The sequence below is a fragment of the Helianthus annuus genome, chromosome 1 (assembly GCF_002127325.2).
Source record: "Helianthus annuus cultivar XRQ/B chromosome 1, HanXRQr2.0-SUNRISE, whole genome shotgun sequence".
Taxonomy (NCBI): Eukaryota; Viridiplantae; Streptophyta; class Magnoliopsida; order Asterales; family Asteraceae; genus Helianthus; species Helianthus annuus.
The window spans coordinates 114,102,912-114,175,000 of NC_035433.2; the positions used below are offsets into that span (position 1 = coordinate 114,102,912).

At 36.9% G+C, this 72,089-nt stretch overlaps 1 protein-coding gene and 1 pseudogene across 3 annotated transcripts; one reads left to right on the forward strand and one right to left on the reverse strand.

Moving 5' to 3' along the window:
- Positions 1–3,061: 3,061 nt before the first annotated feature.
- On the reverse strand, positions 3,062–8,234 carry LOC110875074 (disease resistance protein RPV1). Of its 3 annotated transcripts, none has more exons than XM_035990728.1 (6): positions 7,653–8,234; positions 6,279–6,509; positions 5,390–6,242; positions 4,902–5,306; positions 3,978–4,811; positions 3,062–3,896 (listed from the first exon to the last, which is right to left on the reverse strand). In XM_035990728.1, exons 1-6 carry the CDS (start codon positions 8,162–8,164, stop codon positions 3,288–3,290), a joined length of 3,444 nt encoding a protein of 1,147 aa, XP_035846621.1. In that variant the 5' UTR covers positions 8,165–8,234; the 3' UTR covers positions 3,062–3,287. The 3 variants fall into 3 exon arrangements, with proteins under 3 accessions (XP_035846621.1, XP_035846619.1, XP_021979010.1); XM_035990726.1 differs by having other exon boundaries at positions 3,978–4,491; positions 4,522–4,811; positions 5,390–6,509; XM_022123318.2 differs by having other exon boundaries at positions 5,390–6,509.
- Positions 8,235–22,167: 13,933 nt separating this feature from the next.
- On the forward strand, positions 22,168–32,116 carry LOC118491213 (annotated as a pseudogene).
- Positions 32,117–72,089: the final 39,973 nt, after the last annotated feature.

Sequence of the window (72,089 nt, forward strand, 5' to 3'; positions counted from 1 at the left end):
TGAAGCATAATATCTCATGATCCGAACAGTAATGTTATCAAACTATGGTTCGATCGGACATTACTTCGTTCAATATTAGACTTCATCCGTTTGTCGAAATGTGGGGCCATATGCTAGCCGATCGGCTGGCTTGGTCGAGCGGCTGACTTGTCCGATCGGTTGGGCTGTTCGTTCGGACAGCCTAACCGATCGGTCAGCATCCTGACCTGGTCGGCCTGTCGTCTAACACTTGGCTGTTCTGATTATTCGACGTTATATCGAGGTAGTTTGACAACGAGTTGAACCATGGAACCTTCGTTCTTACTTGTCTCCCCTGCTCGGACAGGAATCACCCAAGTCTGGCCGGTGAGCTGGTTCGGAACAGTAGTTTGATATTTAACCCGGAGTCGGCGAACCTCGTAGATAGAATCCGAATCTTGAATCTCTCATCCATTAGAATGTTTGGCGAGTTGACTCAAGCTCCGTTTCTACCGGTTTGAAGGCATTGAGAGTAAAAGATTGAGAAAAACTTGTAATTATTTTTTTCAACTCTTTTATCCTCTTGAAAGGGTTTGGATTTATGTGAAAATGTTTAGATCCATGGAAGATCCTTGTTTGTTTATGGGGAGATCAGTTAGATCCAAGTTATTCTTGGTTGAATAAGGCCAAAACATGATGTTCTTGAAGAACATCATGATGACATCATCATAGAACACTTAGATCTTGATGATTTCACGGTTGGAATTCAAGATTTGAAAGATAGAAAGGTGTAGAAGTGTGTATTGATAAAAAAAACGTACAAGATTTAGGGCGAAAACTTACCGGAATTGGAAGAAATCTGAGAAAAGAAGAGGAGCACGAGCTGGTCGGTCAGAGCTTTCCAAAAGTGGAAAGAATGACAGTGACAGGGCTATTTATAGGCTCCAAAAGAGGAAAGGGCTGGCCGATCGGCCAGGTATCCCGATCGGACAGCCTGCTAGATCGGACGGCCTGTCCGATCGGCTGGGCTTGTTCGGTCGGCGGAAACCTGTTCGATCCGCAGCCTGTTTTGAGCGTTTGGGCGACGATTTCTGATATTTCGATTTCGATGGAGGATGATACGAATACGATAGAGTTTTCTATTCAAATTACTCTCAGTCCTAACCACTATATCAACATATAAGCATCTATACTTCGTGTTTCGATTTCGATTGAGTTCGATTGAGTTTCGAGTATCGATTTGATTTGATTGATTTCCACATACATAAAGTAAAAACACGCACAAGTAACACATAAGGCGCACACACACGTATAGCACACCAAAGTTCGCATAATTCGAGTTTCGAGTTCGATGATGATTCGGTTAGCTTGATTATTGATTGATTAACTTTATCGCATTGTTACTTCCTGCTATTCAAGGTAGTTAAATGATTGCATTGATTAAACGTTCGACTATTTGATTAGAAAACACTTACTCCACATAATACAAAATTTAAAATAGAATAACTACAGTCAAAAGTCAACATTTGACTTTGACTTTGACATTTTGATAACACAGAGTGTTACAAATTTTGTGTTACGTTCGTACGGGCGCTGTATGATTTCGTGTTACGCGTGTACCAGCGTTGTGTTATCTATTCGATTTCATGTTACACGCATACCACCACCCGTTACGCGTTCAATGCTTGATTATGCGCTTACCGGTGTTGGGTAATGGCGGGGGACCGGGTGGGGGGGGGGGAGGTGGCGGTGGGTTGTTATGTCTCGTTGAATAATTTGAGATGACTTAAAATGACCCGCTGAGTAATTTGCGGTAGCCCAAATTGACCCGTTTGACTAATCTGAGATGAACTGAATTGGCCCGTTAACTTCTTTGAGGTGAAAAAAAAATTGACCTAATTGCTTTAAAAAAAGGGGTATGATTGTTTTCTAAATCATTGATTTAAATTTTGTTTGTTATTGTTTGAGTTTCAGTTTGGTTTTGTAACTGCTTTAAAAACTTACATGCAGTTATAGGGTTTTGTGATTATAGGTTGAACTAATTGAGGAGTGTTTCAGTTGTAGTTCAATGATATGTAGGCTTTACTCGTCCCCTTTTCCCACTCGTAATCGGCTCAAAATTACAAAGATCATGGTAGAGAATAGTGTTTCCCTGCCATTGGTAGAAATGGGCGGCCGACATTCCCCTGCTGGACTAACCAGTTTATTATTTTATATCCACTTTAAAATTACGGTTTTGCCCCCAGTTTAAAATTCCGTTTTTCTCCCAACTTAAAAATATAATAACCCTTTTGCCAGCAGGTCGAAATTACGATTTTGCCATTGGTTCAAAAATTATGATCTTACCCACAACTTATTATTTTATACCCTCTTTAAAATTACGGTTTTGCCCCAAGCTCAAAATTACGACTTTCCCCTCGGTTCAAAATTACGATTTCACCCTCAGTTTAAAATTACTTTTTTGCCCCCAGCTAAAAATAAAATTATGTTTTTCCCCTACCTAAAAATTACGAATTTACCCCCGGTTCAAAATTATGATTTCCCCCGGTTCAAAATAAAAATATGACTTTACACCCAGCTAAACCGAAAATACGATTTTGCCCTCGGTAAAAAAAATTACGTTTTTACCCTCAGACAAAATTGCGTTTTCGCCCCAGTTCAAAATAAAATTTTGTTCCCCCCCCCCTCCACTCGGCTCAAAATTACGATTTTACACCAGTTTATTATTTTATACCGATTTTAAAATTAGGGTTTTGCCCCCAGCTAAAATTTACGATTTTCCCCTCGGTTAAAAATTACGATATCGCCCTCAATTCAAAATTACGTTTTTTACCCCCAGTGCAAAATTAAAATATGGTTTTCCCCTAGCTAAAAATTAGGATTTTACCCTCGGGAAAAAAATTGATTTTTCTCCTTAGTAAAAATAAAAATATGACTTTCTCTGCAGCTAAAAATCGTGTCATCTAACACTCTTTTTACTTTTTCTTTCTAGCAAAATTATGGTACTGGTTTTTAATTGGTTGAGAATTATTCGGTCATCGCTCTGCAACGTGGGCGAGACATCACCTAGTTAACTAGGTATGTAATCACACAAGTCAGTTTATGTTTACAATACTTGGCAATTTCGAAGTGCTTGCAGTCTTTCGATCGTACTTGATCAGATACATCAAAAGTCGTTAAAACCCCAAAATGCATAAAAAGAACACCCACATATAAAACCTAGTTACTTTACAACTAATTATAAACAACCTAATCAAGCCCAACTGCAAAAGCAAAGATATGAAAATTCGTTTACCTTCTTTCCTTGATGAAGAAAAAAGGGGTTGCAATTACAGAACACCCTGACCCGTATTTTGATTACTTAAAAGCCAAAAGTAGCGTTTTAGACGGTAATGACTTGGGGAGACTTTATAATCAGAGAGATCCCCACCAATGATGTGCTTCCATGACTTGTAATAACCCAAAGCATCTTCTTTCTGCTTTCCATCATCATACACAGGGCTAATTCCATACTCCCTTACATTTGCATAATCTGGGCCTTGACCAACATAGCGAATACGCAACGATTGGAGTACACTAAAGTTAATGAGAACTTTATCACCATCTTCAAACTCATTTTTCCCAAACATCCAATGGCTTAACCATACTACAACTACTTCATCACCATCTTCAAACGCATCATCTTCTGGAACAAGATACATCATAGGCTCGTATGTCCAGGAGGACTTCTTTGTCAGATTGCTAATTTCAATTCTTGAAGGACCAGCTTCCTTCATGCTTGAAATCGTATGCACAATGCACACATTTAGCCATTTAATCTTACCTTTTTCAGGAGATGATTGCAAGGTAAATAATGACCCACTGCTTCTTTGAGTGAACCACTTTGGAACCTCTTGCCCTTGAAGATACGTGCTGAATATTCCATGTTCATAGATCATCTGATTGTCACATCAAAGTTTTATTAGCTTTTAAATGCATATTAAAAGGTTAAAATTAAAGATATATTAAGAGACATCCACCTGTGCTGGAAGTTTTTTTGCTTGAAAACTCCAAGTGGCCTTCGACAACCGGCAGGGGTTCAAATATGCTATATTAATCCAACCCAAACTGCATAATACCTCTTCATCAATTTCTGATAAAGCTTGTATTTTGAATATGTGCTGGATCTCAGTCAGGGTATAACTTGGGTGATAAATAACTCTAGGTACAGCTGACTTTTCTGGATGAAATTTTATTTTCTCCAATGAGGTGCAAATGCCTACATCCAACCGCTTTAATTGGATTGGAGCACACAAGACTGTTTTCAGGTTCCAACACCTAGAAAAACTGAGTGTCTCCAGCCTAGTAAGGCTTCTCACACAATCAGGCATGGAATCCATTGGATTTCCATCCAAATACAACTTCTTCAACATTGGAAGGTTACTAAAATCCATAGGAAATGATTCATTATACAGATTACAATCTTTAAGGGACAACGTTACTAGTGATCTTGGTAAAGAACTCGCAAAGGACTTGGGAGTTCTTGGTACCATGGTAGAGGAAGAACACCCATGAGACTTCATGTTAACATTGTCAGCTGGAAATTCACCAAGATTTGAACAACCATCTATTAGAAGTTGAGTAAGCTTCTTTAGCTTTCCTATGCTTCTTGGAAGTTCCTTCAACTTATTGCATTCACTCAAATCAAGGATTTCAAGTTTTTGACAACAAGTGCTAATTGACTCACAGACCTCAATGAGACTTGTGCATCTAGCGAGTGTCAACCTTTCAAGTAGAGGGAGCCCAGAGAAGTGACCCACTCTAACAAGCTCACGACAATTACTCAGATTAAGAAACTTCAGTGACCTGAGCAGCTATTTAATTAACAAATAAACAAAATAAAGATGCATGTTAGTGTTGCAAAGATACTTAAACAAGATAACTAGAAGCTTGAGTTTTAGTACCTTGGGCTTCTTCCAAAGCTGTTGTAGTTTGCTATTAGACAAGTCAAGAGCTACCAAATTCTCCATTTGTAAGTCTGACGGAATATAACTCAAAGGGAATCCATGCATGCATAACCATCTTATACCATGAGGAAAATTCTTGTAGGATCCACTGAGTTGTACATAGTTCAGTTGGAGTAGTTTTAAGTTACGCATTTCACTTAAAGCAAGTGTCTCAAAGTCACCTTTTGTTTTACGAGATGAGGAACACATTCCTGAAACCCAACCAACTAACCACCAAAGACAACTGAATGATGGATATGATCTAAATCCAAACATTTGCATATTGGCACTACTTGGTTCTTTCCATGTGTCATTCTCAAATGTTCTCATGTCAAGGGCCAGTCCTTGAGTTATTGCTGTTCCCTAAGAAATAACAAATAGTTAAGAAAGTTGTCTATACATGATACAAATTAATCAAAGTACACAGAAAAGGTATACATGAATACCTGTTTATTTTGCAACACATCCAAACACTCCTCATGATTCCATAAATTACTTCGCTCCCATGGCCTGTTTGGTGATTCTTGACGGACTACATCTCTCCCCATGTCTTGAAGAAGTTGATGCATCATCAATTCGCCAAATGATCGTACAGTGAGAAGGCATCTATTAACGAGAACCTTGATCCCAGATGGTTTGCATATGCCACATGCTTTCAATATGTCTTCAGTGAACTTTCTATCTTCGCCAACGAATAAACAAGCAATGTATTTAAACAGTTCCTTGTCTTTTTCAGATGGCAAAGAGTCGTAACTTATTTTCAGGACCTTTTTAATATCTGGATTAATTTCTTTACCCAGTGATTCTAAGATATCCTCCCATGTAGCGTCTTCACTACGGAAAGAACTGCCCAAAACTTTAAGAGCCAATGGATGTCCTTTGCAGTATTGTACGACCTTCTTCATTTTCTTTTTATCACCTTCGTTGGGTTCATGGCATCCAAAGGCTTGCCAAGTTAAAAGCTGAAGAGAATCCTTATCATTTAAGCCATGAAGCAAGTGCTTAGTATGCTTTGGTGGAACTTGTGCTTCAAACAGCTTACATTTTTCTGTTAGCGATCCATTTTTAGAAGTTATTATGATTTTACTTCCAGGATGAATGCCTTTTGTCCCAATTAATGCATCCAACTGCTCAGAGTCATTTATACCATCAAGAACAAGAAAAGATCTTTTCCTAAAAAGTGAATTCTCAATCTTTGAGGTGGCTGCCTTAACATTATCTATGTCCATCCAACTTGTCGCTTGAATATCTTTAAGGAGCTGTTTCTGCAATTTAAGCAATCGCTTTTGGGATGTGCACCTCCTTTCGATATCTTCAAGAAAGCAGCTGCTTTCGAACTCAAGATAGTGTGACTTGAAGATATAGTCTGCCAAATGTGTCTTTCCTATCCCAGCCATACCACATATTGTGAGAACGTCAGTGGTATGAGAAGATGCGTCGTTCAAGAATGAAGTGATGGTCCTAACTGAAGACTCCATCCCAATTAGTTTTGGAATATCACTCCTTTTGTGTAGTTCTAATCTGCTACTTATATCTTTAACAATTTCTTCAATAAGCTTCGTCTCTCTGCAGGAACGATTCCATTAAAAACAAGAAGATAGCACTCAAGTAATTAGATAAACAAAAACGATGAGCTCATCAAGAATTTGTTTTTGTTTATAAGAAGCACTAAACATTTGTATGCTGATGAACTTACAAAAGTATGATTCTGCATAAATTCAATAAGATCAATTAATGTTGGAATATAATCTTGGCATCAAAATATTAACTAAAAGTATTTATCTATTTAGATATGTAGTAATTGTAATTATTAGTCAAACGGTGTGTAGGTACGGGTCAAGTATTGTGCATAACTTTCCCGCCAAGTAAGTGTCATATGACAGTTAAATAACTGTACTATGGTTGGGTATAAATACCCGTGAACTCTTGTCATTTTAATGTAATCGTATGTGTGATTTAGTGTCAAATATTCTCTGCTATCTTTGTGTGTATATTCTGTTCTAGAGGAATAAGTGTTTGTATTTTGAATCTGTGAAGGATTTTATCAATTAACATACGGACAGTAACTGATTGATAATGTTTTACGAACTACACTTTTCAAAAAAATGTTTTATGAATTACGACAACCACCTTGAGATGATGTGTTGGAATAACAGTTCATAAGTGATAATACGAACAACATCAAGTATATTCGTACACTTTTGACCTATACTCAACCCAGACCCATTTCAACCCGAAAAAATTGCCCCTTGATGGACAATCTTTTAAAAAAAAAAAAAACATTTTTTAACCAACCCGACCTGAAACCCGTTCTGACCCTAAACCGTTCCGACCCGAACCCATTTTGACCGGAACCAAAACAACCCTTTTTTAATTGAATCATTTTGACCCGAACCCGTTTTGACCCGTGACCCGACCAGACCCAGCCCGTTTGTCAGGTCTAGCTCATATAACCGTCTGATCCACATATGACTTAAGACCTATATTCGACATAATGACTTAGGATAAATACGTTCGAGACATATAATTAATTAAAGATGAGTTTAAATTAAAACAATCTCAACAGTATCATATCCAATTGACAAAGAACTATATAAAAATTGGAGGTGCAATGCAAAATGTTGTTAGTGACCAATTCCAAATCAAATTCAACTAGACAAAACAGAGCATACATATACAGGTTTTAATTAATATGAGGAAGAAAGTGACCTGCCGTTTGCTTCCTTCCCTTTCATATCAGCAACTTCTGTTAATGCTTTCTTCCATTTCTCTATCCTGTGAGCCCATTCACTTCTTTTCTCTGAATTTAACTCGGTTTCCATCCTCTGTGTATGCTCAGCCATTGCATCTCCGAAGCTGTTTCGTTGTTTCCTGACATCGGAAGGCATAACATGATAGAAGATGGGGAAAACAATATGTTTGGAGGTCCTTCTCTGCTCCATGATGAGTGCCAGTTCATCAAGGCACCATGTGGAAGAAGCGTAATTCTTGGACAGCACGATAACAGAAGCCCTTGATGACTTAATTGCATTCTCCAGTTCCGGTTTTAGAGTCTCTCCTATTCGAATCTCAGCATCATCGAAGAACGTGCGGATAGAGGCTTCCCGGAGTGCTTTGAGAAGATGATCGGTGAAATTGTTGCGAGTATCCGCACCTCTAAAGCTTAAAAATACATCATAATTGTAAGAAGACTCTTCAGAAATTTCAGTAAGAACAACCATGGTGAATAATGAATGAAAATGGGGTGTGAAGCAAATGGTTGGTTGGTTGGTTGGTATTAGATGATCGGAGAGTTTAAAGTCGTCTTCTATATTATTTTTATATTATATACACCCGTCAAAAGTCAGTCTTCTATATTATTTTTATATTATATACACCCGTCAAAAGTCGTCTTCTATGTTATTTCTTATAAAAAGTTTCCTTTCTCTGACATCTTCTATGTTATTTCTTAGAAAGTTTCATTTATCTGATACTAGGTTAGAACCCGTGTATTACACGGGTTGAATAAATGTAATTTCATATACAAATTAATAAAAAATATATCTTTAAAAATCCCGTTTATTAGACGGGTTAAATAAATGTAATTTTATATACCAAATAATAAAACAATATATATTTAAAAATCTCGTTTATTACATGGGTTGAATAAATGTAATTTTATATATTAAATAATAAAAAAGTTGTATTTTTAAGAACCTCGTGTATTGTACGGGTTAAGTAAATTTAATTTTATATATTAAATAATGAAAAAAAGTTACATTTTTAAGAACCTCATGTTTTATACGGGTTGAACACATGTAATTTTATACACCTAACAATAAAAAATTATATCTTTATAAACACTGTGTATTATACGGATTGAATAAATCTAATTTTATATACCACACAATAAAAAAAGTTATATTTTTAAAAAGTTATATTTTTAAAAATCTCGTTTATTACATGGGTTGAATAACTGTAATTTTATATATTAAGTAATAAAAAAGTTGTATTTTTTAGAACCCCGTGTATTGTACGGGTTGAGTAAATTTAATTTTATACATTAAATAATGAAAAACATTACATTTTTAAGAACCTCGTGTGTTATACGGGTTGAGCACATGTAATTTTATATACCAAATAATAAAAAAGTTACATCTTTATAAACTCTATGTATTATATGGATTGAATAAATCTAATTTTATATACTGCATAATAAAAAAAGTTATATTTTTAAAAACTCGTGTATTACACGAGTTGCATAAATGTAATTTTGTATAGTAAAAAATAAAAATGTTATATCTTTAAAAAAACCTTGTTTATTACACGGGTTACACATTACAAAATTACATAATAAATATATTAATATAACTATATTACACGGGTTGAAAAAATGTAATTTTACATACTAAATAATAAAAAAATATATTTTTAAAAACCTCTTTTATTACACGGGTTAAATAAATGTAATTTTATATATTAAATAATAAAAAAGATATTATATTTTTAAGGACCTCGTGTATTGTAATTTATATACCAAACAATAAAAAAGTTAATCTTTAAAAACTCTATGTATTACACGAGTTGAATAAATGTAATTGTAGATTAATAGTATATTAAATAAATATAATTTTGGATTAATAGTGTATTAAATAAATATAAGTTTGGATAAAGTCTTATATATAAATTTTAAGTAATCAATATATTTGATAAATAATAAAAAATATTAATAATAGTAAAAAAATCTAATTTATATACTATTTAATAAATATAAAAGAAAGGCGGAAAACCATAAAAATAGGTGCCTCCAATAATTTATAGAAAGTAATTTTTTTTTTATTTGGTAAATTTATTCAACCCGATTATACACGGGTTTTTTAAAGATACGACGTTTTTAGTATTTAGTATACAAAATTACATTTATTTAATATGTGTAATACACATAGTTTTTTAAAGATATAACTATTTTTATTATGTGATATATAAAAATACATTTATTTAACTCGTACAATATACGGGGTTCATAAAGATATAATTTTTTTGTTTAATATATAAAATTAGATTTATTCAACCTCGTGTATTATATAATAAATTATTTAATAGTTTTAGAGTAATGGGTTTATTTAATATATTATTTTGTTTATGTGAAATTAAATATTACATGTATATATTTAAATTACCAAATAATTTATCATATAATACACGTGTAAAATTATATTTTGATTTGATATAATAACTTTACTAGGTTATAACCCCGTGTATTACACGGGTTAAATAAATGTAATTTTATATACTAAATAATAAAAAAATACATCTTTAAAAACCTCTTTTATTGCACAGGTTAAATAAATGTAATTCTATATACCAAATCATAAAACAATATATCTTTAAAAATCTCGTTTATTACATAGGTTGAATAAATGTACTTTTATATATTAAATAATAAAAAAATATATCTTTAAAAACCTCGTGTATTGTACGGGTTGAGTAAATTTAATTTTATATATTAACTAATGAAAAAGTTACATTTTTAAGAACCTCATGTATTGATGGGTTGAACACATGTAATTTACATTTTATATAACAATTAATAAAAAGTTATATCTTGTTATATCTTTATGAACCATGTGTATTATACGGATTGAATAAATCTAATTTTATACACCACACAATAAAAAAAGTTATATTTTAAAAACCCGGTATATTACACGAGTTGCACAAATGTAATTTTGTATAGTAAATAATAAAAATATTATATCTTTAAAAAACTTCATTTATTACACGGGTTAATGAATCTAATAAAAAAATATATCTTTAAAAAAACTAACGGATATACTCGATATATGATGGATGAGATGATTGCGGTGATGATTCTTATAAATGTCACGTTTCATAGTGAATACCGTATTTGAGTTGAAAATTGAACACGAAAATAAAAATATAGAACCAATAAACATTGATTAATGTTTTTGTTTACTCCTTACAAACATTTATGAAATAGATTTTACCCTTAGCTACTTTGGTTTAATAAAATAAATAAATCATAAGTGGGAGGAGATAAGATAGGTACGTGTAAACGTAACATTTGAAATATCGTCATCCACCTCCGATATTATAGTAACCTATTAACCTGCATGTTAACTTTTAGAAGTATTAATTAAGACTTAAATATGAGTACTAAGCCCAGCTCATAAACTCTATTTGGGCTTCGTGTTGCTTTCAAAAGCTTTGGATCTGAGTGCAAGCCCGTAATAGGTTAATTTTGTTGTACCTTACCTTACAACCAATTAAATATGTAAAAGTAAAACATAATAATATTTAATAGGATGATTAACTATAATTAATTAGAATATATTAAAATAAAATAATAATTATCTATAAAACATGGCTTAATGTGATGACAAGTGTCCAACAAATGGTTTCTTTTATTATATAGTATAGATATACACGAGAGTTTTTTGTATATATATTTAATATTTATTCATGTATTTAATCTTTTGTTTTAAAAATATATTAGATTAACAATTTAGATTTGAAGATAATATTTTATTAAAGTATGATAAGATTTAATATTAATTTATTATTCATTTATTTGAGTTAATATAAGATAAGTATAAATTTGAAGATACCTTATATGAATGACATGTGTTCAAAACTTGGTTTCTTTTATTATAGTAGATAGATTTATATTGTACCCCTTTATATTTCAGCGAATCAGCCTCCCTCGTGCAGGTTGCTCAGCTTAGGCCCGAATTTATGCTTCTGGACTTCTGGTGTATATTTTGGCCCATGTAATAACCTCATGTCCCATTCAATTTTCAAACCCTTTTCCCATATTATAAATTAGGAACACTTTGTTGCATTGTAGTTTGTACCCAAGCTTGGGGAGTATTTCAAAAAAAAAAAAAGTTTGATTTTTCATTTTAAACTTAAATATTTGCATAGTTTATATTTTAGCCTCTTTTAACTTTAACTTTTAACCCAAAGTTTTCAATCTTTATAATTTAACACAACACTTAACTATTTACAACTTTGGTCCCCCATAATTTTTTGTCTTTCGCAAGTTTTACGTTTCGTTCTAAATTTTGCGAGTTAACACGTCGTAGCGTGCATGTGAGGAAAAAATATTTAACAAACCCGTCGCAACGTGTCCATTTTTTTCCCTTTTGACAAGTTCGCTGCAACGAGCGGGTCCTAGATCGACTAAGTTATTATTTTCTACATTTTACGTTTCTGGTTAATTTCTCCGCATTAACACACTGTAACGGGTGTGCGTGGTTCAACGATTTTAAATCTGCTTTTCGTTCAGTGTAATTTTTCCCATTTTATCTCTTTTATTTTTACGATGTTGAGAGTCGATGCCGTTGTGGCATTGGTGCTACTTGGCACGGTTTACGAACGTTTTTAACCTATGAAATTTTTTACTAATATTTTGTTTCAGTTTGCCCCTATACTTCCTTTACTTAAAAACTATTTTTTACGTGCATATTTTATGTACGAGTAGGTATAAATATGATTTTTCCTACATTCCGACGTAAACTTTTTGTATAGATGAGTCAGGTCAAATAATACGTTTTAGTTTAAAGAAACCATTTTTACGTGCATATTTTTATGTACGCTTTGGTATAAATTCAAGTTGTTTTACGTTTTGACGTAAACTTCTTTGGAAAATGATTTAGGTCAAATATAATATTTTCGTGTTTATTTTATTTATGTTTCTTAAAGTTTGTTTCGAATCGAGTGGAGTCAAATTATGATTTTTTTCCTCTCTTTTTTTCGAAAGCTCTAATTAATCCCTTTCGATTACATGTGCAGATTTTCCTTCATACCCGTTACGTTTCCTATGTATGAGTTGGGTCACATATAATACGTTATGGTTGTTCGATATGAATTTGATTTACTTTACGTTTGATCCAATCACAATGCTTATACAGGTTACATTGAGTTCAACTGGATATGTCGAAAATATGTTTTCATATAGTTAATGCATCATATAACGTTTGGACCAATCCATTCAATGTTTACGATATACCCGCGCCGCAACGCGGGCGGGTCTTAATCCTAGTTAATTTTAAATTTTAAATTTTTGATTATTTTTCACCTGTGTTTTATATAGTTAAAAGAGTAAATTACAAGTTTTGTCTTTTATGTTTGTACCAAATTGCAGGCGTTGTCATTTCTCTTTAAAATTGATGAGTTCTGTACATTATGTTACAAAATCTTGCACGTTACGTCCTTTAGCACTAATCTAGTTAATTTTTTCTGTTAACTTAGGTGACACAAGGGTATTTTAGTCTTTATACTCCTTTATTTAAAAAGAATTAATAAATAAAACAAAATAATTATACTCCTTTATTTAAAGACCTCTCTCTCTCTCTCTCTCTCTCTCTTAACCTCTCTCTACACTTCTCTCTCTCTCTCATCCATCACCATCACTACCCCCACCTTCACCCAAAACCACCACCTCCACAACTATCACAATCACTAAATCAACACCAATAATCGTTACAAAATCAACACCTTGGCCACCACCACCACCCCTTGTGACCGTCGCCGGCGCCTGTGACAAACACCAACACCACACCGCCGGGATAACTAAAGATACGGGCCACCATCTCTATCCTCTTCTGAAACATTCTTAATCACACACCCACTTCCCCATCCACAAATGCACTGTGACGACCACCACCGCATAATAACTATAGATCTGTCGGTCGTCGCCTGTGACAACCACCACCGCCGTGATAACTATAGATCCAGGCCGCCATCTACGTCGTCTGAAACATTCTTGTTGTTGATGATAACTAAAATCCGGGCCGCCATCTCCACCGCCTGTGACAACCACCATCGGATCTGAGAAACCAGATGTGTAGTTAGAGAATGAGAGAGAACAATTAAATTTATTGATTTAGTAGTTATTTGTATGTGGGTGCTGTTAAATTTGGGAGACTAAATTGGGGATTTGATGAATTGCAAAGTATTTTGTATGAATTTGTGGTGGTGATGTTGGTTGGTGGTGGTTGGAGGATGGAGGTGGTGGAACTGGTGATAAATAGAGAAAGAGGGTTTTTAGATAGAGAGAGATAGAGTTAATATATAATATTTTTTTTCCTTTTAAGATATATATTTTTTAAATAATAGAGTAAAAAGACAATTATACACTCATGTGCCTTGCACATGAACTGATTTAACAGAAAAATTTAACTAGGTTAGGACTAAAGGATGTAACGTGCAAGATTTTGTAACATAAAGTACAAAACTCATCAATTTTAAAGGTAAAGGACAACACCTGCAATTTGATACAAACATAAAGGACAAAATTTGTAATTTACTCTAGTTAAAACATGTCATAATTATCTATATATTATCTATATATTAATAAACCAAGTTAATGAATAGTGTTTGGCAACTTATTAATGGACCAAGCATTATTTATTGGCTGTCACGTGACAACTTTTTTTATTATTTTTTTTAGTATGGTCATGTTCGGCATGGGTACGTGAAGGTAAAAACAGGAACCGGCCTTGTACAGAAAACGTCAAAAGTCGGTACCGAATTGATATTGAAATTCTTTTAGTTCGTATTAATAAATTCTTGAGTGAATTGCAAATTTGTCCTTTATCTTTATGCTCATTTTCAAGCGGTGTCCTTTATCTTTAAAATTAATGAGTTTTCTACTTTATGTTTTCAAATCTTGCACGTTTTGTCCTTTGAATGTAACCCAGTTAATATTTTCTGTTAGGGTAAATTACACTTTTCGTCCTTTATGTTTGTATCGGATTGCAACGGATACCCTTTAACTTCAATAATTACAGTCACAGTCCTTTATTTGAAAAACTCATGACGTCCTATGTCCTTTAGCACTAACCAGGTTAAAACTTTAAGTTAAATCTAATAACAAGAGGGTATTATGGTCATTTCATGCTTTTATTTAAATGTTTTTTAATAAATAAAACCAAAAAACATAGTGCAGCTTACTTTGATTCTCTCTAACCACTCTATCTCTCTATCAAATAAAACAACCAGTCCTAAGTCCACCATCGCCACTACCTGTGATATGACCACCACCACCATCAGGGCACCACCACCGCCACTCTCTCTAAATTCATAACACCACCACCGCCACACTCTCTCCCTTTCTCTCTAAACTCATAATACCACAACCGGATCTACAAACACCACCACTGCCGCCGCATGTCCTCATTAAACCCTAGCCCCCAAACTGTTGGAAAAGATATACATGTACAGATCTAGTGGATTTCTTCAAACCCTAGACCCAAATCTGGTGGATTTTCATTCCAAAGAGAGATAGAGAGAAGTGATTTCAGATCTGATGGTAAATCAGAGAGTTGTGAAGACAGATCTGATGGTTCGACTGCCGGGGGTGGTGGTGGATCCGGTGATGTTAGAACTTGATTCGGTGGTTGTGATGGTGGTAGTTTAAGAGGTTTTTTGTGTTGAATTTGTTTGAAATCTGAAGTTGAGGATGATGAGTGGTGGTGCCAGTTTTGTGTCTGCATAATGTATTGGCTGCAGTTGACCACACATTTGGTTTTGAGTTTCATGATAGGTTTAGCCTTTGAATTTGTACAACCAAATTTAAATAATAAAGAATTAAGAAAATGGGGTTGGATTCTACGGTTGTGGTGGTGGGGGTGGTTGGAGAGGGAGAGAAAGATGGAGAGGAGAAATAGTTGAGAGAAAGAACTAAGGGTCTGTTTGGTACGGCGTAATGGAATAAATGGAATGGACGAGGGAATGTAATGGACGATGTAATGAAATTAATCATTACCATTACATGTCTTGTTTGGTTACCACGTGAGAATGAAATGAATTATTAATTTGTGTTGTTTGGTAGGAAAGAAAGATGAAGCAAATAAAATCGGTGGTGAGTGATGGTAGTCGATGGTGGTGGGTGGGTGGTGATAGGTGGTAGTTGTAGCGGTGGTCGGAGGTGGTGACAGTAGGTGGCGACAGTAGTGGGTGGTGGCTGGGGCAGGGGTAGGTGGTTGGGGGGGAGGTAGGTAGCGGCGACGACAATGGTGGTGGGTGACGTCGGCGGTGGTGGTTGGTGGTGGATGGTGTCTGTGGTGGGGGTGGTGGGTGACGGCGGGGGCGGATGTGTAGGCGGTGGGTGACAGCAGGGGCGGATGTGGGTGGTGGCGGGTGACAACAGGGGCAGAGGTGGGTGACGGCTGGGGTGGAGGTGGGTGGTGGCGGTGAAAGTGGGTGACGGCGACGGTGGATGACGAAGACAGTAGTAACGACGGTGGTTGTATCAGTAGTGGTGTCGCCCATTGGTGGCGGCGGAGGTGGTGGCGTGTGACGGCCGAGGTGAATGACGACGGTTGATTATTAAAGATGACAATAATAATAACAATAACAATGGTGAAAAAATAATAATAAAAATATTGATAATAATAATAATAATAATAATAATAATAATAATAATAATAATAATAATAATAATAATAATAATAATAATATATTTCTTTCCATTCCTTCTTGAAGGAATGAAAAAAAAAAAACACCACCTTACAAAGGAATGAAAAATGTTATATTTGGAAGGTTTGTATTCCATGTGGAATGCTACATTCTAGTAACACGTAATAAACAAATATGTTTCTTTTCATTCTATCAGAATGATCCATTCCATTCCGCCTTCTATTCCTTCTTTACCAAATACTACCTAAGGGTTAGTATGTGTATATTAAAAAGAATGAAATGACTAACATGGTTAGTGCTAAAGGACCTAGGGTGTAACGGGTTTTTTAAATAAAGGACTGTGATTGTAATTATTGAAGTTAAAGGGCATCCGTTTCAATCCAATACAAACATAAAGGACGGAAAATGTAATTTACCCTTCTGTTAAATCTGGTCACTCAAGGGTAGTTTAGTCTTTTTACCAATTAATTTAAAAAATATGTTAAAAAATAAAAGAAAAACAAATTTAAAAATTGATACTAATATTAATATTAATATTAATATTAATATTAATATTAATATTAATATTAATATTAATATTAATATCTATTAATATCTATTAATATTAGAAGTGAAATGAATAGTGGATAAAGTGGATTTTTCTAGGTGGGCTTTCATTATTGGGCCAACATTTGAGTTCATATTTTCTAACATGGGTAAAAGAGAACAGGCTATAATAATTCTCTCCATTTTACACCTCAAGGTTAATTTACATTAAAAAGAGGTTACAAACTTACTTATTTGGAAGAGAGAATAGGGAAAGCGAAAGGGCCAGTCGGCTCACTTCCGGCGAACTACGTGCTCACTATGCGGAAAGATGAAAGAAGACGGTGGTGAAGGTGTTTTCTGTTCATCTAATGTTGGGAGACAAGACAATGGGTAAGCTTGAGCTACTGGAAAAAAGCGGTGATGGTGGCGGATTCTCATTAATTTGAAAAATAACCGAACAATAGTGAATTCATGGTAACGGCGTTTACAGTATTATGGGCATGGCCGGCCCTGGGGGTGGACGGGGAGGACCACCGGCCAGGGCCCGATATTTTGAGGGGTACGTTTTTTTTATTAAAAAAACGATATGATGTAAAATACTTTTTTAATAGGGTACACCCATAAAAACATCAATATAGGTCCTCTTACGAAACTATTCTTATGGTTTAGATTAGTTACTAACCCCTTTTGGCATTAGGCTTAGACATTTAGTGAGCCCAATACCCAATTTCGTTAAGGCCTAAGGGCATATTTTTTCGAGATCAAACAGGGTACACGAATTCTTAGGTCCGGCCCTGATTATGGGGTATTTTTGGTACTCACTATAAATGCTACGCGTCCCTGTTTTCTTCACTGATCTTGCTACACTGCCACCAACAGAAACACGCCGGCAAAGATTTCTTGAGCCAGTACCAGGCACTACTGCCTTGACTCATCTGAACCGCCACCACCAACGCCATATCCAGTCGGAGAGAGAGGCAATGGAGTAACGACAGTGGTGGCCGGCGGGTCTTTAGTTCAACCACCAGATGGACTCATCACCATGAATCGGCTAGATAGGGTCCCAATCTACCTCATATAAGGACCCTCAGATTACTAGTGTTGCAAACGGCGCAACAATCAGGTGCTACAGTCGCACCGACAGCCGACAGGTGGCTTGAGGATGAGACGAACAGACGGGGGTGGGTTTAAAACGGTATCTTTTGTGGTGGATGGGCATTCGGCAGGTGGTGGTGTCGGAGTGTGGCATTGAGAACTAAGGCAGATCAGTGAAAAAATATGCAGTTAGAAGGTTTATGTTCATCATCGTGATCTACGAACTGGAAGAAAAATTAGTAGTTAAATGAAGTGGTAGATAAAAAAACCTGTTAAATAGAGATAAAAAAAGGGAAAATTACCAAACTAGCCGCTTGACCAGGCACTTTTCCAAAATAGCCATTTGACCAGGCTTTATGCACCTTCAATGCAAGTGAACTCTCATTTTTATGCACCTGAATTTATGAGCTTTGAATCCATGCCCAAGCCGCTACATCCTGAATTTATGAGCTTTCAACCTATGACCAAGCCTCTACGCCCCGAAATTATGAGCTTTCAACCCATGCCCAAGCCGCTACACCCTGAATTTATGAAGGTGCATAAAAATGAGAGTTCACTTGCATTGAAGGTGCATAAAGCCTGGTCAAATGGCTATTTTGGAAAAGTGCCAGGTCAAGCGGCTAATTTGGTAATTTTCCCATAAAAAAAATTATTATGTCTCGGTTGAGAAATTAATAAGTTTGTAGATTGTTTTTTTATATCTACGATCTTTTATGCTTCTGGACTTCTGGTGTATATTTTGGCCATGTAATAACCCCATGTGCCATTCAATTTTCAAACCCTTTTAAGTTTTAATCTTGATTTTTTGATTTTAAATTTTTAATTATTTTTCAGCTGTGTTTTATATAGTTCCCTTTATGTTTTAATTTTTTTTTTTAATTTTTAAAATTTTTAATTATTTTTCAGCTGTGTTTTATATAGTTAAAACATGCCATAATATTAATGAATTCTTTTTTTATAAGGGGAGGGGGTGGTTACTAGTGATAGAATTCTATCACTCACAAGCACCAATCAAGTTCCGTCATATCATCAACCATTTTTTCATCACTCACAACCTTTTTTAGTGAGGGTGGTCATCACTCACCACGACACCCAACAATTTCCCCCCAACCAACAACTACCCTCACAAACCAAAAGAATAACGCCATGATAAAAATAACGAAAATCCGATCCGTACTACTATAACGCGTTATGACAAAGAGGCGGGGTGGGAAATTTTCTTTTTCCATGCGTTATAAATGCCATCACGGGAACCGCCCCGTATGGCCTAATTAATTGTAAAGATAAAGTACAAATAAGTTTTAACAATAGTTGCGAAGGAAAATCGATATGAGAAGAAAATTTGAAGGAATATGTTTTTTTTTTCCAGTTTTATTTTCCATTTAGTTAAGCAATGTTTAATTACAAAATCTTAAAAAATATATATATCGTGTATTTACTCTAATAGAGTTACGAGTGATTACATAATTACTCTTAAAATACGTATTTGGCAAGAGAGAAAATAAATTCCAAAAGAAAAAAAATCTTCTTCACTTCTCAGATCATGTATAATGGGGTGGAATATCACCCACATTTCATCCATAGCGCCTGCGCACACCAAAACAGGTGGCGTTATAGGGTTGAATTTTGTTGTTCCCGTTATGTTGATCGCAGCATGAAGGAAGAAGGATTTTAAATTTTTGACCGTTTGCAACGGTCATAAAAATAAAAACAAATTAAATTCAATTAAATTCACCATCTCTCATATAATATACCCCCATCTCCTTTATTTTTTTTTTATAAAATCCAATACACTCAACACACTTTCAAACCCTCTTTCTCTCTACTTTTTTTTAAAAGAATTTTTATACAATGCAACCTTTCAACCGCGGTTTTATTCCTCCTCGTTCGAGTGCGGACCCGAACCAAAGTAGCAACTGGTAGAGGAGACGAATACCGGTCGGCGGACTCGATATCGGGCAAGTGGACCGATATCAACAAGAAGTGCACGAATTTCCAATCAGTTTATCAACGCCTTTTTGCCGGATGGAAAAGTGGCCACAAGGACGAGGACATTACACAAGCGGCCGTAATCGAGTATAAACACAGTCAATGTAATTTCCCGTACTTAAAGTGTTGGCAAATTCTTCGGAATAGCCCCAAATGGGCCGACGTCCCTACGAATACCGGTCGGTCGGCAAATAAAAGCCCGTCAAAGAGATCAAAAACCGACGAGTCGGGTGAACCCGAAATGCCAACCTCCGACGCTCGAAACACCGACATGATATTCTAGAGGAAGAGCCGGCGGAAGAGCTACCATGACCCGCCGGAAGAAGAAGTGGTGCAAGATCGAAAATGCCCGAGTCATCGTCAATGGGAACCGAAATGACTAATGCATTTCCGGAGATAAACAAACGACTTCAAGACATACACGAACTAGGGACTAAACGTATGGAAGAGAACCGCGAAGTGACCGAGATTATGCGGGATAGACAATGGACTCATGACTTTGAATTCTACTCGAAACCGCATGACCACCTAACCGAAAAAGCGTTGAAGATGGCGTTGGCACAAAAGGAGCGAATCGATAAAAAATAACCTTTGAGTTTTTAATTTTATTTTAGTGTAATGATTTTTTAATGTTTTTTGTTTTATTGTAATGTTTTTTTTATTTAATGAAATGTTTTTAATTTTATAAAGTTGGAAATTAATTAAAAAATGAAAATTAATTAATTGAGTAATGATGAGGTAGGGGCGTTATGACTACGCGCTCTAGTGATATAACACCCCATAAAGCCCCTATATGACGTGTCATGCCACTTGTCGCATAACGCCCCCAAATAGGCTTTATCACTACACATGGCCTCATGTTAAGCTTCATTTGACTTATTTGGACATCTTACTTTATAATTATAAACTAGTGAAATTCCCCGCGCTGCGCGGCGGGGAATTCAAACGTTATTGATTCGTTTAGTTTTGTTTTGTAACGGGATAAGCATGATACCCGTCCAGTTCGTTACTTACCGGTGTTTTACCCGTAAAGAGCAATACCATACCGGTTGGTTATAAAGATTACAAATTTAGAAGCAGGGAAAACAACGTAAAAATGAAAAAAGAAGAATGAATAAATCACAGAAAATATTATTAAGAATAATAGATACTCAAACTTTTATTTAGCAACAGTTAATAAAAAATTTTCTTTCCCATGAAGGGCTTCAAACCCGAGACACTCATTATATTTGAATGTTCATACAACAAACTGAATTGCGAAAGTTTTTCTTAATAGTTTCGCGCAATAATAACTATAATATATACATAAAGCGGAAAAGGACAAAAAAAAGGAAAGAAACAACAAAGCAAAGAAAAACGATGGCAAAAATGTAAATTTAAATTGAGTGCAAAATCATAATTTGGCTGGAAGGAGAAAAACAAAACTAATTGCAAAACTGTAAATTTAAACGGGACAAAACCGAAATTTTAAACCGAGGGCAAAATTGTAATTTTTAGTTGTGGGTAAAAGCATAATTTTATTTTGAACTCAGGGTAAAAACGTAATTTTGAACTGATGGCAAAATCGTATTTTAAAGCGGAGATAAAATCGTAAATTGGTTGGGCCAATGGGGGAGTTCCAGGCCGTTGCCTCGCACTATGCCCCCATCTTGTGTCTGTACTTAATACTTATATACAGGGGGAAAAATCGTAATTTGACTAGGAAAGCTAACAAAACCGATAACAAAAACCTGTGAGGAAGAAAACAAAATTAATGGCAAAACTGTAAGTTTAAACGGGGCAAAATCGTACGTTTGAACCGAGGGCAAAATTGTAATTTTTCACTGGGGCAAAAGCATAATTTTATTTTGAACTGGCGGTAAAAACGTAATTTTAAAATGATGGCAAAATCCTAATTTTAAAGTGGGGCAAAATCGTAATTTGACTGGGAAAACAAACAAAACCGATGACAAAAGCGTAAATTTAAATTGAGGGCAAAATTGTAACTTACATGAGAGGAAGAAAACAAAACTAATGGCGAAACTGTAAATTTAAAGGGGGCAAAATTGTATTTTTGAACTGAAGGCAAAAGTGTAATTTTTCACTGAGGGCAAAAGCATAATTTCATTTTGAACCGGAGATAAAAGCGTAATTTTTAAACTGAAAGAGAGACAAAATCGTAAATTAGTTTGGCCCCAATTTCACACTTATGGGTATATTTGTAAATTCGATATTTAAAATAATATATATTTAGTGTTCATGAAAGTTCCTAAATGCAGTGGCGGATCCAGGATTTTTTTCCAAAGGGTTCACTTTTTTAAATGTTCCAGTTTCATATGTCCCAACATAAAAAAGTTCTGGTCGGTTCGACGATTCGGGTCGGGTGACAAAATAAAAATGCGATACAATATTGAAAAAAAAAACATCTTCATGCTATTATTGGCAACATTTTAGAGTCGCTAAAGCGTTTACTTTATAGCGTTTTGTGTTGTTCGTTGCCTATATAAACTGAAGTTGACAGCCATTAGATAGGTAATTAATTCAAGATCTTTTTTAACTTTTAATGAATTAAAACATAGATGTTTGAATGTGATATTCCCTTTTTCCAGGGTGATCGTCTTGTGGTCTTGTGGTAGCGATTGTTGGAGATTCTCCAGCGGTTCTAGCTACGGCGAACGAAGGTGGCTACTTGGTACCCGTACAACTTATAGTGGATTTCAAGCCAAATCCACCTCGTGAGTAGCTCTCTTAACAGTATGTTTTAGACATGTTTAGAAGAATGATCAAACAGCTTGGGTAACGGGTCATATGGGCACATTTCAAAGTATGTTTTAGATATGTTTTAAAGTTATTGCCTAACCATTTTATGTACAGAGGGGGCTGAATGGATAGTCAGTGCAATGGGTGCGTTTTCTGCTTAGAGGATGAGCCTGGTGTGCACCGTGTATGACAACCAAACAAGGACAAGCTTGGCCTAGCCATGTCATGAGCCTTTGGCGATTACTGTATAAAAGAATTCGGTCTTATTTAGGTTCCTTCAGTCATATACACTGATATATAACCAATTTATGGTCTTTGCTTGAGATGGGGTACATTCAATGCACAAAACTAAAAGCTCTTAATTTGTTGTATATAATCGGATCTGCTAGTATCATTGTAGGTATGGGATGTCATTTCAAATGACGAAGTAGTGGAGATAGTGTGATCGACGGTAGACAAGGCCAAATCGGCTAAACGGTTAGTGGATTGTGCAATTCGAGCATGGAAACGCAAGAGAAAAGGGATCGCAACTGATGATACATCAGCCATTTGTGTACTTGTATTTATCTCATACTTAAAACTAACATATATGAATTATGTACTTTTATTTATCTAATACTTAACTTAATGAACCATCTTTTTTTTTCTAAACGGCCTTAATGAACCATCTTATTAGTAAAAAAAGTAAAACAATTAACTACCAATTGGCATTACATTTACCAACTGAAAGTAAAATGAGTGAAACTTTGGGAGAGTGTTTTGGAATTCAGGGAGGTTATAAACAACAGAAGGCATAAACATTAAAATAAACAAGAGGAGAGGAGAGTAACAAGACTCGAACTCAGGACTTCAGCTACAAACGCCAAGCGCTTTACCAGTACATCACTATTCAGTTTTGGTTAAAGGTTCCCCTAAATAATATTAAAGGGTTCCTTCATGCTTTTCGATTTAACTTAGCATTATAAATTATGAACTGAACGGGTTCCTGGGAACCCCTTTCTTGGCTGTAGATCCGCCCCTGCCTAAATGTTATAGAGTAAATGGTCTATTTTGTTATTATGATATACGACCTGCCAGCTGATAGAACCTATAAGCATTGCTTGTATAATAATTGAGTAAATTAGTTTTTGAGTTCTTGTATTTTAGTGGTTTTAACCATTTGAGTTTAAAATTAAAATGTTTAATGTCCTCGGTCCCTAGACGATTTTTTATAACCTTTTGAGTCCTTTTGGGTCTATTTTTTTAACCTTTTAAGTCCAATTTTTTAGGAACAATGGATTTTAATAATCCAAACTTTTAGTCATTGGCCGGAAACGGTCCCAACTTCAAAAATAACTGGTGGTGGTCCCAACTTTTTATATATTGTAAACCAATGGACTTTTACTAAAAAAAACCTTAATTTCTTTTTGTCTCCTTATTCTTTTCGGAAACTTTTTCGTATAATGTAAAGCAATGGACCATTACTAAACCTAAAAGGATAAAGAGACAAAAAAAATTAAGGTTCTTTTTAGTAAAAGTCCATTTGTTTACAATATGTGAAAAGTTAGGACTACCACCAGTTATTTTTGAAGTTGGGACCGTTGCCGGCCAACGACTAAAAGTTTGGATTATTAAAATCCATTATTCCAATTTTTTAAACAAAAATGGACTCAAAACGTTATAAAATGAACAAAATTGGACACAAAACGTCATAAAATGAGCAGTCAGGGACTTAAACTTTTTGATTTTGAACTTAAGTGGTTAAAACCACTAAAACACAAAGACTCAAAAAGTAATTTACTCATAATAATTTATAGTGACAAAAAGTAATCGTAAAATTAAATATAAAAATTATTCTCTATATATATTAATTCATAACATATTGACTGACGAATAGTAACTTATTTGTCTTTTATGGTACTTTTTTCGCATAGTAATCTTTAGGATTTTTATTTTGTGATAAAAGTTTTGTTTTTTCATAATCATCTGTCACAATAGTTAAATAAGTTTAGTTTTTTTTCAACTTTTTTTTATTAATTTTTGTTTTACGCTTTTTCCCGGATTTGGCCGTCGGTTGCTACTTAGCACGTTTTTTGGTGGTGACATTTGGTCCCTGTCTTTTTTTCGTTTTTTCCGGTTGCTACTTAGCACGGTGTTCTGTGGTCACATTTGGTCCCTCATCTTTTTTTCCTTTTCTTTTTTTTTACCCTCTCGACTTTCTAATTCGTATCTGTATAAATTCGACTTCGTCTACGGTTTATATCACGTGAGTCACTTAGTGTTACAACTTTGTGTTTTTATTTTACGTCTTCCCTAGGTTAGTCTTCGAACTATACCAGGTATATGCATATGCGGTACCGGTGTCGGTTCTCAGTTTCCCCGTTTTTTGGTACCAGTACGGTATTTACAAGTAAAACACCAGTAAATACCTGTACCGAACCAGTATAATCAAAGGGTCTATTGCAAGATAGGCTCTTCCATCTTATGCTTGGTGAGCAAAAGATTTCTCGTATAATCATAATCGGTCCAGTACCATTTTTCCCTGTTTTTCGATACCAAACAGGTAGCGTGCTCATTCCTAGTGACATACACCTTTTTTGAAACTGAGCATTCTTTTGGTGGACAGCTGGTTTGTTTCCACATTCATTGCCATCCTTTTTTGTTTGCCTTTTTTTTCATTGTGGTAGGAATGTGTTTTAGAAATTTTCTCATGTTTGGGACGGTAGGGACTAGGTGACACACCCGTCCAATTATCCAAAACTGTTTACCACATTATATTAAAATATTATATAGCTATAAAAATATAATAAATAGTATCTTGAAGCTATTAGAAACTTGAAATTGTAAAAAATATACGGTTGTTCGTTAGAAGTGTTGTTGAATATTTGATATTCAAGTCCGCTTTTGAAGTAGGTTAAAGATTGGGTTATGGGTAGTGGGCATCTCAACAGATAAACGTTTACCACGTAAGATCATAAATGGGTATACCACGTAATACAATCCTTACGTATGTTTAATCATATTTTATGGATGCAGAGCCTAGGGGATGATGTGGATTATGTTGAACATACCATTGTGTAACACCCCGACCGATGACGACGGAAACGTTAGGGCGTCACGTAAATAGATTGCTCAATAGCTCATGATCGACTAAAAATCTAAATATTTCATTAATCAATTTAAAGATCATCCATACAACAAAAACAAATTGTTCAAACAAAATAACTAGATCAAGTTAAAATTTTTCTAAATCCCAAAGCATCCTAGATGTGATATCCTGGTAATCATTATGCATTGTTTCCTGAAATATGTAGAAAATAAAGGGTCAACTTCGAAAAGCCAGTGAGCATACATAGGTTTGCTAAAATAAGTAAGTAAGTAGCATGTCAAGTTTTATCTAGAATTATCTTGTGAAAAACAAGACTTAGGAACAAATGGGCCTTAACTTCCCGATACCCTCTTGCAAGCTTGCTTGGTTGTCCCGCAAGACCAGGTCACCCGGGACCAGGTTCAACTTTTTCATCTTGGCATTGTAATACTTTTCAATTTGCTTTTTGTATCCTGTTTCTCGTACCGCGGCGATCTCCCATCTTTCTTCTAGCAAGTTGAGGTTCACCTGAGATCATGTTCATTTTCTTCTTCGCTTAGCTTTATCATTGTCGTGGGGGAGTCAATCTCAGTCAGGATAGTCGGGATGACTGCCTCAGTACCATATGTTAAGCTGAAAGGTGTCTCTCCATTGGATGTTTTGGGAGTTGTTCTATATGCCTATAAGACATAAGGTAACTCCTCCAATCACCCATTTTGCTTCCGGCCCAACCTTCCTTTCATTCCTATGATTAAACTTTGGTTGGCTCTTTCTACCAACCCGTTGTTTTGGGTGTGGGTGACAAACGTGAAGATCTGTTGTATATGCATTTGCTGGCACCAGGGTCTAGGTCTGAAGGGTTTCCCTGAAAACTGCACCCCGTTGTCACTGACTAGCTCCTCAGGGATCCCGAATCGGCAGACGATATTGTCCAAGACAAATCTCTTCATTTGCTTTCCCGTGATTTTTGCTATAGGTTTGGCCTCTACCCATTTTGTGAAGTATTCAATGGCAATCACTACATACTTGACCCCTCCTAGACCCTCTAGGAAGGGCCCTATAATGTCAATGACCCATTTTTGGAATGGTCAGGACATAGAGATTGGGACCATCGGGTACTTGTGCCTACGGGTATGTGGGGCATGCACTTGACAGTTGTTGTCACACCCGTCTTTTTTTTTTTACAGAAGCGTGCAGTGTGAACTTGGGATTAGTTTTTATTGCACACGATAATAGTAAACAAATACATGATTAAAACAACGATGTCCATCCATTCATAAGTTTAAAATATTACAAACCATAAGTTATTTAAGTTACAAACCACATAAGTTTTAAGTTAAGGTTACACACCAACATAAGTTTAAAGTTCCATAAAAGGACTAGTTTAACAAAAGATTAAAGTATATGGTTTTGCATCCTATATCACATCGAAGATGTGCTATATGGACCAAACCCTCCAAAAAGGATGACATCGAAGACTTGAAACCCAAAAGCTTGATTGTAAACGCCGGCACCAAGATCCATCTATATGAAATACATGTAAGTTTGAAAACATTAACAAAAGTTGAGCGAGTTCATGTGTTTTACGTTTATGCGCATCAAATGAATCTCAAAAACATTTGAAAGTTCAAGTGTTGTAGGTTGGCATGTAAAGTGTCTATGAATATATTGGTCATTAGTTTTTTGCAAGGACATTAATATGTGTGACGACATAGGAAGCACTCAACCCGGTAGATGATCTAAGTGCCAATTAACCACGACAGAGACACAACAGCACTCTAAGTGGCCGCACAAAGACCGTGAGTGGGGCTCATCCGTACCCATTAGATCTAACCTTTGTCTTGTGGTCCTTAAAAGGATTAATGGTGCCTAAGTTAGCGCGTATTCTCACGTGATCTAAGAATTCATTCCATAGCTTAATCATACCCTTGTTAACATGTATTTCCCCCTAGAGTTGTAAAACCGAAAACGTTAAAAGAAAAGGGGGACATGAACTCACAATTTTGCGTCCATAATAGTGCGTACTCAAGTTCGGTTTCCTCGGTTCGTTTTGCAACCTACAATCGGGCTAGGTTTTGTTAAACACTTCGGTCTTGTAACAGTTCTTAGTCTTAAATATATATTAAGACTTGTTTTGGAATTGTTTTTGTTTTGAGTTGCACTTTCGGTGTATGATGTCTTTATATGATTATTCATAATTATATAAAATTCAAAGTTCGATGTATTAGTTAAAATATTATATTTTAACTTATATTATTTGCATGCATCACATATATCTCATTTGTGATTACGAGAGGTTCGTTAAAAATAATACATTTTAACTTGCTTTGGTATATATTATTTCCATATGCATGTGTTTGTAATATTCAAGACCAATGGTAGCGTTTGTTAAGTGTTATACACATGTAAGTACTCCCAAGTATAGGTATAGTTGTATTATGAGTATGTTGCGTATTTTACTTTGTATTCTCATAATTATTAAGTGTAATACTTGTGTAGGGGTATTTTACCAAGTGTTGGTAGTATATGTTGCCATGTATTTGTACGTATAGGAATACGTATATTCTTGTATTTATTTAAGTATTTCATACTTAATATATGTTAATTTTTTCCGGAATATTATTCTTGCATCATTATAATCATAACTCTTGTATTCCTAAAATATGCATTTTAAGATATGTTTATAGAAAATATCTATATCTTAGGCTTAGTAAATACAAGTGTTCGCATATATCTTAAAAATAATTTATTTTTAAGATCAAGTCTAGAAAAATATATATTTTTAGTTTCCACCAAAATAATATATTTTTTAAGATTTTTGTGAAAAAATATATTTTATCCACCTCAAAAATTATATATTTTTGTGATTGACAAAAATATAGTATATTTTTATATACTTGTAAAAAATATATATTTTGTCATTTGTTCGGTTTGGAAAATATTGTTTACCAAGCTTTGTTATAATAGAATTTTTAATTCCGAAATATTTATATAATTTTTCCAACAAGTCCATTTGTCCAAATAGTCCAATATTTGCGTCCTATATATATATATATATATATATATATATAGGTAGAGGATCCTGTACAAATTGGGACTTTTGTAAGAAGTGTGAGAAATAATTTGGGAGTGACAAGTGTCCTTTATCCTAATTAATTCAAAAGGGTATATTAGTAATTTGACTTTCTTATCATTTAATTGATTTCAAAGATAACTGCCAAAAAAAAAAAAAAAAAAAAAAAAACTTGCGATGAGTTTTTATAGGGATGAATCGAATTTTGAATTAGGAGAAATGTTAGGAAACATTATACATCTGATTCTTTTATCTTCTTCATCATCTTTTAATCGCAACATCTTTTAATCATATATTGTTCATGACGTGGTGTTTTAAACATCTAGATACATTGTTCATGGCGTGGTGTTTTAAACATCTGGAGACATTGACTATGATTCAAGTCATGGTGTTTTATCAGGAGACATTGTTCATGGCGTGGTGTTTTAAACATCTGGAGACATTGTTCATGGCGTGGTGTTTTAAACATCTGGAGACATTGACTATGATTCAAGTCATGGTGTTTTATCTGACTCGAATTCCAGATAAAACACCATGACTTGAATCGTCTGTTTGTTTGATGATTTACAATGTTTTTTGGATTCCAGATAAAACACCATGACTTGAATCATAGTCATGGTGTTTTAAAATCTAGAGACATCTTAATTTTCTGGTTTATAGTGTTTTATCTCCAATCAATAGTGTTATATTCTGTACAGACATCTTGATTTTCTGGTTCATAGTGTTTTATCCCCAATCAGTAGTGTTATATTCTGTACAGACATCTTGATTTTTCTGGTTCATAGTGTTATATCTTCATATAGTGTTTTATCAAGGGTTATAGTGTTATATCTTCATATAGTGTAGGATACGGTTACCATTTTTTATTGGGGAAAGTTGCTGATTTTTAGGAGAATAATGGGGTTTTGGTTGTGTAGGAGACGGTTATCATATTTGAAACATTTGAAAAGACACTATTGCCCTTCAATTTTACATAAGGCCCTTCTAATTAAAACACAATTTACATTTTATACCCTATTGATCTCAACCATTAGATCAAATATCCAATGGTTTAAAATACTTCTTACCCTTCTCACATTTTAAACACTTTTTACCATATCCCTACCCTATATATATATATATATATATATATATATATATATATATATATATATATATACATGGAGTAGGATCAAATACAAACCATATTTCATATACAAACTGTAAGAACCATTTAAAAAGTGACATGTAGCATCCAACCAATTATAGAGAAATGATAAAATGATAACCTAAATAATATCAATTATCTTGAATTCTTTATAATTATGCTAACAAGCAATAAATTCTTTATTTGGGTCTTCCTTTTCTTTTGAAGGTGCTGATAAAATGAAGTGCTAATATCATTTCACATATGTGCTAAAATCAATTATCTTGATATAATTTAAAAGAGCTACTTATATATATATATATATATATATATATATATATATATAGTTTTAGTATGTGCTAATTTAACCTTTTTTAAGTGCTAGGATCTGTTCTTACGGTTTGTAGGATAAATATGGTTTGTACCGGAACCAACCCCATATATATATATATATATATATATATATATATTCTTGTAATTCTTCATTCATATTTGCCAAGTTACATCAAAACAAATACAAAAATTGTAATTCTTTAATTACAATTTTTGTATTTGTTTGGGTATATTATTTCAAGTCTCTAATTTTAATATAACTAATACAAATAATATACACATAGTACATAGTTTATGTGACCTCTAAATATATATTTTCCTATATATATTTATAATCATTTTTAGTTTTGAAATCCAAACCTCCTTTACTTGTATTTATATACTAAAATATGGGAATTTTTATATTTAAAATTCTTAATCAAGATTACTTGTAAAAACTTGTTAAAAATATATTTTCTAAGTGTTTAAATTTTATAAAAATTTCGCCACAGTTTCCTTTGAAAAATGGAGGTTTCCCATGTTTTAAAACATGTGTATAAGCTTTTCAAAATTCATCCAATCATCCACAACAATTTTATAAATCCAATATATGCATAAAAATGCATTTTTCATGAGGTGATGGACTCCAAAGTTTGTAAAAACATGTAGGGCTTTTTGGTAGCCTCTTAATGACCATTCAGATGCTACCTCTTAATGGTTTAAAACCTCTGAATAAATAAGAGGTAACCTCAAGTCTGAATGGTTAAGAGGTAACATCTGAATGGTAAATCATCACATGTCACATTCTTCTACCTTCTCATTGGTAAAATTCTTAATGGTTCCATTAAGAGGTAGCCTCTTAATGACCATTCAGAGGCTACCAAACAACCCCGTAGTCTTTTAACATTATGTTTAAGATGTTCATTTATCTTTAAAAACATGGATTATTCTTAATTTACACAAACTTTGTAGAAAACCATTCTTAACAACTTGTCATCCATTTTTGCGAAGGTTTATTTACTTCAACATCACATGTTCTAAATACTTCAACAAGTTCATTTTTACATATGTAACAAGTTCATTTATTTTCAAGAAATAAAGCCATGCTTAGTATGTAGTGATCTCTATACTTTAAAAACTTTAAACTTTCAAATTCTTTCATTTTTCAAGAACCACATTTTGTAGAAAACAATTTCTACACTTTAACATATTTATTTTGTCAAGTTCATCATCTCATACAATATGTTCACATGGATCTTTTCAAGATCCTTATGTACACTTGTTAGATCATGTTTCTAATCATCATCTAACAAGACTTTATGTGATGTTCATCATCACACACGCAAACAATGAACTAACAACTTCATAACACATCATAAACAACTTGTTTTCTTATGATTTTTTGTTTGATTAAAGTGTTCATCATCTTGGTTTTGTAAGATCCTTTAGATTTTGAGTTATACATTTGTTAAATCTACCCAAACAAGATGAAAAATGGGTACACAAGAAACTTATTACTAGCACAAGGCTAGGGAAGAATCAAGATGATGAAGATGAAGAAAAATGGTGGTTAATAGCTCCAAAGAGAGGTCCTTCCACTTCCAATGCTTGTCACCTTCTTAATCAACCTTGAGACACCTTAGAATGGTCTTGGATTTAGTTGAAATTGATTGAAGATGATGCTGGGGGTTATCTTTGGCCGAGAGCTCTAGAGGGAGAGGATGAGAGTGTTTGTGATTTGTGTTATGTTGATAATGAGAGGTTAAGTGTGTAGATAAGGTCTTTTATTTCATGCGTCAAACTTTCCCTCCTATCATTAGACCAATGGATCAAGGAAATGGATCTTTGATTAACTATGTTGTTAGTCAACAATGAATAAGGGGGTGGGTCCCATGGGGACGGTCACCAATGGGGGGGGGGGTGTTTATTTGTTTGAAAACTTACTAAGTGCTTAAAAGATGATGAAATGTATCATTAGTAAAGGTGATTAGGTGTTTAGGGGTTTTTAAAGTAATTCAAGATGTATGGTGAAGTTCACTAGCTTAATGTTGCTAGACTATGTTAACTAGTTTGTATTTTGCGCAAAGATAGTAATTAGGTGTTTGTTTCGTCATCGGATCAATAAATGATCAATATTGGTAACTTGTATAGAATAATATGTTACTATGCTATGATAATTTTCCTGATACTTTTTAAGTTATTTTGGGCATTCAGACATCATTTTTGACCATTCCATAAGCTAGAAAATGCTGAATTTTGCCATTTATAGCAAGTTTCGGGTAGTTTTTAGTGTTCGATTGTCTCCCGGAAAGCATTAGCATAATCCATTACTTTCTCACATGAGGTTTAGTATAACATTGGCTCTGGGACTCAATCTGTGTCCTAAATATGTCGTTTATCTGAGTCCTATAGCACTACTAGTTTATCTGATAAGTGTACTAGTTAATTCTGAGCACTGTCTAAACTGTTTCAAGTCGTGACCGATAAAAATGAATAACAAGCATCATAAAATGTTTTTGTGAGTTCTTTAAATGTATGCCATGAAATCACGCACTTCAGATGTTCAAAACACATAACCACATAATATTAAACACTGTTCACATGGTACGGAAATTACCCGAAAAATGTAAGTTGTCACAATCTCTTCCAGGGTGCTGTTGTACATGTGTTCCAATATAATCCGGCGTTCATTGCCTTGGCTACAACTGTTTTCGGTCCCTAGTGCATTCCACATATTCCTTCATGTATTATTTCCTGGATCACGTATCTTGCTTCTTCCTCATCCACGCATTTTAGTGAAGGGCCCACGTATGACCTCCTAAAGAGTTGGCCATCTATGATTTCGTACTGGAGTGCTTTTACCCATATCTTCTTCGCCAATGTTTCGTCTTCCGAGAGGATTCCCTCCTCTAGGAACTTGACGATCGGGGTTATCCAGGACTCCTTCGTTCTTTCAAATGAGGACACTTATTTGGTCGTGACAGATGGTGAGGTGAGGACCTCCACTTATACTTCTTTGGCTAGGTGGTCAAAGGCCATAGACGCTGTAACAACCTGCGTTTTGAAAGTCAAAGTCAAAAGAAGAAAAGATTGCTAATTACGATCTGGCACTCCTTGCTTAACTATTAATTGCACACCTTGACTTGTAATTGAATCCGTTAATTTGTGTACTTTAGTTGTATTATGTGGAGTATCTATAATAATCGAAGTTTAATCGATGTTTATCACTAATCTATTTATCGCTAATCACATCGCAATCGCATTCGCAACTCGATTTATAGGTTATGTATATTGTTTAACGTGTGTGTTCTATTTATGTGTTACTTGTGCATGTTTACTATATGTTGGTGGTGATTACTCGAAACGCAATCGCAACGCAATCTCATCGCGAACTGGAAACGAAAGTTTATTTATGTTGTTGTAATTTAGATATGTTATTTGTGTGACTATTATCCAAACCTATCGCATCGCTTAATCGACACTCGCTTAAACGCATCGCAATGCTCAATGCACGAAACAAAACATCGAAAACCAACTCGCGGCAGCCCTTCGATCGAGAATGGTCATCCAAATGGATGACCATCCGATCGGGTTGCCATCCGATCCGTCACTGCACCGTTTCTCCTCTTTTGGACACCTATAAATTGCCCTGTCACATCACAAACTGTGATGTGATAGCTCTCTCTGCGACTTTTCGACTTCTCAGGCCTTTCTCCTTCGATTTCTGGCGATTCTTGTAAGTTTTCAACCCAAATCTTGTACATCCATCATCTACACACACTACTTCATCTTTTCCACCTTTGAATCTTAACTTTTCACCGTGAAATCGGGTGATTTGAGGTGTTCTCGGGTAATGTCATCATGGGGTTCTTATGAACTTCAAGATTTGACCTCATTCCACCAAGAACAACTCAGATCTAAAGGATTTCAACATGGTTTAACACTATTTACGCATAGATCTAAACATTTTCAAGGTTAGAAGGATTGAAAGATGGTTTCACAACCTTCTTTCAACTCTTTTACACTCATGCACTCAAAACCGATAGAATTGAAGCTCGTTCAGGCCTTCTACTCATTTCTAGTGAAGTGTCGGTTAACGGGTGGTCCGTAGGACAACCCTTAAAAGGTCTAAATATATGCACATTCCATGCTTTATTCGGTTAATTGCTTGAACTTGGTAACCACTTTATGTTTGGACATGCAGGTGTTAAAGTGTTCAAGATGCGGGTTTTAGGAGGCTTGGATGGATGTTAGAAGTTGGTGGAATCGAGAATAGAGGAAATCAAGATTTGATAGAGAAACAAGGAAGAGAACCTCAGTCAGCGCCGTAGCCTACGGCTTGGGCCGTAGGTTACGACATGTTGGGATTGAACCCTACCAGAGGAACAGATAATGAAAGCCAAAACCGGATCACAACAATGGATTCACAATAAGCAGCTGTTTACTATAAACTTTCCCCTTGACTGTGGCTCCAACATCTAACATACTCCAAAGTACAGCCTTTATCAACAACTGCTGACACTAGAAACTACTGATCAGATCAAAGACTGATGAAGAATAAAGCCCTGCTGCCCAATCTGCTGTCTTGAGTCAAGCACTGCTGATCATGACAAGTACTGCTGGGTTCACAGCAGTGGAATGCTGCAGCAGCAGTTTTACTTACCTTATGTAATGTAATATAATATCAGTAGTTAGAACAGCAGAGGTGGTATAGATCAGTAGATAGAGTTTGTTAGTTTGTTAGATGTCACTTTCATGGTGACGTGAGCTGAGATGCCTCAGTGGTTTGGATTGTCTATAAATATAACAGTACTCTGTACTGTTACATTTGATTGACTGAGCAAGTTCTTCTTCTCATGTCTAATCCTTTCATCTTGTACAACCAACCTTGGGGTATCCAGCTGAGGGGGAGTTAAGTATTGCAAGCATGATTGTAACCATTTGCTTTGTAATTCAATCATTCGACTTAATGTGAAGCATTTGTTTATCAAATTATTCTCTTCTTTAATTGTGTTTACAAAGTTTGTATTCATTTCCGCAGCACTTTAACTCTGTTCATTACTATTGATTTGTTCAAATTATACAAACAAACACAATCATGATAGCCTCCGATCCTAACAATTGGTATCAGAGCCTGGACAGTCAAATTTGATCTAACAATCAATTTGACATAATAGTTCAGCTCAAAACTCATTGATACTAAGGTTGATTGTATTTTGTTGAAAAACAGAGTAACGAAAAATCATGTTCAAAATGATTGTTCAGATACTCTGTAAAACAACCAAGATGTCATAAGATTCACAAATTTCAAAACAATAAGTGATGTCATGCACAAAGCACCCATAGTTTTCAGATCTAAAAACATGTCTGGTAACTATGGTATGATTATCGTTGTTCAAAAATGATCTCAACTGTTGTTATGAAATTTGTGATGATCTCATCATATTTGGTGCTAAAGTATGAACCTCAGATTAACAAAACCTATGTTCATTTAAACATTAGTGTTTTGCTAACATAAAAAGAGGGAAATGAAACTTTAGTCATGAAATCTTATGTGTTAAAAGGCAGGTTGAGAATCCTTAAAGGATCAAATCAACCCTGTTAAAACACATTAAGAAAATCAGGGGTCAAAACAGTCCAAATCATACGTAATGTGAGATTTGGTAATAAAACATGTACAAATGTGTCCAGATCTCAAAACATTACTGAAAAATTATTCTGGATTAAGTATTTCCTCAATAAAATCTCCCAGTAAGTATTTTCTGTACTTATGAATGGGAAGGGTAAAAAGGGAAGAAGAAAGTGAACAAAACTCAAAAGTGTGTTTATCTCAAAACTTTTGAAGTCAAAAGAAAAGAGTATAGATACAAAACACTTAAGAGTTCAAAATTGGGAAAAGAATGGTCATCAAGCAATTGTGTGCATTCATTGATTCAGGGAAGCTCAGGTAAAAATAGTATGCCAGTGATTGAACTTAGAAGAGGATTTTGCAATCAATTGATAAGAAAATGATCCTAATCAGTGGTCATAAAACTTGAAGGTAATATGATTGTGAATTTATTTGAAAAAGTTACCAGATCCTTTTGATGATCATTTTCAAAACATCCTTTAATTTTTTAAGGTGTTTTTCTCTGATAAAACCAGATATATTATTCATTTTTTTACATAATATATTTTGTACTTTTACTTTATTTGTTAGTAAAAGTTGCATCTCCGGTCAGGATGTAATTTCCTTATTTTTGTGTGAAATTACTATTCTTAAAATTGATCAAAAAGGAAATGGTGCACATGTCAAGGTCATATTAAGTTCAAGAATTGATTGCAAGTTAATTTCAAACTACTGAGATACACATGTTCTAGTTCAAATAATTAGACACAAAATGTGTAGCCTTAGTAAAGAAGTTTTCATCATCTGGGATGCTAAACCACTCTCAGGATTAATGTACATGTGGTAAACCTAGAACGTAATTTCCTATAAAAACTGCTGACAAATTAAACTTGATAATCTACATCTAAAATGTAGTTAAGTATAGCATTCCTGAAGAATAACAGATGTTGGACATGATATTGAGCTTACACAAGACAAAATCAGTCCCTACATCTGAACAAGCAGATGCTAAAATTATTTGTCAAAAGTTAAAACGCTAGTGCACTAACAGTTGTTATACTAATGGTCTTCATTATGTTTTCTACCACTGTTTTCCCTTAACTACTGTTGTGTCTCAAAACATCTGCTTTCTAAAGCCTGTCCACTGCTGAAAGTCAATTCCTGCTCCTTTAATTTCTTGATAAGCACTGTTGTATAACATCAGCATTCTATCCACTGATATGCTAACCACTGATAGTAAAAATCATCCACTGTTTCATTTTGTTACTGTTGTAACTACTGATGGTTGACGCATCAGTCGCTGTCAAAACAACTGTCCTCCATTATTTACTCTCTCATCAGGGGTTGGCACGTGGTCAGTTTTTAGCCGTCAGATCATTATAACCGCCGCCACATCAGCATTCACTCTTTCCCTAAATAAAACCCTGACTAAAACCGCAAACAGGGTTTCACTGTCGAATTGAATTCCAAAATTTCTCTTCACAAAGCAGTTTCCCACTCATCGTTCCAAAAATCATTCGTCGATATTCTTCATCAAAAATGACGAAATCAAAATCGAAATCCAAATTAAAACCATCATCTTCTTCTGCTTCAGTAGACGACACACAGATGGCCACTGAACCCATTGAAATCCCATACAAATCACCTCACAACTATTTGGGTCTCCTCACAAAACCCACTTCCACCAACACTTTCAACTCCATCATCGACACCATATCTGCATCAAAGTATAAAACTTTGCTTACAGTAGATGCTCCCATTTATCAAGAAACCCAGAGAGAGTTCTCGAAAAATGCTACTCTTGAAAAATAAGATAACGTTATCAAAGCCATAAACTCCTCAATAAAGGGTAAAGCCATCCAAATCACTCCACAATCTATTTCAGAAGTCTTTAAACTCGATGATCAGAAAGGTAAAACTTCTTTTTCAAAAACCGAGTTGAAAATGATTTCTTGACAGGGGGTATGCAGAACAACCAAAAAGAGATACCTTACAAAAAGGCTATTTCCCTTCTGCACCTAGGTTTTTATTTCACACTCTTTTGATGTGTGCTTCAAATAAAACAACCTCTTTTAATAAAATACCATTAAAAATCCAATGTTTGGGATATGCTATTTTAAACAATGAAAATTACAATTACTCCCAAGAGATTTTTAATGACATGGTGAAAAATGTTGATAGCAAATCATTCTTGCTTTTTCCGAGGTTTTTAAGCTACTATTTTCAACAAAAATTTGAAGAAAAAGATAAAGATTTGCTCAAACAAGGCACTTATTTTCAAATAAATGGTTTAACACCTGAGACTTTCTCAAGGATGTTAACCCCTTGCAAAACAAAGGCAGAGGTGCCTGAGCAGAGTTTAGCAGTTACAACTGCTCCTCAGGTATCTGCTGCTGAGCCTACTGCTCCAGGTGATCAGAGCAGCACACCCACTATTCTGAAACCCACACCTGCCACTACCAAAAAGACCAAAAAGAAAACACCCAGAAAGCCCACCAAACCCAAACCAAAGGCACCTCTGGAAGATGAGATCCCAAAGTCTATGCCAGTGACAACACAAAAGTCACCAATAATCACTGCTGCTACTTCCTCACAGCAGATGGTAGAAAGATCTTCAACCTTACCTCAAACTCCTCCTGCATCCTCACAAAAGGATCAGGTTGTAAGCACAGGGACCCCACATTATGAAGCTCTGGACCCACTCGAATCCATCTTCCTCAGTCCTAATCCCAAGGACATGTCTCTTTCAACTCCTTTACCTTCACCCTCCACATTACCACCATCCATAATACCCTTGTTGCATGTAGTTGATATTACTCAGACACAAACCAGTTCCTCTCAATCACCTATCACTGAGAGTATACTCCCACAAGTGACTGGGTCTGATGCTGATATCTCTGTTATCCCAGCAACAACTGAGGAGGTTACACTGCAGGAGTTACAAGTAACTTCTGTCAGTAGTTCAAGTGGAGCAGCAACTACAAATGTTGGATCAACAGATCTACACTTGGCCAGTTGTTTCATTAGTAAGATCCCTTGAAGGCAATTTCTACAATAACACCTATGATAACCACCAGTGAGTATGTATTGCCCTCTGGTACCCTCAAAAGGTTATCTAGTGTTGAAAGAAGTCCCCAGTACCAAGAACAAGGGGCATCAATGAATGACTTCTGGGATTCAGTTCCTAAGTCACACATTGGTACAACCACTGCTGGTGGGGATTCAGATGATCCCGTTAACTCGGGTGATGATTCAAAATATCAGGAATTGACGGGCAGAGTTGAAAATCTGGAGACCTCAGTTACTGAAATAAAGGATATGGTGCAACAGCTGTTAAAAGCTCAAAAAACACAATCCACTGCTGCTCCAGCTCAAGCACCTGCACAACCTGTACCTGCTGCAAATGAGCTTTGGAACATGTTTCAACCACTGCTAGAAAGACAAAAACAGATGGCTGATCAGCAGCATGCTATACATGTACAAAAGCTGACAAACATGGTGGAATCAAGGTTCAAAGATACTCAGGTAGACATCAAAGCTATCAAAGCTCATATCCAAAGTGCCTCTGGAAAAATTCCTCCCACTGTCCTTTTCATGAATGAACCCTTCCCAGAGAATGCCAAAAGGGGGAGAAGATCAAGTGGAAGAAGAAAGGAATTGATGATGGTATTTACATTGAGCCAGAAAAGAATAGGCAAACCAAAGCTACAGTATCAACACACACCACCACAACCACTGCTACACCGTCATCTGTGATTATAGCACTAAAACCAAATTCACCATCAAAAACAGCCTCCCCATCATTACCACCTGCTAAAAAGCAGAAAACAACAGATGTTACAACATCTGCTGTAATGACAACAGTGGTTGAAACACCAGTTGTTTCCGCTGCTGTTTGTCAAACACTCATCACCACTCAAACCACTGCCATTACAACCCCTGCTCAAAAGCAGAAGACACCTGCTGACATATCAGTAGTTGTAATGACAACAGCGGTTGAAACACCAGTTGCTTCAACCACTGTTAGTCAACCATCTAACACTGCTCTCACCATTCCTACATCACAACCAAAGCTCTACACCAGAAAAAGAAAACCAATCTCTGCCGATGAGGACATACATGATCCTAATGCTGCAAAATATCCATTGGAACTAGAAGCTGTAAAAAATGAAATGAGACAATTCTACACAGAGGAAGATCCTTCAAACAGAAGATTCCCCTCACTCATAGGCTTTATAGCTCCAGAGGATATGGATGAATATCTCAAGCTCAAGGCAAGGCAAGCTAAAATAAGAGCTAAAGTTGAATGTGAAGGTCTAAGTAACGAGGCCATTGCTGAAAAACTGGAATTCTTACTCTCAAAAGTTAAGCAGATAGAAGATTTTGCATAAGAACTAAATAAAGAAAATGCTGATCAACGAATTAAATTAAGAAAAGAATATCTTGCCTATATCATGAAAGAGAAATTCTATCATGCTAAAGAAAAAAACAATTTGAAGAATGGCCAATAGTTGCTTTAAAGCATGAGGCAGACAGAATTAAAAGGATTAAAATGATCCAAGAAAGAAGAAGACTGCTCCAAATTGGAACAAATACAAAAAGCTCATAGATGACCTAACATCTGAGTACAAGAGAAAGAAACAGGAGCTGGTGGATGCAAAAGTGGACACTGCCAATGCCATATCAAAATGGTCAAAGCAACATACTGATGAAGCCTATGAAAGGCTGAAGAAGAGAAAGATAACTGTATCAGGCACTTCAAAGAAGCGTGCACAAATGATGAAGCTTGAACAACAGATTGAAAACCTCAAAACACTGATCAAATCTGCAGATGATCCTATTCTTATGTCAAACCAAGAAGAAGGAAAACAGCTGTCTAGTGAAAAGGTAAAAGAAAAGGAAGCTGAGTACTTCACAGAAACCATCATGAAAATGGGTCTAAAAGAAGAGAGCTCAGCAAAACTTCAAAACCTTTTTAAGAAGGTATTAACCAAACCTGCAACACCAAAAGATTCAGTAGAAATATCAGATATTGAGCCAGATCAACAAAAGAAACAAGAGCTGATTGAATTAGAAACTACAGAAGACATAGCTGCAGCAAACAATGTCATTGAAATGGCCTACAAACAAATGTCTGAAAGTCTGCAAATTTTCACAAGGCCAACATCTCCTAACTCATTTGGAAATAAATCTCTCCCAAGAAACCCATTAGGATTAAAAATACTAAAGTGGATGTCTAATCAAAAGACCCACATATTGACCATGGTCAGATCCAATGGTGAAGTGAAGTACATATCAAGGAAAGAAGCACTAGGCCTTAGTGTTGAAGATTTGCAGGATCTCCTTGAACTTTCACTGTGCAGGGATGAGGATGACTCAAGTTCCAAGGCCTTTGAAGAAGAATTTAAGAGACAAGCTAGGGAGCTTTTGATGAGAAATAAAAATCCAGAATAATGAAGGGTTTTGGCATTATCTGTTCCAGGGGGATATTGTTGGGATTGAACCCTACCAGAGGAACAGATAATGAAAGCCAAAACCGGAGCACAACAATGGATTCACAATAAGCAGTTGTTTACTATAAGCTTTCCCCTTGACTGTGGCTCCAACATCTGACATACTCCAAAGTACTGCCTTTATCAACAACTGCTGACACTGGAAACTACTGATCAGATCAAAGAATGGTGAGGACTAAAGCCTTGCTGCCCAATCTGATGTCTTGAGTCGAACACTGCTGATCATGGCAAGTACTGCTGGGTTCACAACAGTGGAATGTTGCAGCAACAGTTTTACTTATCTTATGTAATGTAATATAATATCAGTAGTTAGAACAGCAGAGGTGGTATAGATCAGTAGATAGAGTTTGTTAGTTTGTTAGATGTCACTTTCATGGTGACGTCACCTGAGATGCCTCAGTGGTTTGGATTGTCTATAAATGTAACAGTACTCTGTACTGTTACATTTGATTGACTGAGCAAGTTCTTCTTCTCATGTCTAATCCTTTCATCTTGTACAACCAACCTTGGGGTATCCAGCTGAGGGGGAGTTAAGTATTGTAAGCATGATTGTAAACATTTGCTTTGTAATTCAATCATTCGACTTAATGTGAAGCATTTGTTTATCAAACTATTCTCTTCTTTAATTGTGTTTACAAAGTTTGTATTCATTTCCGCTGCACTTTAGCTATGTTCATTACTATTGATTTGTTCAAATTATACAAACAAACACAATCATGACAGCCTCTGATCCTAACACGGCATCCACTTCTTCAAAAATTCCACTGCCGTAAGACAGTACCCAACTACCGTAAGAGATTGATGATCGTCGTAAGCTACGGCACCTGGCGTAGCTTACGACGCTGCGTTGCCCCTCATTGACTTGCTGACCGCCGTAAGCTACGACGCCGACTTTATCGAAATCGTAACTTCTGCATTTAATGGTCATTTCATGGGATTTTATGGTGTCTTGTCATTGGTTTTCGATTACATATCGATTGGCAACGAAATTGGGAGCATTGGGAGACATTTGGAGCTTGAAGGACACTTGTTAATTTCTTGTTTTATGTTAGTGATTCCTTTGAACATTGAAACTAGTATTATAATGCTGATTCAAGCCATAAGTGGCTAAAAACTTTGTGATTATCCTGGATTGAAGGTTTGCTTGAGACATTTCATATTTGATTTCCTAATTTCTAGAATAACAATCTTTATCTTTATGATTTGTTTGTTATGGTGTGTGATTGTTTGTTAGTAACTTGTTAATTCTTATGTTGAACTAATTAGAAACCAAACGTTCTTGGTGCCGTTGGCAATCGAGATATCATGGGTATAGTTAGGCTTGGGTAAGGGTTGATTGATCATCGGGTAACAACCTCACGTTCTAGGAATCTGAGTACTTAGTTCCCTTTCATCACTGCAAGTAATCACATACGAACTATGTCTATGTAAATCTTTCTAGTGGAATGATAACATGAATGTCAATTGAAACCGGAAATCTAGGATGATCATTTGTCTCGAATTTGCTTACAACCAAAACTTTCATCTTTACAATTTAATTAGTTAATTTTAGTTTTAAAACCAATCCAATCAAATCAACTCTTGAATTTTATTTTATTTGCAATTAGATTAATTTAGTCAAGTTAGATACTCTCTCAAATAACACATTTTCCACAAACTCCCTGTGTTCGATACCCACTTACCACTAGCTAATTAGTTGTATTTGGATTAAATTTGATTGCGACCATGACATCACGTCATCGGTCTGGGACCTGATTCCTATCAACGAGATGACCGACATAACGGGTTGAACATGAATAACCGTCAAGAACAGTTAACTGGTCAAACGGGGTGATTCCCATCAGATTAGACAACCTGGACTTGGTGGGGTTCCGTTGTTTAACACGTTGTCATACCGTCTCGATCAAAACCGCAAACTCTTCAACCTCAGCAAAATATTTCAAATTTCAAAAGGATCAGGTTGTCGAACGGATTGCCGTCCGATCGGATTGCCATCCGATCGAACGACAATCCAATCAGATTGCACCTCGTCTTCAACACTTAAAACTTTTCAACAATTTTCAAAAGATATTCAAAACCAGCGAATGGCCATCCGATCAGAAGACCATCCGATCGAATGACCATCCTGCTGTGAACTTGTTCTCAAAGGAAATGTCTCGCTGAACGGATCGCCATCCGATCGAACGACCATCCGATCGGATAACCGTTCGATCGAACGACCTGAAAGGTAGAGATACTTCTCTGATTTGAAAACGCTACTACGAAAACTTCAAAGCCATCATACATGAACACATCCATCCCAAACGAGTGGCAATCCGACCGAATTGCCATCCGACCGAATGACCATCCGTCCGGATTGTTATCCGATCGAATGACCATCCGTCTAGATTATCATCCGATTGGATGACCTTTCGTCACTCAGTCACTCAACACCGTTTAAGGCGCCGTTCATCGCTTATGCTATAGTTCTGTAATCATGCTAACTTTCCAGCGCTCCCTTCAATCGAAGACGGTGTTTATTTTTTAAACGCTATCTGTGAGTATACTTGAACCCTTTTTGCTTTACGAACTTTTGGGTGTTACATACGTTACTTATTCAAATCACAATCGACACACAACGCAAACACTTTTATACGATGACCTGTACTGCATGTTATACGTGTTATTCGATGAATGCTTGTACGTTATGTTTACACAGTGATTGTTGCCTGACACCTTAGCAATGATAGTACTATAGTTTGGACTCAGCACCTGTCGTGGACAGGGGTTGTTAAGGGCTTTACTTCACGTGTCCCAGTGGGGATATGTGTTGCGCATTCTACAACTAACAGTCACGTCTGTGCATATTTCATTGTCGATAACCTACTAGCTTCACTTTGCTACATGTTACATGCTGGTTATGCGTAAAACTATTTCGCTATCTATTATACTATTAAACTTGTATGCTCACCTTTACATTATGTGTATTGACCTCTATTTTAACGTATGTGACAGGTGTTTAAGATGTTGTGCCTTGCTTGCTATCTTTTGTGGAATCAAGATAGGATGAGTCTAGAAACCAATCGAACAATTTATATTTTTAGTTGTCGGAACAATGATTTGCCATGAGATATCTATGTCTGTAATAATTGTTTTAATTGATAAGATATGGTATGGGACATAATGCTAATTATCCGGTAATTTAGTTGTTATGGATTTCTCTTGGACAATCTGTTTCGCTCAGTGCCTCACCCCGATGTTTTCGCCATCGGTTGGGGTGTGACAGATTGGTATCAGAGCCATAACTATAGGGAATTAGGCAAGACTCGACCTAGTCGGGGTCGATGTCTTAGAAACGACCGAGTCTATAGTCTAAGTACCAACAGACCGCCTTGTGCGAACCCGTTAGGGTTCCGCGCGAGCCTATTTCTATTATTCGATCGACTCGCAATCATGCTATACTCTATCACTCTGCCTTTCCTAAGGCAGGCACACTGCACTATCTACAAAGATGAGAGGGAGAATTGTGTCGAGATTAGGTGTGAAAACCGCAAACTCTCGATCAAATCACTCCATCGATGCGCGATTTTTTCGATAAATGCGAGAATTTGTGTTGAATCAGGAGTGAAATCCGTACTTTGACGAAATTCTCTCACTCTATCTCATGATTATATCACACAAACAGGAATGTAGTCGCTAAGTTAGGGGTGAAACCCGAACCTTGATGACTTGTTCCATTCTCTATTTTGGTTTTACAGAACTCTCACCAAAGTCTCGATGGATTCCAATGACTCGAGTTGCGTGAATAACCGGAAGGATGCATGCCATTCACCATATGCCAGTGATAGAGCGTAGTCCATTAGGCCAAAACGTGTACTCGAAGACCTTGAGAATAGTCGAATCACTTTGGGTAGTCGATGTCTATCAGCCGAAGACAATCTATTTTCGATTTCAAGCTCGCAATCGCTGATTTTATGTATTTTCGATTCTGAGCCCGCAACCGCTAACTCTGTGACTTATTGTGATTTATCGCTTTTTATGTGGATTTTATGTGATATTGTCGTTTTACCTGTTACTGTGTTTCGATTTTTGCTTTTCGCTTTGATTAACACGCACAACTCGCACTACACATTTAACCCAATATGCTAACAAATCGATGCTACTCTATGAATGATCGCATGCTATGTTACTCGCTACGCTACTCGCTATGTACTCGCTAATCGCAATCGCTATTCTCTAACACGCGAACCTTGAATGATAGGTGAATACGTGCAAAATATAGTATGGTTACGGTTTGCCTATGTGCTTATGTGTTTATATGTCTCTGTGCTCTACATGCCTATGTGCTTTTGTGGATTATGTGCCACTGTGATTACATGTTAGATGTGTTCCTGAGCTTTATTTAGTGGTAGTACGTGTGAGGTGAGATTCGATTATATAGTGTTTGAGTCCTATGGCGATGTCTGTTGCAGACAATGTCGTCATTTGGATCCCGTCACTCTCGCGCCGCTCGCCGTAACCATGAGGACAAAAGCATCGCTGCCCTCGTCGCTAAGAAAATGGCGAAAGTTATTCCTCAAATCGTCAGTGAGCTAAACAAGAATACCCGCAAGTCCTCTGCGGAATCAAGGACTGACTCGCCAAATGGTACTTTCAGCTTTAAGCAGTTCAAGGCTTACGGCCCAAATGACTTTACGGGCGAAGACGGACCTACCGTGATGTTTCAATGGTTCGATTCAATCGAAGTCACGCTCCGTCAGAGCAGATGTTCTGAACACCTACGAACTGTCAACGCTACCGGCGTCTTCCAGTCCAGGGCTCTAGAGTGGTGGACAGCCGAAAGGTTCAAACGTGGGAATGATGCAGCCTTTGGGCTCACTTGGGAGGAGTTGAAAGACCACATTGTGAAGGAATTTTGCCCACCTCTCGAGCTTCAAAAGTTGGATAATGAGTTCTGGCATATCAAGCAAGACGGTGGCAATAACGCCATTCTAACTGCCCGCTTCAAACAGCTGAGTATCATCTGTCCAGGCCAGGTGGCAACATCTGACATGACGATCAAGAAGTATATCCATGCTTTACCGTATTATGTTGCTGACTTCGTGCAAGCCACGAAGATAACAACAATTGAAAAAACCTACCTACTCAATTCTGAGATAAACGACAAGCGAGTTCTCGCTGGGTACTTCATGAACACTCCGAAGAGCCTTCATCAAGCTACCGCCGCTCCCACGACTGAAACCGCCGCACCGCAAGCTTCAAAGTCCTCCTGCCGCAAGAGAAAGAACAACAACAACAGTAGCAAGAATTGCACTATCACAGCCGCCGCTCCACTTCAAGTTATACCTGCTCAACAGCAGCCGCAAAACCGCCAAGTAGCGGCACCGGTCAACAATGCACCGCTAGCCAAGAGTGCATATACTGGTCCTCACCTGGCTTGCCCTACCTGTACTTATCATCATCCCGTGGGGATTGCTTACAGGTTTTGTGTTCACTAGAACATGTACGGCCACTTTACTGCCAATTGCCGTACTGGTCCACGTCAAGCTCCAGCTCCAGCACAAGGTCCAGCTCCTGCACAACAAGCTCTCCTTCCTGCTCCTCAAGGCCAACAAGCAGCTCCTGCACCCGCGATCCACGCTAGAACTTGCTTTGCATGTGGTGATCCCAAGCACTTTGCAAACATGTGCCCCAACACAGTGATGAAGCCTCAGCCACAGCAGCAGCAGCCTCAGCCTCACATGATCCTCTCTCTCTCTCTCCCTATATATATATATATATATATATATATATATATATGTATATATATATATATATATATAAGCGGTTCGATTCCGAACACGGGCATGAATGTAAATATAAACAGAAATGAAATAACTAATTTGAAATAAAGAAATGAAATACTGAAATAACTGTACTGGAAAATAAATAAATAAATGAACAAAATAACAGAAATGAAATGACTGAATTAAAATAACTGAAATGAAATAAATAAATGAAATACTGAATTATAAATACTGAAACGTAATAAATAAATGAAATAAATGAATGAATGGTTCGATCCCGAACACCTAACTGAATTAAATAAATAAATGAAAAATGTTAGTCGAACAATAAAATAAAAAGTTAGTATGTTAGAGAGTTAGTAAAGTTAGTCAATTAGTAAAGTTAGTAGTTAGTTGGTTAGTAGTTAGTCGATTAGTAAAACAGAAAAAGAAAAGTTAGTCCTAGTGGGTGTGCTAGGCTAGGTATTCACTAGTTAGTAAAAAAACAAAACAAATAAATACAAAAATGTACAAATATTCACAAGTATTCACAGTTTGTAGACCGGCAAAATAATAACTCGGATTGTTCCATAATTTTCGCCATGTCCCCGGCAACGGCGCCAAAAACTTGGTGCGTGTTTAAGTACACATATTATTTACAGTGATTTTACACACACACGTGGGTTTTAATATTTATAAAATGGTTTATACCTTAACATTATAACACACACAACAAAGGACAAGTGTATCCCGTCATATATGTAGCAAAGTATTGGTAAGAGCCAGATATCGAGCCATGGAACACAGGCGTTTTTAAGTACTAAATATTTGTCATTAATTTACCAGATAAAAGGATAGGTGAATGGTTGTTTAACTAAGTTATCTAATTTACATCTAAGACATAAATATACTACTATTACCTTGTTTCACAAACAACCTAAACATTTTATCTATCAAATATGTCACAAAAGTACTTAATCAATTTTCCAATTTCGAGACAGTTAGTCATCCGCCAGGAGTTTTCTAACATGAAGATTCTTCTGAAAGTTAATGCGATAAACACACATTAACCACCTAAACTCATTCTTTAGCGAGCTACTGATATTCATTCATGTGAACCTTTAAAAATAGATTAGTCATCCGCTAGGAGTTTTCTAACCTCACTTATCAAAGATGCAATACCTATGGTCACAATACAACCACGATGATAAGCATTTAAGTAGATCATATAACAACATATTTCACCTTTACAAGTCTTGAACACAAATCTACCATGTCAGCAATTTCAGACCAATACTACTAAACAAGGATCATAAACCGCATGCAAGAACATGTAATCAACACCATATAATTCGTTAGAACCCTTACGTGCAAGAAAGTATTCCGAATAAAAATAAGCCGCCGCTCCACTTCAAGCTATACCTGCTCAACCGCAGCCGCAAAACCGCCAAGTAGCGTCACCGGTCACCAATGCACCGCTAGCCAAGCGTGCATATACTGGTCCTCACCTGGCTTGCCCTACCTGTACTTATCATCATCCCGTGGGGATTGCTTACAGGTTTTGTGTTCACTAGAACATGTACGGCCACTTTACTGCCAATTGCCGTACTGGTCCACGTCAAGCTCCAGCTCCAGCGCAAGGTCCAGCTCCTGCACAACAAGCTCTCCTTCCTGCTCCTCAAGGCCAACAAGCAGCTCCTGAACCTGCGATCCACGCTAGAACTTGCTTTACATGTGGTGATCCCAATCACTTTGCAAATATGTGCCCCAACAGAGTGGTGAAGCAAGAGCCACAGCAGCAGCAGCAGCCAGCAGCCCGCAGACGTGCATTCAACATCAACGCCCGCCAGGCTCAAGCAGATAACAACGTGGTTAATGGTACGTTCCTCGTAAATGGTATATATGCTTCGTGTTTATTTTATACTGGAGCTGATAACGGTTTTATGTCGTTAGAATTCGAAAGCTCCTTAATCGTAAGCGTGCCCATCTCCTCTCGGCGTTCGACGTTGAAGTTGCCACTGGAAGAACCGTTACTGTTCGTTCTGTTCTACATGATTGTACTCTTGAACTCAACAATCACATCTTCCCTATCGATCTCATCCCGATGCAGCTTGGTAGTTTTGATATCATAGTAGGCATGGATTTTCTTCATGAAAACCGTGTTGAAGTCGTTTGCTTTGACAAAATGATTCGTTTCTCGCTCGTTGGAGCGTGTTTCTGTACACATATTAATTACAGTTATTTTACACACACACACGCGGGTTTTAATTTTAATAAAATGGTTTATACCTTAACATTAAAACACACACAACAAAGGACAAGTGTATCCCGTCATATATGTAGCAAAGTATTGGTAAGAGCCAGATATCGATCCATGGAACACGAGCGTTTTTAAGTACTAAACCTTTGTCATTAATTTACCGGATAAAAGGATATGTGAATGGTTGTTTAACTAAGTTATCTAATTTACATCTAAAACATAAATATACTACTCTTATGTTGTTTCACAAACAACCTAAGCATGTTATCTATCAGACATGTCACAAAAGTACTTAATCAATTTTCCAACTTCTAGACAGTTAGTCATCCGCTAGGAGTTTTCTAACATGATGATTCTTCGAAAAGTTAACGCGATAAACACATGTTAACCACCTAAACTCATTCTTTAGCGAGCTATTGACATTCATTCATGTGAACCTTTAAAGATAGTAATCCGCTAGGAGTTTTCTAACCTCACTTATCAAAGAAAGCAATACCGATGGTCACAATACAGCCACGAGGATAAGCATTTAAGTAGATCATATAACAACATATTTTACCTTTACAAGTCTTGAACACAAATCTACCAGGTCAGCAATTTCAGACCAAAACTACTAAACAAGGATCATAATCCGCATGCAAGAACATGTAATCAACAACATATAATTCGTTAGAACCCTTACATGCAAGAAAGTATTCCTAATCAAAATAAGATATATTTTAGATAAATCCAATATCCCTCTAGAGTCTCATGGTGTAAACAAGTTTACAAACAAGTGATTAATCAAGAAATTGTTACCATCCCACTAATCACAGATTCATTATCCAAGATAATCAAACATAATCAGGAACTCAACATCAATGAAACGTTCATTATATAATCATGAAGATTGAAACATGAAAAAGTACTAAAGTTTCATACAAACAAGATTACAACATAAAGATTATTCAAGAAACAAGTTTATAACTACTATTACATAATACTACATTAATCATAAACTAAGATCAGCTCATAACTTGCAAAATGATCAGAATACATGTATCAAAACAAGGAATCGAACCATAAACAAGCAAGAAATTGATGGGTTGGATCGGTTATGCTTCCATTCGGTCTTGAAGCTTCAAAGTGGTCTGATCAGGACTGCTTCGCAACCCAGAAATCACCCAGAAACATGGAGAAAAACCTAACATTTGAACCAGTAGCGAATGCTGCTATTTATAGGCAATTTTCAGTTTGGCACGACCGTGCCATTGGGTCGCACGGCCGTGCGGTCAAGTCTTGTCGGGTGACGTCATTTCTCTGATTCGCGGTCAGCCAAGTGGACTAGTGGACAAGTTGTCTCGGTCACCAAATTGACACGGTAATGCCGTTGGTCGCACGATAGTGCGATGTTATCAGAATGGTGATCAGAAATCATGGTCTGGTTGGTGCACAGTCATGCGGTGGGTCGCACGGTAGTGCGGCCCTGGAAAAGGTTGGCACTGGCAGGGCTTCCGAGGTCAAGCGATCCGCACGGTAGTGCCGTCACAGTTGTGCCACACCTGGTAGTCTTCGGAATTTTTCTTGTTTCATCATAAATGCTTCAGAATTTGTCCGTTTTCATCAGATTTTTGTTTTGTGCTCCGTTTAAGACCTGAAAATATAAAAGTACCGAATTTGGTACCTAAACGTTGCGGTTTCGGTCAAAAACGCTTAAAACGGAAGTGTTTTGGGGGACAAAAAACATGTATAATTTAACTTATATCAACCATCCCCGCACTTGAACTTTGCTTGTCCTCAAGCAAACTTAATTAAAGCAAATGAACGAATCTAAAAATTTACAAAGTTACTAATTTATTTCGATGGTCAATCGGTTTTCCAAAATTTAGAGCAAACAAGCGTATGCGAATATAAATAAAGATAACCAGAAAGCAATGAGTCCACTTTCGATCGACTTAGCATGCAAATCTTTACATATCTCACAATGTTCACACACACTCGGTTATATTTATGAATCACACATGTAATGTGTATGTGTAAAACACTCAACGCCAAGTCAACGAATCATGCAATATCATAAGCTTGTCAAAAGATCTAATCTTCACCAATTAATATGTGAAAAACATAAATCAAGAGGTCTTTGATGGGTTGTAATGATAGGTTATGGTTAAGGGTATGGAATGGATATTTAAAAGTGGCTAAATGGTTAAAGCTTGGTGGTTATTTCTAACTAGCGTAAATGAATTAACAACTATACATAAATAACGCTTAAAGATGATTTTACCCTTTTCGAGCTATACACCATATCTTGTACTATTTAGTGCTTTAAAATTGCTCTACCTTGATCGTCTTTGATCTATTTTTCGATCTCTATTTTCTGGATTTTTTTTTTATTACAAGGAAATAATTACAAACAAGCTAGTTGGATAATAACTTTGATCGAGTTTAAACACGAAGGTTTCAAAATAAAAAGTCTAAATTTGGTTAAGTAGGCTAAGTAGTTGGGTAAAATTAGAAAAAAACACGGAAAATAGGCTCAACATGGCGAACTAATGGATAATGTTGGGTGCGGGATATAAACAAAGAAAAAGGCTAACATAAAAGGATATCTTATTTGCCTCTATCATATTCATGCCATTTTCACATATTCATGATCTTAAAAAGTATAATAATGACAAGTTCTAAATTGTATAAAACATCCGGCTCAATCATATTCCGAAAAACAATAAGCATGTCAAGAAAGCAATAAAAGGCTAAAAAATAGGCTCACGAAAACGGAAGGAATAGGTATAAATGAAAAGACAAATATGCAAGTCTTTCTTTTTGTTTGTCATGCTTTTAGTTATCTTTTTCAAAAATCGATTTGGCTTGTCGGTTTTGATCATATTTGATGCTTTCTAAAGAACACAACTGACCGTTTTTGTATTTTTAAAGTTTTTTTTTTTTCAAAATAAATATATACAAAAACGAGGACACTCAAGGACAAACAAAGTTAAACCCTTAAACCCCTCCCCACACTTGAACTTCACATTGTCTCCAATGTGAAACACGTCTTAGTTAAGCGATTATGAAGAGCTAAACTAAAGTGTGAAAAAGGATAGAAGCACTCCCTTAGACTTCAAGTAGACTTGTATAAATAGACTTTGAATATAAGTCTTCTCAACTCTGTGTGCGTCCCTATATACCTGCCAAGTACGTCACTAACCAAAACAGCAAACAATCCTATTGATCAAACCGTTAGATGATTAAACCCCAATCCATTATTAAACAAAAACAAACACACACTAAAAAAAAGTAAGGAATCAGATCTTGATTGAAGATTCGAGTTATATCTTTGCAAAAATTGGTTGGTTTTAGGAGTGGGAGAGCCAAGAATGGGTGTGCGGCCAGGGTTAGTAATTTTGAGGGGTTTTTTTTTTTTGAAAAGTAGTTTTTATACCCTGAAAAATTACTGTTGCTAAAAAGTCATGCACGGTAGTGAGCATCAACCTGTGCACTGTGGTTCGCAACGTGGTGCCGTTGTGCACGGTAGTGCAATCCGACGACCACCTTATGCACTTTGTTCTTGGTCAGATGTGATTATGAAGTGCACGGTCGTGCGGATCAGGTGCACGATCGTGCGTCATCTGTACATTCTGCAGACAGAAGTAACAGAATGCTCTCAATTCCGTTTTCTCAATAGATTTCACCATTTTTGCATGGTTTTACATGTTTTAACTTTAAACTAACTTCAAAACTTCGTAAGACATGAATCAATCTTGTTCAAACCTACTAAAAACAACATAAGTTAACGCACAAGGAAATAAATGCGATAAATTAAATATTTACATCTTTACCCTTAGCGTGTGAAAACACGCTCGCTAAATTTGTCAGCGAGTCGATAGCTAGATTCATTTTTCCCACACTTGTTAAACGTGCGAGGCATTGACACTCCCTTTCAGATTCGGCTCTGTGTTTCCTGGAAGACCACTCGGGGATCTCTCAGACAACATTTTAGCCAATTGTCCCACCTGATTCTCAATGGTCTGTATAGAAGCTTTCTGACTCCGCATCTCCCCTTCTTGGGCCATGAATCGTTCCTCGTGTTGTTGGTAGCGGTTCTCAGCTATCTGATTAGCACAATCGAAATTTCCTAACAGCTGTGCCATCATCTCCTCTAGCTGAGAGTTACTCTGAGAGGCGTGAGGCTGGGAACTGCTCCCTGAGCCTTGATGATGGTAATGTGGCTGGAAGGATGACCTTGAGACTGGTAGGGCTGTCCTTGGGCTGCTGTGGCACAAGAGCATGCTGAGCGTATCCCAGTGGGTTTTGGTTCCTGGAATTAGATTTCCACCCAAAGTTCGGGTGATTTTTCTACCCCGGATTGTACGTGTTGCTGTAAGGGTTATTTTGGGGCCTGATTTGATTTCCCAGATAGTCCACCTCCTCGTGGCCAGTAAACATAACACCCTGCTCCCAAGTACCTGGCTCGTGCGAAACTCCACACTGCTCACATGATGATTTAACCTGCGAAACGTTCTGAGCTTGATCAAACCTTGCTGCCAAAACTCCAATCCGCGCTGCAAGAGCCGTATAGGAATCCACTTGGAGAACACCAGGAATAGATGATACTTTATTTCGTACTCCACTGTGACGAGAACTCAACTTTAAGGTAGCTTTCTCTATAATTACGTAGGTTTCAATTGGTGTTTTGGTTACAAGATCGCCTCCTGCATATACGTCTATGCGCTCTTGTGAGTCGTAGTTAAGTCCTTGGTAGAAGTTCAACACAAGTTGTCTTTTGGACAACCCATGATGTGGAACATCGATCAGAAGATCTTTGAACGTGTCCCAAGCTGCATGTAGAGATTCTCCTTCATCCTGTTTGAATGTCATAATAAGGTTCTTTAGCTTAGCTGTCTTTTCTGGTGGAAAATATTTTTAGATAAAAAGGATCTGCCATCTCATTCCAAGTCGTGATGGACCCTACTAGAAGTGACAAAAGCCAAGATCGGGTTTTGTCTCGCAAAGAAAATAGAAAGATTCGTAAACGAATTGCATCTTCAGAAATGTCTCGAATTTTGAACGTCGAGCACACCTCGAGAAATGATGTGATGTGCCGACCTGGATCTTTGTGATCCTTCCCATCAAACTGCACAGAATTTTGTAACATGTTAATTAAACTAGATTTAATTTCGAAACTCGGTGCTCGGTAGCAAGCTCTCTCCTCCTGGTCGGCCGGTCTCATTCAATGGCCGGTCGTCTTCCGCCATGATGCTTCCTCTGTCGTCTTCTGAACTCTCGCTATCAGAAAGTATCACTGGTTCGTCGATTGCGGCCGCAATCCTTTGTACAACGACAAGCGATCTTTCGCGGAGCCTCCTACTTCTTCTCAGATTAGGTTCTGGTTTGTCGGCTGGCTCAGCAATAGCGGGTATGGGGGTTGAGAACATCAACCTACAAACAAAAGGAAAGCATTATACGGAAAAAAGAATGTAATATATTATACTATTATAAATATATATACACATATATATATATATATATACTATAATACTTATTTATTTAATTGATTTTTTTAACCAGAAATTCTGATAAATTCATCAGAATTTACCAGAAAATCTGAGTAAACGTAAAAAAAATTTTAATCAGAAAATCTGATGAAATCTGATGATCGCATCGAAAATCTGAAATTTTGTTTTTTTTTTGTTTTTTGTTTTCTTTTACTAGAAAATCTGATAAGGTCTGATAAAAATCTGATGAAAATTGTCTTTTCATCAGAATTTCTGATAAATCCATCAGAATTTACCAGAAAATCTTGTAAATTCATCAGAAATGTAAATTGTTGTACCAGAAAATCTATTGAGTTTATCAGAATCCATTAGAAACCTGATAAATTCATCAGAATTATCAGAAAATCTGATGATTTTATCAGAAAGTTATATTTTATTTTCGTGGTGTAAATAAATAAACAAATGAGTACAATTAATGAATGAATAAGCGGTTAAATTAAATTAAATAAATGGACAGAAATGAATAAATGAACGTAAATAAATAAATGTAAAAAAATGCATAAATGAGATAATTATATATATATATATATAAGCAGTTCGATTCCGAACACGGGCATGAATGTAAATATAAACATAAATGAAATGAAATAACTAAATTGAAATAAAAAAATTAAATACTGAAATAACTGTAGTGGAAAATAAATAAATAAATGAACAAAATAATAGAAATGAAGTGACTGAATTAAAATAACTGAAATGAAATAAATGAATGAAATAAATGAAATACTGAATTATAAATACTGAAACGAAATAAATACATAAATGAAATAAATGAATGAATGGTTCGATCCCAAACACTTAACTGAATTAAATAAATAAATGAAAAATGTTAGTCGAACAATAAAATAAAAAGTTAGTATGTTAGTGAGTTAGTAAAGTTAGTCAGTTGGTAAAGTTAGTAGTTAGTTGGTTTGTGGTTACTTGATTAGTAAAACATAAAAAGAAAAGTTAGTCCTAGTGGGTGTGCCAGGCTAGGTATTCACAAATTAGTAAAAAAAGAATAAAAATAAATACAAAAATGTACAAATATTCACAAGTATTCACAGTTTGTACACCGGTAAAATAATAACTCGGATTGTTCCATAATTTTCGCCATGTCCCCGGTAACGACGCCAAAAACTTGGTGTGTGTTTATGTACACATATTATTTACAATGATTTTACACACACACACGTGGGTTTTAATATTTATAAAAATGGTTTATACCTTAACATTAAAACACACACAACAAAGGACAAGTGTATCCCGTCATATATGTAGCAAAGTATTATTAAGAGCCAGATATCGATCCATGGAACACAGACGTTTTTAAGTACTAAATCTTTGTCATTAATTTACCAGATAAAAGGATAGGTGAATGGTTGTTTAACTAAGTTATCTAATTTACATCTAAAACATAAATATACTACTCTTATCTAGTTTCACAAACAACCTAAGCATGTTATCTATCAGATATGTCACAAAAGTACTTAATCAATTTTCCAATTTCGAGACAGTTAGTCATCCGCTAGGAGTTTTCTAACATGATGATTCTTCGAAAAGTTAACGCGATAAACACACGTTAACCACCTAAACTCATTCTTTAGCGAGCTATTGATATTCATTCATGTGAACCTTTAAAGATAGATTAGTCATCCGCTAGGAGTTTTCTAACCTCACTTATCAAAGATGCAATACCGATGGTCACAATACAGCCACGAGGATAAGCATTTAAGTGGATCATATAACAACATATTTCACGTTTAGAAGTCTTGAACACAAATCTACCATGTCAGCAATTTCAGACCAAAACTACTAAACAAGGATCATAAACCGCATGCAAGAACATGTAATCAACACCATATAATTCGTTAGAACCCTTACGTGTAAGAAAGTATTCCTAATCAAAATAAGCCACTGCTCCACTTCAAGCTATACCTGCTAAACCGCAGCCGCAAAACCGCCAAGTAGCGGCACCGGTCACCAATGCACTGCTAGCCAAGCGTGCATATATTGGTCCTCACCTGGCTTGCCCTACCTGTACTTATCATTATCCCGTGGGGATTGCTTACAGGTTTATGTTCACTGCAACATGTACGACCACTTTACTGCCAATTGTCGTACTGGTCCAGGCCAAGCTCCAGCGCAAGGTCCAGCTCCTGCACAACAAGCTCTCCTTCCTGCTCCTCAAGGCCAACAAGCAGCCCCTACACCCGCGATCCAAGCTAGAGCTTGCTTTTCATGTGGTGATCCCAATCACTTTGCAGACATGTGCCCCAACGAAGTGGTGAAGCAAGAGCCACAGCAGCAGCAGCAGCCAGCAACCCGCGGACGTGCATTCAACATCAATGCCCGCCAGGCTCAAGCAGATAACAACGTGGTTAATGGTACATTCCTCGTAAATGGTATATATGCTTCGTGTTTATTTGATACTAGAGCCGATAACTGTTTTGTGTTGTTAGAATTCGAAAATCTCCTTAATCGTAAGCGTGCCCATCTCCCCTCGGCGTTCGACGTTGAAGTTCCCATTGGAAGAACCGTTACTGTTCGTTCTGTTCTACATGATTGTACTCTTGAATTCAACAATCACATCTTCCCTATCGATCTCACCCCGATGCAGCTTGGTAGTTTTGATATCATAGTAGGCATGGATTTTCTTCGTGAAAATCGTGATGAAGTCGTTTTCTTTGACAAAATGATTCGTTTCTCGCTCACTGGTGCGTATTTATGTACACATATTAATTACAGTGATTTTACACACAAATTTAATATTTATAAAAATGGTTTATACCTTAACATTAAAACAGACACAACAAAGGACAAGTGTATCCCGTCATATATGTAGCAAAGTATTGGTAAGAGCCAGATATCGATCCATGGAACACGAGCGTTTCTAAGTACTAAGTCTTTGTCATTAATTTACCAGATAAAAGGATAGGTTAATGGTTATTTAACTAAGTTATCTAATTTACATCTAAAACATAAATATACTACTATTATCTTGTTTCACAAACAACCTAAGCATGTTATCTATCAGATATGTCACAAAAGTATTTTATCTATTTTCCAATTTCGAGACAGTTGGTCATCCGCTAGGAGTTTTCTAACATGATAATTCTTCGGAAAGTTAACGCGATAAACACACGTTAACCACCTAAACTCATTCTTTAGCGAGCTATTGATATTCATTCATGTGAACCTTTAAAGATAGATTAGTCATCCGCTAGGAGTTTTCTAACCTCACTTATCAAAGAAAGCAATACCGATGGTCACAATACAACCATGAGGATAAGCATTTAAGTAGATCATATAACAACATATTTTACATTTACAAGGATCATAAACTACTAAACAAGGATCATAAACCGCATGCAAGAACATGTAATCAACAACATATAATTCGTTAGAACCCTTACGTGCAAGAAAGTATTCCTAATCCAAATAAGATATATATTAGATAAAACCCATACCCCTCTCGAATCTCATGTTGTAAACAAGTCTACAAACAAGTGATTAATCAAGAAATAGTTACCATCCCACTAACCACAGATTCATTATCCTAGATAATCAAACATAATCAGGAACTCAACATCAATGAAACGTTCATTATATAATTGATGTGGGGTAAAATACACATATTTGTCCCGTGTAGATTGTATAATTTTTGTATAGTTTTTATTTCGTTTTATTTAGTTTTAGTTTTATATTATATTATTTTGTGTTGGGTCAGGTCCTGGTGCAAATGAAGCGAAAATGATTAATAATTAAATAACCAGCCAGTTGAGTAGAGTAGACCGCTAGTGACAGAAGTAAAAGTGCCGCTATTTTCTGCGAGTGAGCCAAGGCCATCCTATTAAATCAAACATCACAAGCCATAGGCAGGATTGGGGTGGACTTTTGAGGATAAAAACATAATCATCACCAATCACATATTCGAAAAAAATGGCAGACTTCGACACATGCATTGGGATTTGATTTTTCATTTATTTATCAATCATCCATCATTTTTAACATATATCATCAATATTAAGTAAGACTTGTTTGGGCCGAATGGTTTGGGCCGAATGGTTTGGGCCATATTCATAAGAGCTTGACTAGTGGAATTATTTGATTGGGTCAAAAAGTTGGGCTAATATTTGGGAGACAATATTGGTAAGGAGGGCACGAACAGAAGCAATGATGGATTATTATTTTACATAAAAGTGGGACGTTGGAAAAGAAAATATATATATCAAGAAGGGGCGGCCAATCAAGGGGGGACGAAATAATTAGGAGGTCACTTTTTGGGAGCAATTAGGAGGTCACTTTCTGGTTGGACATTAGGAGGAGGCAACGAACCGAAAAAAAAAAGTATAATTCTGACGGTTGCGACAGAAAGAAAAGGAAAGAAAAGAGTTGGTTCGAGGGTTTAAGCCACGATCAAGATTCAATCCCGGGTTTGCAAATAATTATTTTTATTAGTTTCGATATACTTTTTGTTATCAAACTTGATACTATGAATTGTTTGTTATTTGAGACTTGTTTCTTGTTCTTGGTTATGTTCCTTGGCTAATTTTCTAAACTACCTAGGTTATGACAATAGTTAAATAAAGTTTGGATTTTTATTCGATTTTTGGCGTGGTTGTGGTTATTTCTTGTACTGTAAAAGCTATGGGAATTTAACTTGGTGCATATGCGTACTTGTGATTGTTTGATTATTGTTTATTGCTTCGTTCGATTCTTGGTGACGGTCTTTATCACATAATAGAGTCGGGCTAGGGTTTTAGGTTTTGGTGAGTGTCTATATCACATAATAAATCTCTAATCCTTTAGGGTGAAAATCTAGTAAGTAACCTTAGAAACAATATTCGGTAATTTAATAAAATCAAGTGTGCTGCTAAACTTGTCGCTGTGAGGCTCGAGGGTATTAATAGGTCTCGGTTTGGTTATAAGTCCTGAACATTCCATTGTCTATTAAACCAAGATTAAAACCCGTAGTTGCTTTAGACGTTCGCGCGGCAAGGTAGAGCGTCTTACATAGGCACTTTCAAGAAACTAGAGGACTGAAAGGAAAATCTAGAAAGCCGGTGAGCGTAACATCCTAGGTAGTGCCACAAGAATCGCCTTGAGAGTGTTTGAGGGGCTTAGTGGTGTCTTAATAGGTTTAGCATTTAAAGATCCCGGTTCCACACCACAAAATCATCGAATAGAAACCCATTCTGAGTTTAGGTTGCGTCTAGCCTAGGTAGTTCCTTCATCATCCTTGAGTTCATCGTCGTTCGAGTTCGTGTTTAGTTCGTCTAGTTATTTAATATTATTTTAATACTTTATTTAGGACTTTTAGAACCCCCCCATCCAATAAACAATTAGTTAAGTCCGTGTCAGTCTAGGTCTAGATAGAGTCATCAGCGTAATTTATTAGAGTCTCTTGGGTTCGATACTCGGACTTCCTTAGGCTATACTGCATCGATCGGTACACTTGTCGGTCGTGTGGTTTAGGATTTAGAGAGTCTTAGTTTTATAAATTTAAAACTTAGAGAGTCTAGATTAGGGTAATTTTAGTTGTTTTTAATTAACCCATTTTCAGCACATCAATAATCATGAAGATTTAAACATGAAAAAGTACTAAAGTTTCATACAAACAAGATTACAACATAAAGATTATTCAAGAAACAAGTTTATAATTACTATTACATAATACTACATTAAACATAAACTAACATCAGCTCATAACTTGCAAAATGATCAGAATACATGTATAAAAAACAAGGAATCGAACCATAAAAAAGCAAGGAATTGATGGGTTGGATCGGTTATGCTTTCATTCGGTCTTGAAGCTTCAAAGTGGTCTGATCAGGACTGCTTCGGAACCCAGAAATCACCTAGAAACATGGAGAAAAAACCCAACATTTGAACCAGTAGCGAATGCTGCTATGTATAGGCAATTTTCAGTTTGGCATGACCATGCCATTGGGTCGCACGGCCGTGCTGTTAGGTCTTGTCGGGTGATGTCATTTCTCTGATTCGGGGTGAGCCAAGTGGATTAGTAGACAAGTTGTCTCGGTCACCAAATTGGCATGGTCATGCCGTTGGTCGCACGGTAGTGCGATGTCATCAGAATGGTGATCAGAAATCATGGTCTAGCTGGTGCATAGTCATGCGGCGGGTCGCACGGTAGTGCGGCCCGGGAGAAGGTTGGCACCGGCAGTGCTTCCGAGGTCAAGCGATCCGCAAGGTAGTGCCTTCAGATGGCACGGTCGTGCCACACCTGGTAGTCATCAGAATTTTGCCCGTTTAATCAGAAATGCATCAGAATTTGTCCATTTTCATCAGATTTTTATTTTGTGCACCGTTTAAGACCTGAAAATATAAAAGTACCGAATTTGCTACCTAAACATTGCGGTTTCGGTCAAAAACGCATAAAACGGAAGTGTTTTGGGGTATAAAAACATGTATAATTTAACATATATCACTCGCTAATGGTGATCAACTTTGTGTCTATGGTGAAGTCGCATCAAAGAATCTCAAGCTTATGTCGTGTGTCCAAGCAAGCAAGTATCTTCGCAAGGAATACAAAGCTTTCTTAGCACACATCGTAGTAGCGGAGGAAAAGGAAAAGAAGTTAATTGATAAGGTGCCTGTGGTTCGTGATTTTCCTAAAATCTTTCCTGATGATTTACCTGGTTTACCCCCGAGTCATGATATTGATTTTCATATTGACCTCATTCCTGGAGCCAATCCCGTTGCTAAATCTCCTTATCGCCTCGCTCTGTCCGAAATACGCGAACTCTCGAGTCAACTCCAGGAATTAGTTGACAAAGGCTTCATTTGCCCTAGCACCTCTGCTTGGGCGCATCGGTTCTTTTCGTCAAAAAGAAGGACGGGTCGTTCCGGATGTGCATCAACTATAGGGAGTTGAATAAGCTGACTATCAAGGATCGCTATCCCCTGCCTCGAATCGATGATTTTTTTGATCAATTGCAAGGTGCTACGTGTTTCTCAAAGATCGATTTACGCTCAGGCTATGACCAGTTACGAATCCAGGAGGAAGATATACCGAAAACAGCTTTCCGAACCCGATACGGCCATTATGAATTCGTTGTAATGCCCTTTGGTTTAACCAACGCACCAGCGGTTTTCATGGATTTGATGAACCGTGTGTGTAAACCATTTCTTGACCGATTTGTCATCGTGTTCATCGATGATATCCTTATCTATTCGAAGTAAAAAACCGAACACGCGCAACATCTACGTTTGGTTCTCTAATTACTCCAAGGGAATCGACTCTATGCCAAGTTCTCCAAGTGTGAATTCTGGCTGGATGAGGTTTAATTCCTCGGTCACATCATAAATAGCCAAGGTATACACGTCGACCCCGCGAAGATCGAAGCTGTTAAGAGTTGGGTTACTCCAAAATCACCATCCGATGTTTGCTTGTTCCTCGGATTGGTGGGCTATTATCGTCGATTCATCACTGACTTCTCAAAAATCGTCGTTCTGCTTACTTCTTTGACGATTAAGACAAGCCTTTTGTTTGGGGAACCGAACAAGATACTGTATTTCAAACTCTCAAGGATATGCTCTGCAATGCTCCTATCCTCGCTCTACCCGACGGAAACGATGACTTCGTTGTCTATTGTGATGCCTCGAACCTTGGTCTCGGTTTTGTTCTCATGCAACGGGACAAGGTTATCACTTACGCCTCTCGACAGCTCAAGATCCATGAGAAGAGCTATACAACCCATGACCTCGAGCTAGGCGCAGTTGTTTTTGCGTTGAAAATTTGGCGACACTACCTTTACGGCATCAAGTGTACGATCTTCATCGACCATAAGAGCCTATAACACATCCTCAGCCAAAAGGAACTGAATATGCACCAACGCCAATGGGTTGAACTTCTTAACGATTACGACTGTGAGATTCGTTATCATCCCGGCAAGGCAAATGTTGTGGACGATGCTCTAAGCAGACAAAGCTATTTGCATAGCATTAGTAATACTCACGCCCAACACAACCTCGAAGCCTTGATTCGCGACGCTCAGCACGCCTGCTTCATTGAAGATACCATGCGAGAGGAAATGAAAAAATGTGGAGCTGATTCGCATTTTGTCACCAAATTGAACGGTATCTATTAGTAACTAGATCGCATCTGGATTCCAAGTCCCAATAACCTTCGAGATATATTGTTGACTGAAGCGCACAGGTCTCGATATTCCATTCATCCCGGTGCCGACAAAATGTATCATGTCCTTCGTCTACGGTACTGGTGGCCCGGAATGAAGAAGGATATCGCAATCTATGTTTCGAAGTGCCTGACTTGTTCGAAAGTCAAGGCCGAGCAAAAAAGACCCTCTGGCTTTCTTGTGCAACCCGAGATCCCTATTTGGAAATGGGAAAGCATAGCCATGGACTTTATACCGAAACTTCTGCGTACACCTTCAGGTCATGATAGCATCTGGGTAATCATTGACAGTTTGACTAAATCTGCTCATTTTCTTCTGATACGAGAAGACTTTAAGGTAGAAAAATTAGCCAGGATCTACACCGACGAATTCATTTGTCAACACGGGACGCCTCGTGACATCATCTCTGACCGTGATTGTCAGTTTATCTCGCGTCTTTGGGAAACGTTTCAATCTGCTCTCGGTACTACTCTAAATCTAAGTACCGCTTTCCATCCCCAAACCAACGGTCAGACTGAAAGAACGATTCGTACCCTTGAAGACATGCTTCGCTCGTGTGTCATAAACTTCGGTGGTAATTGGGACACGCACTTACCTTTGGTCGAATTCTCGTACAATAACAGTTATCATTCTAGCATTCAAATGGCACCATTCGAAGTACTATATGGAAGAAAATGTCGATCGCCGATTGTGTGGCGTGAGATCGAAGATGCGCAAATAACCAGTCCTGAGTTGCTACAAGAAACGACTGACAAGATCCTCCAAATTCGAGACAATCTGCTGAAAGCTCGGAGTTGGCAGAAAAGTTATGCCGATAGACGCCGCAAGCCCCTTGAATTTGACGTTGGTGATCACGTACTCCTAAAGGTTTCGCCTTGGAAGGGTGTGGTCAAGTTTAGCAAGAAAGGGAAACTTGCGCCTTGATATGTTGGACCCTTTAAAATTCTGGAAAGAATTGGGAAAGTGGCATATAGACTCGAACTACCGGAGGAACTTAGCAACGTCCACCCGACTTTCCATGCTTCGAACCTCAGAAAGTGTCTCGCTGAGCAGAATCCACAAGTGCCACTTGAGGATCTACAAGTGGACGAAACATTACACTTCGTGGAGAAGCCTATCGAGATCATGGATCGAGAAACCAAGAAGCTCAGACGCTCACGCATTCCCATTGTGAAAGTTCGCTAGGAAGGCAAACGAGGCGTAGAGTTCACCTGGGAACTCGAAAGTGACATGAAGGCGAAGTACCCGCAGCTGTGTGTTACGCCTACGGCCTAATTTCAGGATGAAATTCCCTAACTGGGGGAGGTTGTAACAACCCGTGTTTTGAAAGTCAAAGTACAAGTCAAAGTCAAATTCAAAGGAAGAAAAGATTGCTAATTACGATCTATCACTCCTTGCTTAACTATTGATTGTACACCTTGACTTGTAATCGAATCCGTTAATTTGTGTACTTTAGTTGTATTATGTGGAGTATCTATAATAATCGAAGTTTAACGATGTTTATCTCTAATCTATTTATTGCTAATCACATCGCAATCGCATTCGCAACTCGATTTATAGGTTCTGTATATTGTTTTACGTGTGTGTGCTATTTATGTGCTACTTGTGCATGTTTACTATATGTTGGTGGTGATTACTCCACACGCAATCGCAACTCTATCGCAACGCAATCTCATCGCGAACTGGAAACGCAAGTTTATTTATGTTGTTGTAAGTTAGATATGTTTTTTGTGTGACTATTATCCAAACCTATCGCATCGCTTAATCGACACCCGCTTAAACGCATCGCAACGCTCAATGCACGAAACAAAACATCAAAAACCAACTCGCGGCAGCCCTTCGACCGAATGGTCTGCCATCCAATCTGTCACTGCACCGCCTTTCCTCTTTGGGACACCTATAAATAGCCTTGTCACATCACAAACAGTGATGTGTCAGCTTTCTCTGTGACTCTTCGACTTCTCAGGCCTTTCTCCTTCGATTTCTCGCGATTCTTGTAAGTTTTCAACCCAAATCTTGTACATCCATCGTCTACACACACTACTTCATTTTTTCCAGCTTTGAATCTTAACTTTTCACCATGAAATCAGATGATTTGGGATGTTCTAGGGTGACGTCATCATGGGGTTCTTATGAGCTTCAATATTTGATCTCATTCCACCAAGAACAACTCAGATCTAAAGGATTTATACATTTTCAAGGTTAGTAGGATTAAAAGATGGTTTCACAACTTTCATTCAACTATTTTACTCTCATGCACTCAAAACCGATAGAATCGAAGCTCGTTCAGGCCTTCTACTCGTTTCTAGTGAAGTGTCGGTCTGGGATCTGATTCCTATCAACGAGATGACCGACATAGCGAGTTGAACATGAACAACCGTCAAGAACAGTTAACTAGTCAAATGGGGTGATTCCCATCCGATTAGACAACCTGGACTTGGTGGGGTTCCGTTGTTTAACACGTTGTCATATCGTCTCGATCAAAACCGCAAACTCTTCAACCTTAGCAAAATATTTCAAATTTCAAAAGGATCAGGTTGTCGAACGGATTACCGTCCGATCGGATTGCCATCCGATCGAACGACAATCCGATCGGATTACACCTGGTCTTCAACACTTAAAACTTTTCACCAATTTTCAAAAGATATCCAAAACCAGCGAACGGCCATGCGATCGGAAGACCATCCGATCTAATGACCTTCCTGATGGGAACTTGTTCTCAAAGGAAATGTCTCGCTGAACGGATCGCCATCCGATCGAACGACCCTCCGATCTGATGACCGTTCGACTGAACGACCAGAAAGGTAGAGATACTTCTCTGATTTTAAAATGCTACAACGAAAACTTCAAAACCATCATACACGAACACATCCATCCCAAACGAGTGGCAATCCGACCGAATGGCCATCCGACCGGATGACCATCCGTTCGGATTGTCATCCGATCAGATGACCTTTCGTCACTCAGTCACTCAACAACGTTTAACGCGCTGTTCATCGCTTATGTTATCGTTCTGTAATCAGGCTAACTTTCCAGCGCTCCTTTCAATCCAAGACGATGTTTATTTATTAAACGCTATCTGTGAGTATACTCGAACCCTTTTTGCTTTACGCACTTTTGGGTGTTACATACGTTACTTATTCAAATAACAATCGACATACAACGCAAACACTTTTATACGCTAACCTATACTACATGTTATATGTGTTATTCGATGAATGCTTGTACGTTATGTTTACACATTGATTGTTGCCTGACACCTTAGCAACGATAGTACTATAGTTTGGACTCAGCACCTGTCGTGGACAGGGGTTGTTAAGGGCTTTACTTCACGTGTCCCAGTGGGGATATATGTTGCGCATTCTACAACTCGCAGTCATAACCTACTAGCTTCACTTTGCTACATGTTACATGCTGGTTATATGTAAAACGATTTCGCTATCTATTATACTATTAAACTTGTATGCTCACCTTTACACTATGTGTACTGACCTCTATTTTAATGTATGTGACAGGTGTTTAGGATGAAGTGCCTTGCTTGCAATCTTTTGTGGAATCAAGATAGGATGAGTCTAGAAACCAATCGAACAATTTATATTTTGAGTTGTCAGAACAATGATTTGCCATGAGATATCTATGTCTGTAATAATTGCTTTACTTGATTAGTTATGGTATGGGACATAGTATTAGTTATCCGGTAATTTAGTTGTTAAGGATTTCTCTTGGACAATCTGTTTCGCTCAGTGCCTCACCCCGATGTTTCCGCCATCGGTTGGGGTGTGACAGACGCTAATTTGCTCAAGGCATCTGCCTTCCTGTTCTTCCCCCGGGGTACATATTCCAGCTTGAAAGAGGTGAGGTTCTGGCAAGTTCCTTTACTTGGGCAACGTATTGGGCTATGGTGTCATCTTTAGCGTCATACTCTCTATTTTACTATTTCACGACCAACTGTGAATCCGAATAAGCCTCGATGTTTTTCTCTTTCATTCCCTTGGCCAATCTTAACCTGGCTAGAAGAGCTTCGTATTGGCCGTGTTATTTGTGTTCTCGAAGTCTAACCTGATTACATAGGTTAGTTTGATTCCTTCAGGGCCGATGAGGGTTATACCTGCCCCGTTACCCTTTTCACTGGATGCTCCGTCGGTATGTAACTTCCATACTGCCATCCCCTCTTCCTTCTTTTCTTTTTCCTCTAGCTCCTTCCATTTGAGGAGCTCTTTTCCTCTTCTTCAGGGACTTCTGCGAGGAAGTCTTCTAAAACCTGTCCCTTTACGAATGTTATTTTCTTATACTCAATGGCATGTTCTCCCAGTTCTACTGCCTATTTAACGAGTTGGCCGGAGAGCTCAGGTCTCCTCAATACTTTCTTAAGGGGTTGGTCTGTGAGTAGAACTACTTTGTGTGCCTGGCAGTACCTTCTTAGCCATCTTGAGGCAAAAAACAGTGACAGTTTTAGCTTTTCCATTGGTAGATATCTCTCTTCTGGTCCTTTAAGTGTCCTGCTGATGACATATATTAGAATTTGCTTGTCTTGCCTCTTCACCATCATGACAGCGCTAATTGTTGTCTTTGATGCCGATAAATATAATAAGAGGACCTCTCGAGGGACGGGAATAGCAAGAGTTGGTAAGTTGCACATGAGTTTCTTCATTTCTTGGAAAGCTGCCTCAGCTTCCTAGGTCCATTGAAATTTGCTAGTTTGCAGATAGTCCTTTAAGACTTTCATGAATGGGAGCATTCCATTAGCTACTTTGGATAAGAAGTGATTAAGTGCTATCAGCCTTCCGTTTAGCAGCTGAATGTCCTTGAGGGACCTTGAAGACCTCATCTCATTACGATCACTCCCAAGAACTTCCCATCTTCTACCCCAAAATAACTTTTTTCCTATTTTCAACTTCATGTTTACTTCTTGTATGGTTCTGATAATCTCTGCCAGATCCTCCAGCATTAGAGTTTCTGTTAGGCTCTTGATTACGATATCATCCACGTATACTTCAAGGTTTCATTTCAGTTGGTGTTAGAACAACGTATTCATGAACCTATGATAGATTGCACCTGCGTTCTTGAGCCCGAACAACATTTTTGTGTAGCAAAAAGTGCCTTTGTCTGTCACAAATGTCGTCTTCTCTTCGTCTTCCAAGGACATCTAAATCTGGTGGTACCCCTTGTTTGTGTCCAAGAAGCATTTTAAGGGGTACTGGGCTAAGGAGTCTACTTGAACGTCGACTTTTGGCAGGGGGTAACAGTCTTGTGGGCTGGCCCTGTTGAGGTCCTCGTAGTCTATACACATCCTCCACCCTCCGTCTTTCTTACCGACCATTACTGGGTTTGAGACCCAAGTAGGGTACCTGACCTCCCTGACTATGCCGGCTCTAAGGAGCTTCCTGGTTTCTTCACATGTTGCTCTTCTTTTCTGTGCCCCATACTCCGTTTCTTTCGCTTACCTGGCTTTACCCAACTATGGGTGTTGAGCTGGTGTTATGTCAGCCTTCATGGAATACCACTCATGTCTCTGTGTTGGAAGGCGAAGACGTCTATATTGAAGAGCAATAGCTCGTTCAGGGCGCTTTTACATTTGTTACTCAGGTGTGCCCCTACTCATACGGTCTGTTCCGGGAATCTTTCATTTAAGACCCATTCCTCCATCCCTTCTTCCCTGGGTTTCTTTTCGATGCTTCTTTCTGAGACTGATGGTACTACCTGTCACACCCCGACCACGTAAAACAACAAAACGTGGCGGAAACGTCGGGGAGTGTTGTAACAGAATCATTGTTTCACAACCATGGATTTAAACAAATTTCGTTTTATTGAATTAAATGAGTTACAATGTCTTAATAACAAAGAAACATAACATAAATAACTAGTCTTGCATCTTTTAATGTCACTAAGGCCTCGTCCAATCCTATGTGAGCATGCATCAATATCATCATCAATAGTCATCAACTATAATACTTGAAACACATGTGAAAATACATCAGCATAAAAATGCCGGCGAATACATAGGTTTTATTGATTTAGGATTCATGACTTATAAGTTTGGAAAAAAAAAGTTGTTTAACAAAAGTCAGTCATGATCCTTGTAAAATGTTTTGTTTTATAAATCGTTGGAAAATCGATAATAGATATGTATGGTTAAAAAAGAATGATGTAAGGTTAAATGAATAACCAAGTAAAAATGGGTTTGTATAAGACAAACTGTCTTGTAAAACAATGTCTTGTGAAAAATATGTTATTTGTATAAAAATGTATAAATCCAAATGAATGGTTCAAATAACGCTACGCCATGTAATATAATACAGGCACTTATATATAGGAAGTACCAGCGGCGTATCCACCATGCTTGTATCATATTACACACGCCTCGTTACTTGATCACTTCCCTAACCCAACGGCTCGAATAATTACAAGTGGTTCATGAAATCAACAGATACAAATGGTTCACACGGTTCAACAGATACATAAGGTTCACATAACTTCAATAGCTACAAACGGTTCACATAATCAAACTGTTACAATGGTTCTAAATGTAAAACAATGTGTCCATATGCTAGATGAGCATATGCGACAAAATGTAATGTAAAACAATGTACTAAGTATGGACTAAATGAACATACATAGCAAGAAAAAGGTAAATGTAAATCAAATGTACTAAGTATGCTAAGTAAACATACATAGCAGAAAAAGTAGTGAAAACAATGTGCTAGCATGTTAAGTAAACATACATAGCAAAAGAAATGTGATGAAATCATGTACTATATGTGTACTAATGAAAATAGCAAGCATATGATGTAAAACATGGAAAAGCACGAAAGTAACAAGTACGCACATGTGTTTCACCCCAAAATGTTTGGAAAACAGTAAAAGAGGGGTCTATGTACTCACTTGAGATTGCTTAATAGACTTTAGATATCCACCAAGCAAGCTAGAAGATCACGGATTCAAACGGCACCTAATATAGAGATCTATATTAATAAACGGACCTATTCGGAGGATCGGGTAGTACGAGGGTTCGTAAACCAAATAAGTATGGGAACTTATGTTGTATGGTTTAACAAAGCCTACATACTAAAACGAAACTTATCCTAAGTGCTTTTGACCCGTTACGACCCGCTTAGGTAGCTTATGCTACTTTAACGCGTCGTTCGCGTAAAACGCGTTCGGAATGCCTAACTAGCCTTATGACGAGTAAGATATGCCTTAACATGTTTAATATTGTTGCTAAATTAGGTTATATGTCAAAAATCATGTTACATAGGCTTAAATGAATTTTAGCGTAAAAAGGGTATTTTGGTAATTTACCTAAGGCACATACATTACCTATCATACAACTAGTTAAATGACGTGACCATAAGGTATAACCTCGGAAGCTTATTCCCCATATGACTATGGTCACCTAATATGTTTGGTCGGATCCTAAAGATCGACCAAATGGGTCGGGTTCGAAAGTATAAGCGATTGATTAGATCGCTTACCTTTACGACCCTAAACAAGCACAAAACTAAAAGCGACAAGCTAAACATGCTAGAACATGTTTAGTAATGTTAGAAAACAGGTTTGGTATTAAAACAAACGGTTTTAATACCCTAGAGTAGTTTGGTTACAAAATACGCGAGAAAACGCATTTTGGCCGAAACTACGACTCGTCACTGAGCCTAGATAACGTGGTAATCAGTAGGTATAGTTACTAGGAACTATAACCATCGTGATTACGCTCACGTTATGAAGTTCAAACGAACTTCGCATTGACCATAAACTGGTCAATGCAGAAAGTCAAACAAAGTTTGACTTTCGAACTCGAAAAGCAATAAAAGAAGGAAGGAATACTTACAAAGGGTCCCCGCAAGATTGAACTTCCGAGTATTCTCAGGTATGAAGTGTCAAAGCACCCCAACTTAGAGAACAAACTCAGAATTCAAGTGGGTTTTGCAATGGGGATGGATGGGTATTTATAGGAAAACCAAGACCGTTAGGATCGTTCCTCGACAAACGTGCTTCGATCTTGGCCGTACACATGGGCCCCTTGTTTTAGAAAACCATTAGAGCCATAGAAATGCCCCAAAACCATTTGCAAGTGTTTTAGAAGTGCAAGACAGCTGCAAACAGCTGTTTGCAACATTTTTGCACATCTGGGGAGGCCATGCGGCCCGCATCAGGATCCAGAAAAACTCAGGCGGGCCGCCTGAGGTTGTCTGATCAGCACAACTTTTCAGAAATGACAGTTTCAGCCCCTGCATGCTTTTAAGTCCATTTTTGACACGTTTAAGGCCCGTTAACCTCATTTCAAGCCTCTAAAATGAAGTTAAAGTATAGGGAACTCAAAACATGCTCAAAAATATCTCGGATGTCGGTTCGTTTGGTCGTACGATCGCGATGTTTGCTTAATTACGACGGAATGCGCATAAGCGCGAAAAACGATCCAAATTGCGCGACGAATGGATTTTTCTCATGCCAAACATTAAAACATAATATTTTAATGCTTACATAAATTTTTGGATGTCCGGAAGTATTCAGAACGTAAGTTATGCGCGAAAATGCAAACTTATGCACTTTTTGACGCTTTTAGTCCCTGAATGAGCATAAAGTTTATTTTAGCACACCAAACCCCTCAAAGCCAATTTCTAAGCTATGTAAAGGATATTTAAGGCGTGTTTAACTTATGATCATGTTCCGGAATGTTCGTTACAGTTCAGATTGGCATACTTTCGCAGTTTGTCAATTTTAGTCCCTGTAAGCGAATAAACTAGATTTTGCCATAGCAAAGCCTTCGAAACTTATTTCTAAGTTATGTAAAGGTTATTTAAGGTATGTTAAGCCTATGTCACTATTTCGGAGTGTTTGTTGCATTAAACTGGTTATATTTACGAATCAGATCGCGTATAACCTTCCAGAAAGCGATTTAAGGCCCGAAATCGAACAAGAATCAATATGTGCAAACGATACACATATTTATACAAATCCCAAGTATGAAATACAATATTTCATTGGTTTGGTATTTG

Bases quoted from the DNA above. Each gene is read 5' to 3' on its own strand.
- LOC110875074 (XM_022123318.2), bottom strand. From the start codon at position 8,164: ATGGTTGTTCTTACTGAAATTTCTGAAGAGTCTTCTTACAATTATGAT. The intron at 6,510-7,652 runs GTCACTTTCTTC...TCGTTCCTGCAG, and splicing joins GGGAAGGAAGCAAACGGCAG to AGAGACGAAGCTTATTGAAG. The intron at 4,812-4,901 runs GTACTAAAACTC...TTAATTAAATAG, and splicing joins AGCTTTGGAAGAAGCCCAAG to CTGCTCAGGTCACTGAAGTT.